Source organism: Macrotis lagotis, chromosome 1 (genome assembly GCF_037893015.1).
Source record: "Macrotis lagotis isolate mMagLag1 chromosome 1, bilby.v1.9.chrom.fasta, whole genome shotgun sequence".
NCBI lineage: Eukaryota > Metazoa > Chordata > Mammalia > Peramelemorphia > Peramelidae > Macrotis > Macrotis lagotis.
In genome coordinates, this window is record NC_133658.1 from 38,525,094 (window position 1) to 38,597,182 (window position 72,089).

Consider the following 72,089-nt stretch of genomic DNA (forward strand, 5'->3'; position numbering starts at 1 on the left):
AAATATATTCAAGAATTCTGAAATTCCTTTATCTGATCCTAATATTTTTGGTTTTCACTTCTCCCTCTGCCTTCCCTCATATAATCTTACTCTTCATTTGTACCATAACCTCCAAAACTTTGACTTCTCCAGTCTTTCTTCTTTTAAAATTTTTTTTAATTTTTATCTTTATTTATGGCAGTGGAGTTGTGACTTGCCCAAAGTCACACAACTAGGCAATTATCAAGTGTTTGAATTTAGATTTGAACTCAGATCCTCCTGACCAGGGCTAGTGCTCTATCCACTATGCCACATAGCTACCCCTCCTCCATTCTCTTTCAAGATATTTCTTCTGCATTAGTCACTCTCTCCTCTTCTCAACTTGACTCCTTGATGAGCCAATTAAATTCTACAATGTATGCTTCTCTTAAATCCTTAGACCCCTCAACAGATCTCTAATTATACCCAGGTAAGACTTAGCCTTGTATCACTCCCACCACGGGCCACCTTCATATCTACACATATACTGCTAAATGAAGGTGGAGAGAAAAACCATAACTATTCTGACCAAGTCCCCTACAAATGTATGTTATAGAACCTCAGCTGAGCCCTTCGTACTACCAGGCAATCCTATATATACCTCCCTAGGCAATTCCCTGTCTCTCTTCAGAGTGGCTCTTCTAAATCTTTTTATCCCTCTTCAAATCTCTTATAGCTTCCTTCCTCCCCCTTACCTCAACAAAATGGTACTCATTAGGAAGAGGTGTTATACATTGTACAGTCATACATTCCATTCAGGTGATTTCTATCTTTTAACCAGAATCAAATAGTTTTGATGATACCTTCTTTAAGATGGATTTTGAATTTTAGCAAAGTTGCAGGTTATAAAATAAACCCTCATAAATCCTCAACTTTTCTATATATGTCTAGCAAGATACAGCAGGAAGAACTAGAAAGAGAAATCCCATTCAAAGTAACCTCAGACATTATAAAATACTTGGGAGTCTATTTGCCAAGACAGACTCAGAATCTTTTTGAAAATAATTATAAAACACTTCTCACACAAATTAAATCAGATATAAATTACTGGGCAAATATCAACTGCTCATAGATAAGGTAGAGCTAATATAATAAAAATGACAATTCTACCAAAACTAAACTACCTGTTTAGTGCCCTACCAATCAAAATTACAAAAAATTACTTTAATGAGTTAGAAAAAAATTGTAAGTAAATTCATATGGAAAAATACAAAGTCAAGAGCCAGGAGCTTAATGAAAAAAAGTGCAAAAGAAGGTGACTTAGCCCTAACTGATCTAAAATTATATTATAAAGCATCAGTCATCAAAACTGTTTGTTATTGGCTAAGAAATAGAGTGGTGGACCAGTGGAATAGACTAGATGTAAAAGCAGGAGATGATTATAGTAATCTGCTGTTTGATAAACCCAAAGAATGCAGCCATTGGGTTAAAAGCTCCCTCTTTGATAAAAACTGCTGGGATAATTGGAAGTTAGTATGGAAGAAACTTAGATTAGACCAACACCTCACACCCTTTACCAAGATAAGATCCAAATGGTTACAGGACATAGACATAAAAAACAATACTATAAGCAAATTAGAAGATCAAGGACTAGTTTACCTGTCAGATCTATGGAAAGGGGAGCAGTTTATGACTAAGGAAGAGTTGGAGAACACCAAAAACCAATTAGATGATTTCAATTACATTAAATTAAAAAGCTTTTGCACAGATAAAGCCACTGTAACCAAGATCAAAAGAAATGTAGTAAATTGGGAAACAATTTTTACAACTAATGATTCTGACAAAGGACTCATTTCTAAAATATACAGAGAACTGAGTCATATTTTTAAAACAAAAAGCCATTCCCCAATTGACAAATGGTCAAAGGATATGCAAAGGCAATTTACAGATGAGGAGATCAAAGCAATCCATAGCTGTATGAAAAAAATGCTCTAAATCATTAATTATTAGAGAAATGCAAATTAAAGCTTCTCTGAGGTACCACCTCACACCTCTCAGATTGGCCAATATGACCAGAAAGGATAATGATCATTGTTGGAAGGGATGTGGGAAATCTGGGACACTATTACACTGTTAGTGGAGCTGTGAACTCATCCAACTCTTCTGGAGAGCTATTTGGAACTACGCCCAAAGGGCAGCAAAAATGTGCATACCCTTTGACCTAGCAATACCACTAATGGGTCTATATCCAGAAGAGATGATGAAAAAGGGTAAAAACATTATTTGTACAAAAATATTTATAGCATCCCTGTTTGTGGTGGCAAAGAATTGGAAATCAAGTAAATGTCCTTCAATTGGGAAATGGCTTAGTAAACTGTGGTATATGTATGTCATGGAACACTATTGTTCTATTAGAAACCAGGAGGGATGGGAATTCAGGGAAGCCTGGAGGAATTTGCATGAACTGATGCTGAGTGAGATGAGCAGAACCAGAAAAACACTGTACACCCTAACAGCAACATGAGGGCGGTGATCAACCTTGAAGGACTTGCTCATTCCATCAGTGCAACAATTGGGAGCAATTTTGGGCTGTCTGCAAAGGAGAGTGCCATCTGTATCCAGATAAGGAGCTGTGGAGTTTGAACAAAGTTCAAGGACTATCCCATGCAATTTAGAAAAACAGATATCTTATTGTCTCTTCTTTAAGGATATGATTTCTCTCTCATCACACCCAATTTGGATCAAGGTACAATATGGTAACAAAGTAAAGACTGACAGATTGCTTTCCATGGGGGAGTGGGGGGAGGGAAGTAAGATTGGGGAAAAATTGTAAAACTCAAATAATAATCTTTAATAAAAATTAATTTAAAAAAAGATCGATTTTGAATCTTGGAAGCATTAGCCTTCCCCTGCCCTCTTCATTCCCATTTAGTTTCCTTATTTCCTTTGAAGTTAAATAAATTTTGTTGATGAATTATTTTCTCTCATTCTATAAAGCATTTCATAGTTTGATTGTATAGCACTAAATCTGAAAATTATATTGGGTGAGACACAAAAAATGCTACAACAAATATTTAGGTACACAGTTTTTCGACCTCTTTAGATTATATATGCCGAGTAATGGCAGTTTAAATATATGGGCTAGTCCAGTGTAGAAAGAATATGATACTTGGCCCAGGTGCTTCTTGAAATGAAGGTTCAGTGAAAAACTGAATAATTAGAAGAAGCTATAGGGTTGAAGGCATTGCCAGCATGAAAAGATAATTGGGTTAGAGGGGGGAAGATGGTCTTGTAGTAGTCTTTTCTGACCTGCTGGTCCAGCCACTGCTGCTTGGTTATTTTTTTTAAGGTTTTTGCAAGGCAAATGGGGTTAAGTGGCTTGCCCAAGGCCACACACCTAGGTAATTATTAAGTGTTTGAGGTCAGATTTGAACCCAGGGACTCCTGACTCCAGGGCCGGTGCTTTATCCATTGCGCCACCTAGCTGCCCCTGCTTGGTTATTTCTCTCTCTGTCTCTGTCTCTCTCTGTCTCTCTGTCTCTGTCTGTCTCTGTGTGTGTGTGTGTGTCTGTCTCTCTGTCTCTCTCTGTCTCTGTCTGTCTCTGTGTGTGTCTCTCTCTGTCGCTCTCTCTGTCTCTCTCTCTGTCTCTCTCTGTCTCACTCTCTGTCTCTCTGTGTCTCTGTGTCTCTGTGTCTCTGTGTCTCTCTGTCTGTCTCTGTGTGTGTCTCTCTGTGTCTCTCTCTGTGTCTCTCTCTGTCTCTCTCTCTGTCTCTGTCTCACTCTCTGTGTCTCTCTCTGTGTCTCTCTCTCTGTCTCACTCTGTGTCTCTGTGTCTCTGTCTCTCTCTGTCTCTGTCTGTCACTGTGTGTGTGTCTCTCTGTCTCACTCTCTCTCTGTGTCTCTCTGTCTCTCTGTGTCTCTATCTCTGTGTGTGTGTCTCTCTGTGTGTGTCTGTCTGTCTCTGTCTCTGTGTCTCTCTCTGTGTCTCTCTGTGTCTCTCTCTCCTCTCTCTGTGTCTCCCTCTGTCTCTCCTCTCTGTCTCTGTGTGCATGTCTCTGTGTGTCTGTCTGTCTCTGTCTCTCTGTGTCTCTCTCTCTGTCTGTGTCTCTCTCTCTGTCTCTCTCTGTGTCTCTCTCTCCTCTCTGTCTCTCTCTCTGTCTCTGTCTTTCTCTGTCTCTCTGTCTGTGTCTCTTTCTCTGTCTCTCTCTGTGTCTCTCTCTCCTCTCTGTCTCTGTTTCCCTCTGTCTCTCTGTCTCTGTGTGTCTCTGTCTCTCTGTGTCTCTCTCTCTCTGTCTCTGTCTTTCTCTGTCTCTGTCTCCCTCTCACTCTCTGTCTCTCTGTGTCTCTGTCTCTCTCTCCGTCTCTGTGTGTGTCTCCCTGTCTCTGTCTCTCTGTCTCTCTCTGTGTCTCTCTCTGTCTCTGTCTCCCTCTGTCTCTCCTCTCTGTCTCTGTGTGTCTGTCTGTCTGTCTCTCTGTGTGTCTCTCTGTCTCTGTCTCTCTTTCTCTGTCTGTGTCTCTCTGTCTCTGTCTCTCTTTCTCTGTCTCTCTCTGTGTCTCTCTCTCCTCTCTCTGTCTGTCTCTGTCTCCCTCTGTCTCTCTCTCTATCTTTCTGTCTCACTCTCTCTGTGTCTCTCTGTCTCTCTCTCTGTCTCTCTCTCTGTCTCTCTCTGTCTCTGTCTCTCTGTCTCTGTCTCTCTGTCTCTGTCTTTCTCTGTCTCTCTGTCTGTGTCTCTGTCTCTCTGTCTGTGTCTCTTTCTCTGTCTCTCTCTGTGTCTCTCTCTCCTCTCTCTCTCTCTGTTTCTCTCTCTCTCTCTCTCTGTCTCTCTGTCTCTGTCTGTCTGTCTGTCTGTCTGTCTCTCTCTCCTTATCCCTTCCTATGTGTTGCAACTGCTTTTAATGCAATTTTATTTTCTTCCCACCCTTCCTTTCCCGAGTCCGCACTAGCCAGCAGCTACAGAATGACGAGCCAGCCAGGAGACTGCCCAGATTTGGGAAATTGGCTCGAGCTCCATAAGTGAGAAGCACACCCCTTTTTTAGATCCTAGACTTTTGGGAAAGTACGGAAATGATTGGACCTAGCCCTCCTGTATTTCCCTTTTCCCGGAAAATGGAAAACAGTTGAGTTTTGTGGAGAGTCAGCGAAGCTGATCCCAGGCGGCGTTTGGCGGCCGGCCTGGCGCGGACCTGCCGGCCAGAGAAGGCAGTTGGGAGGTGAGCCTGGCTTCTGCCCTCGGAGTGAGGGTCGTCACGGACGGGCGCTGGCTGGACGTCCAGTTGACATGTTTGCCTAGCTATGCATGGACGGAGAATTAAAATACGGGGAAAACTTGGTACCAATACTCCTCCCCCAGCTGTGTGCTTGCTCCTTGGAAGGAATTGGATTGGACGAAAGCCAAACACCTTAGACATCATCTTTGGGTGCAACTCTTTCTCTTTCCCTTTGAAATGCTCTCTGCCGCCCCTCCCTCTAAAGAGGGACACGGAAAATCTTCCTTTTTAGAACTTTGAAACTCAAACCTATGACTCAGTTGGAATGCATGCTTCGCTGCAGGAAGGGTAAGATCCCCCCAAAACTTGTTTTAGAAAACAGGGGACCCCCATGCCTTCCTCTTGGTTTGGGGAGGGTTTTCAAGTTTTCAATACCAAGCCCCATTCCCTAAAGATTAGCTGGGCTGAGAAAGGCTCACCCATGCGAGGGGGAAGGAGAAAGGGGCAGTGGGAAACCTCGTGGTCAATTCGTTAAAGAAAAAAGGAGGGAAGATAACATTTTCTGGGACTAGGAAATTCAGATTTCATCTTTTAATTAAGCCTGAGCTAATAACTAATATTTCTGTAATAGAATAGCTGGATTTGAACTTTATAAAGTCACTTAAGAATGCATTCGATTTTAACTATTGGATGGCTGCTTCAAAATCATAATGATGAGGTTCCTCACGAAATTCTCATTGATTCTAAAAGTTATTTTGTCCTAGTCTTAATGGATATATTTAAAAATAATATCAATATGTGTGTATTTAAACATCAATGGGATGGTTTCACATCTCTTTAATGGCCTGGAGAGGTGGGAAAATGTTTCTATATTCTGACTGGGTGCCAGTCAGGGTATCCAATCTCACCTTGGTAAATTTAAAATCTTTATATAAAAGAGTGTCTGTGTGTATGTAATTCAGACCCGAAATGGTTACAGATACCTGAGTTAAATGTTACACCTTTTAGTCTGGGTTTTGAATTTAATTGCTTGGAAGGGTCTAATTTTAAGTAATTAATGAAGTTGGGATCTGAGCCTATCCCCTAATAACATTTGAAAGTTTGTAAGTGGCAAAGTTGGTGAAATCATTTCAGCTGTGAGCTAAATTTTTGTTAACCCAGTATTGATTGAAGGCTGTATTCAACTGAGGTCAATTGAGACTTTAAGTTTTAGTAAATGTAGACTCCCTGCCCTCAAGAGGCTTTGAAAAAGAGGGCAGGAAGGCCTTTGATAGGAAAAGGTCACCACCTTGTGTTTAAAAAAAAAAACCTGAGGGTTAAATGAGAGCAATTTAGTCACCTTTTGAAAGTTTTGTAACAAGTCTTGAGAATTCATATGTGTTATTAAAGAAGGAAAATATAATTGGTATAAATTGTATATCAAATTAATTTGGAATATTTCATATATATTTTTACTGATTTCTTTTGGGAATGAGAAATATTGTACTAAATTTTGTAATCTGAAGGTCTTTTGTTGATATTCTAGGAAGAAAGTTTGTAATCTTTGTCTCTTAGCGTCTATCATCACATGTTTATGTAAAGGAATATATGTATATATATATATTTATAAAAATTCTGAAAGTAGTAATTTATAAACATTTATGTATAGAAGTTTCTAGCTATATATGTAAATTGGGAATAAACTGGTTATTTGTTTTGAGGGAAAAGCACCTTTGTAACATAAAGAAGATATAATAACAATGATGATTTGAGATTTATCTGTGGAAATCTCTAGACAATTGTTAAGTGAGAAGTATGAAGATGATGAGTAACCTCCTAGCTAGAAAGAGATGTTTAGTTATTTTAAACATAGTTAATAACTAAATGGATTCATTGCAAAAAGTTGATTTCATAAAAAATATGAATTAGGATTATTATTTTTACATCTCAAAATCTGTTTAATTGCATTTACAGCACAGAACTTAGGTACATGAGCAACAATTGAATTAAGATTTTTTTCCCCTGGATCTCTTATACCAAGTTACAGTTTGGCACTCTCTTTGTTCTCTTTAGTGCTCAAGCTATCTGAAGCTTTGGTTTTAGGTAATTGCTATATTACAATGTATTGATAATTGATCTGCCTGACATTAGGTATGATAAAATAGAAAGACAATATACCAATGAAGCCATTAGCTTTATAGGGTTTGATGTTAAATGCTGCAGATGGAGTAAGTGACCTTTGAAAGAACAACCCTAGCCTCAACTGGGGTAGGATTCTCTTTAAAGGAATCCCTCACCTGGCTCATTGAAAAGGATTGTATCCCTCTCTGCTCTGTAATAGTACTTTGCCATGATTATTCCAGGTGCATCATAATTATGAGAATAAACCACTGGAACTCTTATCTTCTAAATTTTAAAGAATTGGCAAGTATTTTTGTCTTGACCTTTTAACATAGGATGTGACCTTTTACCACAAGTGTTCCCTTAAGGAAAAGAAATATCAGTATGATCAGGAGAATGCCTTATTGATATATTTTTAACTGCTTTAAAGAAGAGATCCATTCTTCAACTAGAATTTTTGTTCATTCTAAACATGGCCAAAGATAAAATGGAAGATTTTGTTGCAAATTACCTTTTGGACACATGCAGTTTTAAAATGCTTTTTCGATATATTTGTTTATACTATTTTAAGCTTTTGTTTACAACTTATGTAGCATCTGTCAACAAATCTGTTATATTGGAACCCATGTTCTTATAAAAGGTATTTTGATACTGGCTTAGAGTATAATTCTTGTCCCTTATAGACCTATTTTTCCCCCTAATTATTGGATCTCTGTTAAATAGCCTTTTTCTGTTACAAAATCTCTGGTTTTTGCTTGCTCAATTATTTGCCTTGAGTTTTCTCTTAGCTGTATAGCTCCAAGACTAGCCTCTGCAGGATGCCAAGCAGCTGTGCCAGTCAATCATTCTCTGGGCCCTGCCTTAATGAAGTCCTTGCTGTAATACATTCATGTCCAAATGGACTCTGAAAGGCCCAGAAGAATCTGTGTCCTGAATAATATTGAGGGGGGAATGATGCAGGGGAAAGATGAAGAGAATTGTGAAAGTAACAGAAAGAAATTGGGTGGAGATGTAAATTGACAAGATATGGAGAATTATGATTGTAACAGAAACTAAATCTGCGTAAAGTCCCAACACTGGACCCAATCTTTTTGTTTCATTACCACCCTTGGATTCCTCATAGGCAGAACCGAATTCAAGTAGCCAGCAGTTACAGTCTGGCACTTACAAGTTGGCTTGATAAAGCAGATGGCTGGCTAACATATTGCTATTTTCCCAACACTAATTGGTTTTTTTCTTTTTTAGGTTTTTGCAAGGCAAATGGAGTTAAGTGGCTTGCCCAAGGCCACACAGCTAGGTAATTATTAAGTGTCTGAGACCGGATTTGAACCCAGGTAGTCCTGACTCCAAGGCCAATGCTTCATCCACTATGCCACCTAACTGCCCCTCACTAATTGGTTCTTAAAGAAACAATAGTCCTATTTCTTGGAGAGTCAAATGAAGCAGCAATGTAATCTAGGACTCAAGTTTGCATGAGACTCTCTTCATTTCTACAATCACTCCATGCTTTGTGCCTGCAGTAGGGGCAGAGTTGATGAAAACTTGATGGAGATATCTTTGTTTTTTCTACCTCCCAGTTCGAAATTGCTTTCCAGAATGGTTGGCTCATTTTATCCTCCATTAGTATGCTTGTCATCGTACAACTTATCCAATTGAGGTTATCCTTTTTGGGGGGCAGGTGGGGGAATGGGATGGGGGTAGGAGTAGTGTCACCTATACAGATTTAGATCTGAAGAATTTGAGGCAGAAAGTCAGTTGTTGTAATTGACATTTCTGTTGTTATTAGTGATTTGGAACATTTTCCCATGGCTTTTGATAGCTTGCATTTCTTATTTTGAGAGCTGCTAGTTCGTATCCTTTGACCAATATATTAGGGAATGGAACTTAAAATATATTTGAATTAGTTATATTACTTATCAGATCTATAGCAGAGAAATTTGCTTCAATGATCTTTCCAAGTTAATGGTTTCCTTGTAACTATTGATTGTGCAAAAGTTTTTCAATTTTGTAAAACTAAGATTTTCCACATTATTACCAATGATCCTGCCATAATTGTGATAACTGTCTCTTTTCCGGATTCTCTAATATGACCTTTTTAAAATCAAGGTTTTGTGTCATTTTTGTGATTATTATTGTATATGGTATGAGATGTTGCTCTAAACCTAATTTCTGTCAAACTGCTTTCTAGCTTTTCCAGCACTTATTCTCAATTGTTTTATTTCCAGAGCATTTGTAATCTTTGGGTTTATCAAACACTATATTATGTTGTATTATTTCAGTCTTATTATCTCATCCATTTCATAAAACTTTTCTAATTCATACCAAATCATTCTAAATTATTGTTTTGTCATATAACTTCAGAGTTGGTAGAGTGATGTCCACTTCCTTTCCACTTCTTTTTATAATTCCCCTTAAGATTTCCAAATTTTTGTTCCTCCAAGTGAATTTAAAAAAATTTTTGTCTAGTTTTATAAAGTAACTCTTTAGTAGTTTGACTAGTATGGCATTTCATCTGTAAATTGATTTAGATAGCCTTGTCCTTATTAAGATTGTCATGATCCAGCTATGAACAATTAATATCTGATTATTTAAGTATGTCTTTTAATTTTTCATAAAGTGTTTCATAGGTAGAGTCATAAAATATATTGAAAGGAGGGCTTTAAATGTGAAATATTTTATATTTGATTTTGAAGGTAACAGGGAGTCTTTGGAATAGATTAAGGAAGGAATATGACACATTCAGACTTTATTTGTTTCTAGTTAGGCATATATACTAATATGATATACTTAGAACACAATACAAAAGATTTTCCCCAAACCAGAAGCACGTTCTCCCAAAAATGCATGAGGACTCCCAGGGAAGTGGGCCTAAGCTTAGAAAGCACAGAGAACCAAAGGATAACTCACAGCACTCCTGTTATAGAGTCCTCTTGAAGTTCCTCATAGGTAGGGTGTAGATTTCTGTCGGGTTCTTTATAAAGTCCTGAGCTGCTTTTCTTCAGTGTATCTTGTTTGTTCTTCAGTCAATACAAGTAGTTCTGTTCATTGTTGTTTGGGGACCCTTTTAGGATGCCAATGGAAAGTGCCATATCTTCCCAACTTTAGAAGTTTGTAAAGTCTTTCTTTGGTCTATGGTGAGAAAGGGGAGAAGCCAATGGTTCTCTCTCCTCTCCTCACAACTATTCCTTCTCTGTGGAAGCAGCCTAGGAATATGTTCACATGATACAAATCAAATTTCTCAAATTCACTTGATGAACTCATGGAATAATGAGCCTTTGTTTGGAATCTTGGATTGCTTATGTCTCTCTCAAGATTATAGACATATTCATCCATGCCTTGTTGAAGAGAAAAGATGATTCCTGATTAAGTTTCAGTGTCTGTCCCAAGATAAACTAGTCTGGAGCTGTTCCGAGACATCTCCTAGGACAGTGGCCTCCTAACTTTTTTGTTCACATACTCCTATCAGCAAACATTTTTGATAATTTATTCTATATATAAATATATATATACAATACTAGCATACATCATGAACATTATAAAATATGCACAATAGAAAATGTTTAAGGATGTGAGAAAGATGAAAGGTGACTGTTTTTTATCTTTGTATCTCCAGTGCATAGTAAAGACATACATATAAGCACTTGATAAATGCTTGTGTTTGACTTGAAATGAGCAATATTTAAAGGCTTATTTATTAGTACAAAAATGTTTTGCTCTCCCTTTCAAATACTGACAAGAACAATAAAGGGTAGAAGATTTGTCCATCAATTGACAAGTATTAAATGGGCCAGACACTGTACTCATGCAGGTGATACAAAGAATAAAATATTCCCTACTCACAAGGAGCTTACAATCTAATTCATTGTTGATGACCAGTTAATTTAGGCAGATATCTTTGTACATTGATATAAGGAACATCATGAAGAAACTCTAGTAATGCTGATCTGCGCCTGTTCTATAACTTATCACGAGCATTTCTAACAGTGCTTTTAGAGTTGCAAAGTGCTTTACTCAAATGAATTCATCTTATCCATGTCATCCTAGGAGGTGGAGTTATTATCCTCATTTTAAAGATGAGAAAACTGAAGCTTAGTGAGGGTAAATAATTTGCCTGGGGCCATAAAGCCTGAAAGTGTCTGAGAAAGGATTTGAACAGAAATCTTACTGATTTATCCACTCTATCCATCAAGCCTCTTAGCTGTCATCCTTGAAGACTTGAATAGGGCAAAAGATGGGGGGGAAGTGTGACTAGGGTCACTCAGTCAGAGGTATTTTGTGAAGCAATTTCTTCCTGACTCTCAGTATGGCTGTCTGTACTATCGTACACTTCTCTGATAATAAATATAAATTTTAATATTTCTGAAAGAGGAATAGGATTTGATATACTTTTTAATTTTTGAAAATCTTAGTTTAACGCTATAAAATAACAATTCAAAAATATGGCTCTAAACAATTTATTTTGGTACTTGGTTTGAATGGTTGTTATAAATGAAAGTTACAGAATTATATGGAGCTCCTCATGGAAGAATTTGTCCACACTTAACTAAATCATGGTCCTTTTTCAGTGCCAATCACCAATAACATAAAGATTTTTGTTGAACTGGAGGTATTAAATATCCATTTTCTCTAATGTTAATCAGTTGCCCTTGCAAACTGGTTGGAAGATATAATTTGATATACTTTTAACAAATGAGCACATACGATTCTCTGAAATGCTTCATTTAGAAAGATTTTAAACAAGTTAGAATTTGTTTCCAAGTTTTTTTTTTAGGGTTTTGCAAGGCAAACAGGGTTAAGTGGCTTGCCCAAGGCCACATAGCTAAGTAATTATTAAGTGTCTGAGACCGGATTTGAACCCAGGTACTCCTGACTCCAGGGCTGGTGCTTTATCTACTATGCCACCTAGCTGCCCGTTTCCAAGTTCTTAAAGCACGTGTGTGTGTATACATATATTTGTGTGTATGTATACATACATGTGTGTATGTATGTTCTTGTAGGTGACTTACTGTTTTGGTAACAAGAATTAAATTTTTCTGTGTCTTAATAATAATCATACTTTCCTATTATCATTAGCTAATGTCTAAAGGAACAAGGCTAGGTCTGACTCAAGTAGCTTCAGTGGTTCACAGTTGACTTCTCAGTTCTCCCCATCTGAACAAAAGGAAACCTATTTAGCCCCAGAAAGGGAAGAATATTCAACAAAGGGGGAGGGAGAAGAGATACAAATAGAAACAGAGGCAGAGAGATGAAGTCAGAACACAAGAAGTAAAGAGAACCAGCACTTACCCTAGGATATTGTGAGCTTCTTGAGAGCAGGACCTGTCTTTTGTCTCTTTTTGTATCCCCAGAACTAGGCACAATGCCTGTCTAGTAAATGTTTACCAATGAAAGGCACTGGGCTGAGTACTTTGACAAATATCTCACTTGCTCTTCACAACCACCCCAGGAGGCAAGAGCTATTATTACCTCCATTTTAGAGTTGAAGAAACTGAGGAAGAAGTTAAGAGACTCACCCACAGTCCCACTACTACCAACTGAAACTAGATTTGCATTCAGGTCTTCCCAACTCCAGGTCCAGCCTTCTGTGCTATCTAGTGGCATTGATTCGGTTGGGTGATCCTATCTGCCTCTGTATTGGCTATGCCAGTCAAAAGCCCGAAGGAAAAGCTTGACTCCTTGTGTGACTTGTACAGTTAGGCTGCCATTAAGTGATGTCAGTCTTCTGAGCCTTATTCCACAGGCCAATTAAATGAAAAATTAGCCTCTTTTGAGTGGGGCAGGACCCTAGAAAAAGCAGCCTCATCTATGGGGCATAACTTTAGGAGGTAACTAAGGCCTCTATCACAAAGGGCAAGATTTATTATTAATTATAGGGGATATAAATCCATAATTCAAGTAATTGATAAATGTTTTTCCCAACATGATGCATCTTATTAGCTCATTGTTTTTATACTAGGAATAGCTGGTGTTGGTTCTGCATTTTCTTTTAGCTCATTTTTTCTTATGTTATCTTCAGTCTGGTGATTTTTTTTGCAGGAATCCTTTGAAGCTACGTGTCCATTTTGTGAATGTTAGTTTAATTGAGAAATATAATATAATCTAGAAATTCACTTGCCTAAACCATAACACAATAATATGTTGAAAACAAATGAATGGTTGATGGTACCATATGACTGCATGAGGGCACCAATGTCCACCCAAAAGTAAAATATTATTAAAGTTTACCTTATGAGTTTGAATAGAAATAGAAACTCTAATTTCTTTTACCTTAGAAGTGATTAACCTAGGGAATATTTTAATGACTGGGTTGTCCCCAAGATAAATGAGTTAGTTGGTTCTTAAGTCAAGGGAGGAAGGATTCTGTAGGGAGGAGATATCCCTTAGTGAGGTCCCAAAGCACTCAACGAACCAACATGGACTTCTTCCTTTTACCTTTCATCATTCTCCAATGAAAATTGGAATGAAATGGATGAGTTATCCCATTACAGTGCAAGTCAGAAACTCTTGATGGGAGGACAAACCATAATTTGGCATTATTAGTCTTAAAGAGAATTGTGTATAGTCAAGAAATTCCACCCAATATTAAGAGTGGTAATCATAAGTTCAGTAGTCTTATCAAATGCAAAGCATGGTCCAAATGTACTGTTCAGAAAGACTTCAGGACCCTGGTAGACAAATAGACTCAGCTGGTGAGAGAGCAAAACCATGGATTGCTTCTAGAGAATTTCAAGTTCATTTATACTTTTTCTGTTTATCATCTCCTGGAAGTCTTTTGGGTTTCTGCACTGTCTTTAAACCTTATGTGAATTTTAACAATGAGCTATGGGTCCTGTTATGCTCATATGAGGAAACCTAGACACAAGTTACATGAAAGCCATGTCCAGAGATATAACTTAGTAAATAACCAAAGGCTTCTTAGGAGAAACTTCTTAATAGAGGTCCTCCCAAAAGTGATCTAATAAACATGCTCAAATATATTTTGCTTTTTTCTACTTTCTTGTATCTTTCCCCCCTGAAATTCTGAGAATTATCTGTGAAGGCATTTATTGGGGAGAAGCTATTCCCCATATTCATTAATGTCTACTTTGTAGCAGAAGCCTCTGGGGTCAGGATGGGTAGTTCACAGATAATGTTCCTAAACCCCAGCCTCCTGCAGAGGAAGATATGGGGTCACTCAAACTCTGGATTCTTACAAAATGTTTTTGCTCTCAGGAATGAACAAAAAAGATCAGTCTTAGTCTATAGGTCATTATATGAAAGCCTTAAAGTTAGTTCACTCTGGGAAATCTCTAAAAAATGGTTTGTATCAGAGTTCCTCCGTTCATATCAAAGTACTCAAGGTAACAGCAGCAGCTTTTTTTTTCAATCAATGGATTTGCAGAAAATGCCAATACACAAAAGCCCACAAGCAAATGCAGAAAACACTCAGAACTCATTTGTGCCAAAAAGAGTTTTCACAGGATTATATGGAACAGCAAAAATTGAGGAGGAAATGGGCACAATAATTGGAAAATGATTTAAACAGGATTCTAAGAATGTAATGAGAAATATGGATTCAGAGAAACACAGAAAGACTTGTATCAAGTAACACAGTGAAGAAAGCAGAGTTAAAAGAATAACATAACAGTATAATTTCAATGATGTAAATGAAACAATACTAAAAGGTATTAAGACTTAGGTCAAGTACACTGAACAAGCATGATAGCAGGCTCAGAAAACTATCCTAAGCCTAGGGATCTGAGTGGCACAAATAACCTGGCACAAGCAAGGAATATAAAAGAATAAGTTTACTTAGAATAAGAATATAGTGATTGAATACAGAGGATACATATTGACAGTTCTGGTTTATGCTAACCCAAGTCTCATTAAGTTGAGGGTCAAGTTATCTTTTTGTCTCCCTTTCCCTTGTGGACATGATGCTCATGAAATGGGTATTTTGGATACCTCAGACAGACTGGTCTGAGGACTATGACCCCTGTGCTGGGATGTTTAATGTATCTGTGGGAGGAAAGGGGAGTCTACCAGATACAACACATGTGCAAAAATTTCAGTTGAGCAAGAAACAAAGAAAACTTTATGCTCTGGTTGCCTATGCGGCAGGGAGCTATTGCCTGCCAGAATCATCTACCTACCAGAGGCTTGTCATCCTAACTGCTCTATGGGATAGAGACTTCTCCTGATATGGCCTATCCTTACTGCAGCTCTGGTCTTATCTCCAGGAAATCCTAGCTGCTCCCTTAAATTTCCTTCCTTCCTCATAATGTATATAGACCTGGCCACAGTAAGGACAGTTCGGCATCACTACAATAAAAGAACACATCCTTCTTTTCCATGAACAGTAAACCACAAACATGAGACAACCATCAACTTTTACGGAATAGTGGGTTGGGGGCTGTCTTAGAGTACAAGTTGTGATATATACTAGCTTTTTAAGGGCAAGCTATTTGAACCCTCCTTAGACTAAACATTACTTGAGTTGTTGATCTTTATGGGTAGAAGGGAGGTTTCTACCTGCTAGACCAAGACCCTGATTTTTTTGAAGAAGATACTGAGGCCCAGAAAAGCTAAGTGATCCAGGGAATAAGAATCAGATCCAGAATTTGAACTCAAGGACATCAAATTCCAAATTCAATGCTCTTTCATTGCAATGTATCATGGTTGAGGAAGGTTCCCCATTGCATAATAGTCAAAACATGAAATCACACACTCATCCCCCCAAAATACTTAAAAATTCTGATGCCCTCATTTACATTGGTTATCATTAGATGTTCTTGTTTAACTGCTAGAGTAAGCCACAGTGGGGATGTAAGGGTTTTTAATATGTCAGAACAAAATGGGTCTTCAGTGGCTCCCATCTTTGCTTTCCAGACTTATTTCCTATTATTCCCCCTTATGTACTCTATAGTCCAACCTATTAACTGTTTCTTGAACTTTTAAAACAATGTTTCTAAATTTTTCCTCAATGTTAAGTAAGGTATATTTGGAGCACCAAACTATGCCTTGGTCTAATGGGTCATGTCAAGTGACAAAACTACACAGTGAGTACTTTCAGATTCCTATTAGACAAACAAGAAAGAGATGGTCTTCATCTGTCCACTGGGATTCCACAAATTTTATGGCACAACCCAAAGAACTTAAGGAAGGGGAGGGCTACCATTTTTCAGTAGCAATACAAAAAGGGAATGGAGTCATAAACTACTTGGAGGTTTTCTTTTTTTAAACCTGGATGATCTTATTGTGATTTGAAAAATTTAAGAAGATTCATGCTATCAGGTTAATCATTGATCTAAAGTTGTGAATATAAAAGTGCCAGTTGTATAGAATTTCTATCAAGTAAGTGGATTTTACAGAACTTCAGCCTGGAGTATGAACTCTGAAAGGAGAGAATGACACCATCTGGTGATGCATAATTTTCTAGAACAGACCCCTGTTCTACAGTTACCTCTTATGTACAACCTATAATCTGGCTAAATCACTCTGGATTAGCCCGCCATCACTGTCCACACAACCTTTGTTGAAAGTGCTTACTAAATTTGTAACGACCTTCCCATTGCTATGGCTCAGCACATGTAATCTCCAAGAGTCTTTCTCTGATTCCCTCACTAAGTAAGGAACAGTTAGGTGGTGAAGTGCCTAGAACCTCGGACTTCCGAGTTCAAATTTGACCTCAGACATTTACTTCCTGTATAACCCTGGGCAAATCACTTGTCTGCCTCTGTGACTTCATTTGTAAAATAGGGATAATAGCACTGTTGGGAGGATAAAATAAAATATCATAAAGTGCTTAGCACAGGACCTAGGACACTCTGGGCGATTAATATATGCTTGTTAAAAAACAAATCCAACAATTCAGTAATGATTCCTTTCTACTTGGGACAATATAAACTACATTTATCATGGGGTCATTTTGTATCAGTTATTTATGCTTTTTTCAGATTGCTATACCCTTAGCCCTAGATCCTCACTGCAAACTGCATGCCATCAGGGACCATGCTGTACAACAGACTCAGCTGTGCATTACCAGAAAGGGGTCATCATGCCTGTTCATTTTTCCCCCTAAGAACAACACAGTATAGCTGGTGGCAAAATCTGATACCCTAACTCTCCAGTGTTTAATTATGATTCAATTCTATGTCAGTGGTTCAATATCAACACAGAAGGAGATCCCCAATGGAATGTCTGAGGATCAGGGCTGGGATGTGTGCTATATAACATTAGTAATAATATGGATCAAGTCACAGAGGGAATAAATACCTATCAAATTGAATTTTCTGATGAGGGAGTGTTCACATGAGAGAACACTGAATCAGAATTCAAAATGTCTTTCTTTTGCTGTAAAATCACTGGGACAAAAACAAAAGATGAAATGTAAGGGGATGCATGCAAAATCTTATACTTAGATTCAAAATATTGACTGAATGAGTACAAAGCAAAGGTGACAAAGTTTTACAAACCATCCAGCTGAGGAAAAAAAAGTTCTAAGACTAGCTCAATAGGAGTCAACAATGCCAAGGAATAGCCAAAAATGCCCATTTCACCATGGGCTACATGAGGAGAGGCATAGGATGTAGTGACAGAGATGAGAATCTTGCTGCATTTATCACTTCTGGGCACTCCATTTTAGGAATAGTATAAAGAAGGGCAACCAGCATGGTGATGGGCAGCTAGTTCATGTCATTTGAAGATGAGTTGAAGGAAATGGATATGGAATCATGGAAGATGAGAAGACCTGATGGGGTCATAAAAGTACACTTCAAGCATTTTATAGACTGTTGAAGGGAAATGGGATCCAGTCTGGCTAAAATTGGTAAAACTAGGAGAAATGAGGTGGAAATTAAAGAGGCAAATATGGGATTGACATAAAGACCAATTTCCTGATGATTAGCATTATCCAAAAAAGCAGAGCTGGTTGCCTCAGAAGATAGTAGTTACAGTAGTTTTTCCTTCATTAGAGGTCCTAAAACAAAGACTTATTTGATTGTGTACACAAGATTATTTTACAGATAAAGCTTGGACTAGATGATCTCTGAGGATCCTTCCAATTCTGAAATTCTGTGACTGCAAAATTTTCTAAAACTTTTCCTAAATGATTACATCTGCACAAGTAATATCCAGTATGAAATCTCTCATGAGCTTTAAACTACATTCATGGAGATTCTCATGAGTACAAATTATCTGAAAGGTGTTCCCATCAGCTGAAACTTACGCACATTAAAGTACTGTACAGTAATAATTCCCTTAAATGTAGTAAAAGTTTGACCCAGACTACATGTTCATTACATTAAAAAGATTTCTCTCTCCAGTATTATTAAAGTCCTCCAGTTCTCTATTCTGAAAGTCTTCCCTCATTCATTACCCTGAATGTCTTTGTAATCAGGAAGAAAACTCTAATGTGCACCAAGTGTGGCTTCCTCATGAAACTTTTCTCACATTTCTTACATTCAACAAGTTTCTAGCTCCTATTGTCTATGTCTAGGCAGGAGAACTATGTTTCCATACCATTTGAAAGCTTTTGACACTCATTACACTAAAAAGGTTTTTTCCTTAATATTAATATAAGTTTTAGTCTTAATTTTCTTAAGGTGTCCTCTCTGATGAAAGGTTTTCCCACATTCATTAGATTCAAAGGGAGGGGGTAAGTTGGGAATGTCACCTATATGAATTCTCAAGTGTACTAAAGTTTCCCTTCTGGCTAAAATTTATCCCACATTCATTATTATTATTATTATAAGGTTTGTCTCCAATATGACTACTCTTATGTTTCATAAGACTTGAGCTGAATCTGAAGCCTTCCCCACATTCATTACATTCAAAGGGTCTCTCTCCAGTATGAATTCTTTGATGTCTTGTTAGGTTTTGACTATTATTGAAGGCTTTTCCACATTCATTACATTTGTAAGGTTTCTCTCCAGTATGAATTCTATGATGCTGCATAAGAGATGAACTTTGCCTGAAGCTTTTCCCACATTCATTACACTTGTAAGGTCTTTCTCCAGTATGAATTCTTTGATGTCGTGTTAGGCTTTCATTATTGCTGAAGGCTTTACCACATTCATTACATAAATATGGTTTTTCCCCAGTATGAATTCTCTTATGTGTATTGAGGTTTCCCTTCCAGCTGAAGGCTTTCCCACATTCATTACATTCATAGGGTTTCTCTCCTGTATGACTTCTCAGGTGCTTCATAAAGGCAGACCTGAATCTGAAGCCTTTCCCACATTCATTACATTCAAAGAGTCTTTCTCCAGGATGAATTACCTTATGTACATCAAGACGAGAAGTGGTACAGAAGGCTTTTCCACATTCATTACATTTATAGGGCTTCTCCCCACTATGTATTCTTTGATGCCGTGATAAGTTTCTATTATTGATGAAGACCTTTCCACATTCATTACATTTATAGGGCTTCTCTCCAGTATGGGTTCTTTGATGTTGTGATAGATTCTGACTATCAATGAAGGCTTTCCCACATTCATTGCATTTATAGGGCTTTTCTTCAGTATGTATTCTTTGATGCTGAATAAGATAGTTATTATTGCTAAAAATTTTTCCACATTGATTGCAAGTACAGGCTTTCCCTTCATTATAAATGGTTTGACGCTGAATAAGGGATGAACTTTGCATGAAAATCTTCTCACACTCATTATAATTATATTTTTCTCCAATATGGCTTCTTTGATGTGGAGATAGCTTTTGATTGTTGTTGAAGACTTTTCCATAGCCATTATATTTGTAGGGTTTTTCTTCATTGTGAATTCTCTTATGTGAAAAGAGATTTCCCTTTGGACTGAAGGATTTCTCACATTCATTATATTCGAATGATTTCAATGGAGTATGAATTCTTTGATGTACCAGTAGGCATGAATTGATGCTAAAAGCTTCACCAAATTCATCACATTTAGGATGCTTTTGTTGATTAAATATTCCATTGTAATGAATACCATTTGAGTGGTAAATGAAGGGCTTCTTGCATTTATTGTAAGTATAAAGATTTTCTCCTATAGAAATTCTATTCTGTTCAATGAGATCTGAAAAATGTTTGAAGCTCTTGCCAAGTGTATCGTAGTTATGGAGATATTTTCCTAAAGGAATTCTCTGCCATGGGATGAGAATTGTCCCCAGACTATATTTTCGTCCAAATATATTATATTCATGAAGAAAATCTGGGGAAAAAAAGATGTCAATATTCAATGCTGTTATGAAAGAAAATTGCTTTACTCTAAATTCTTGATTATGGCCTTCATCAAAGAAAATGAAGAATGATCAGGAATAGGGAGATCATTCCTAGGAAGAAACCTAAATCCAAGGTAGATGAAGAGAAAGTTAAGTAAAAAAGACAAGGAAAAAGACATCTATTCACCAAAGATTTGAAAAGTGTTGGAATTATCAGAAAAATGTATCTGGAAAACTAAACCTGAAGCAAGTCTCTGGCAAAATTCCAGCATCTATTTTTGAGTGTTTAGAGAAGAAAAATATTGATCCCTAAGACTCAGAATCATTAATAATAAGTTTTGTGAACAAATGTTTGAGGAACTTAGGTAACTGATATCTATTTAAGTAATTCACTGGAAAAAAGTCTTTCAACATCTTTATGAACATAATTAAGATATATGTACACTGGCACATTATATAGTCAAGCTGAGTTTGTAGCCTCTTAAAAATAGTACTAAAAAAGTCTTGAATAAAGGGTTTTATCAAACTGGATTATATTCTTGAGTTTTATATCTTAGTGACTGCCCAATCCTATGCAACAACTTTAATGACATCTTGGAATACATCATAGAGAGTAATCATCTATTTAATGATGACAAAAAGGATAAAAGATACTTGACAGACTGTATTAAGAATTTAGATGAGTGAGCCAAGACAAATAATTTGAAATCTAACTGGAACTGGGCAGCTAGGTGGCGCAGTGGATAGAGCACTGGCCTTAGAGTCAGGAGTACCTGAGTTCAAATCCGGCCTCAAGACACTTAATAATTACAGAGTTGTGTGGCCTTGGGCAAGCCACTTAACCCCAATACCTTGCAAAAAAAAAAAACTAACTAAAAAAACTAAAAAAAGAAATCTAACTGGAAAAAATATAAATAAATATAAATATGTTGAAAATAAATATTGAATAAATGGAGCAATGTGGATCCTTGGTTAAGCAAGTAGGCCATATTCGAAAATCTGTGAAAGTTGACCATAAATGGCCACAACAATATTAGTAAGATTGATCAGGGAATAAAGGCTCATGATCTTATTCTGATTATGATTTTTTAAAAAGCAAGTCTTTCCCCTTTCTAAGCTATTCTCCTATCAGCTACCTTCTAAAATTGAAGTTTCAGGAAAGAACTCCCCATGAAAAGGAGGACCAGGGCTAGAAGTATCTCAAGAATGAGAAAAGAATCTAATATTTAAAGGTCTCTCAAGAAGCCTTCTAGTACAGTTCCCATTTGTTTATAAATCTCCACACCTACCTCCCTTAGTAAATATTTGACCTCCTCCAAAGGTCCAACAATCCTCCTCCAAACCCATCATTTCTGGAAAGTTGATTGGTAGGAAGTTTTTTCTCCACTAATCAAAAACCTTGTACATGACCAAGTATTATTGACATGTACAAGATCATAGTATTGCTGACAAATGATCACCTAGCTTCTGCCTATTGACTTCTACTTAGGGAGAAACTTATTATCTCTTAAAGTAGTCCTTCCCCATTTTGGACCATTTTTGTTTAGATTAATCCTAAACCTGACTCTTTACAATTTCTATTCATTGCTACTAGATATAATGGTTGTCCTTCATTTATTTTTTTAGGTTTTTTGCAAGGCAATGGGGTTAAGTGGCTTGCCCAAGGCCACACAGCTAGGTAATTATTAAGTGTCTGAGGCCAAATTTGAACTCAGGTACTTCTGACTCTAGGACCAGTGCTCTATCCACTGCGCCACCTAGCCGCCCCCGTCCTTCATTTTTTTTTTTAGGTTTTTGCAAGGCAAATGGGGTTAAGTAGCTTGCCCAAGGCCACACAGCTAGGTAATTATTAAGTGTCTGAGACCGGATTTGAACCCAGGTACTCCTAACTCCAGGGCTGGTGCTTTTATCCACTGTGCCACCTAGCCGCCCCCTGTCCTTCATTTTTGAAGAGGACCATGACATCAGGGAGGGGATGCCATGACAATCATGTGAACTGGATCTGAGTGAAGGAATGCTGTGCTAAGTCACCAGCCTTACTTTCTCCTCCAGAGACATCTTGGTCCAGTGGCCAGCTATGAATCAGGATGACTACAGATGACCCTGGATAGGAAGCAATCAGGGTTAAGTGACTTGCCCAAGGTCACACAGCTACCAAGAATCAAGTGTCTTCTAGTCCTTCTGAATTCACAGTCAGTGCTCTATCGAATGCACCATATAGCTGCCCCTCTGGGAGCAAGAAGAATGAGTTGAGTCAATCTTCCAAAGGATAGCTCCCCAAATACTAAGATAAAACTATCTTACATAATTGGAAAGAGATCGTTCACTTATGGTTGGGTTGTATCAAACGAATAAAAAGGACAATCTTATCTAAATCAATGTAAAACCATCAAATTATCAATGGGTCACTTTATAAAAGCAGAACAAATAATAATCAAATTCATTTGAAAAAGAGAAATTGAAAAACCCAAAAGAAATAATTAAAAAGGTAGGAAGGAAGTAAATTTTGTTATAACAGAACTCAAATTATTCTACAAAGCAGAGATCATAAAAAGTACATGGTACTAGTTAAAAATACAAAAGCTATTCAAAGGAAAGAACATGAACACAAGGCCCAGAATCAGTGTGGCAGCATTACATTTGAAAAATTACTACTTGAGAATCAACTACTTGAGTAATGACTATTTGAGAAAAAAACTATCAGGAAAACTAGAAAGAGCATGGCAGAATTCATTTTGAACTGATATCTCATACTAAAAACCACAGTAAACTCAAAATCATATGACCAGATATAAAAAGTCCTATCATAAATTAGACAATCAAGGAAGGAGATTTCTATCACAATTTTGGAGAGAAAACAGTAAATTTAAAGGAGACAAAAGCAGGGCAATATTAATACTAAGATGATAGGAGTTGTCATGAAAATAACATTAGGAGTACTGCATGTACACGAAAATGTACATGATAGGAGTTCTAATAAAATACTATTTTCTATTCTTTATATAGGAAAATGTTTACTTGTTAAATTGGTCATAAAAACAGAAAATCTATAATATATACTAGGGCTGTCTAAATTTACTTTTAAAATTTTTTATTGAAACAATAGACAATATCTTTTGATTTGCCATTTTAGTGAGAGCTCTGAAGCAGCTTGGTTTCATTTACTAAAGCATCTAGTAAATCCTCAGGGGCCATATAAAAATCACACTGAGGGAGGTATTTTGGACAGCCCTAATATAAACAATACAATAAAAACAATAAAAACTTAGAGATAACCATCACCCCCCTTTACAGAATCTTCTCTTCTTCATGTCAAACATACCTTATTGCTATAACCGGTCTTCTCACCACTCTGGTCACCTTACTGATAATTATCCATTTTGTCTAATTCTTCCATAAACCATGAAACACAATTACATATTGCTGACCAGATGTGGTCTAACCAAGGTGGAGTACAGGAGGCTATCAGAAGATCTCAGAGTTTGAAGAGTACTTCTAGTCCAATTTGTATACAACAAAGAATTGCTTCCACAATAACTTAGCTTAGCAAAGTTATAAACAGGAGCAAAAGTGACGAAAATTTGCAAAACATATTTCAATTTAGGCAAAAGAAAGAGAATCTAGTGTGGTAGAGGAGATTAAGTGGTGGATTTAGAGACTGAGGTCTTTGAGTTGAATCTCTGATATAACTAGCCAAGTGATCACAAATAAGTGAAAAACTTCACTGAGTCTCTCCATGGTCCTTTTCAATAAAATGGGGGTAGTATACCCAAAGGGCAATAAAACTGTGCAATCCCCTGATACAGCAATACTATTACTAGGTCTAAATTCCAAAGAAAAGATAAAAAACAGGATATGGGGCAGTTAGATGACCCAGTGGATAAAGCACTGACCCTTGAGTCAGGAAGACCTGAGTTCAAATCAGGTCTCAGACACTTAATACTTACTTAGCCCCATTGCCTTGTAAAACAAAAAGGGGGGGAAAAGACCCACATGTATAAGAACATTTATAGCATCTCTTTTTGTAGTGGTAAAGAATTGAAAATTGAGGGAATGTCCATCAATTGGAAAACAACTAAATTAAAGTTATGGTATATGAATGTTATGGTGTATGATTGTTCTGTAAGAAATCAAAAGTGATTGGACTTAGAAAAGCATGGGAAGACTTGTATGAACTGATGTTGAGTGAAGTGAGCAGAACCAGGAGAACATTATGCACATTAACAGCAACACTGTGAGATGGATCCACAATGATGGACCCAGTTCCTCTCAGCAGTTCACTGACAATCCTGAGAGTCCTGTTATGGAAAATGACATCCATATCCAGAAAAAAACAAAGCATATTATATTTACTTTAAAAAATTTCTTTTATGTTTTTTCTTTCTTTCTCATGCTTCCCCCCCCTTAGACTTAACTCCTTTTTCACAATATGACTAATATGAAACTATGTTAAACACGTTTGTTACATGTACAACCTTTATCAGATTGCTTGATGCTATGGGAAAGGGAGAAGGAAGGGAGGTGGTAGAAAAGGGTGGAACTCATATGATTGCAAATGGATGAATGTTGCAAACTACCTTTGCATGTAATGGAAAAAATAACAAATAAAATAAAATAAAAATTTAAATAATAGGGATGGTATTATTTTCACTGCCTACCTTCAGGACAGAAAACCATTTTGCAAACCATAAAATGCCTTAGATATGTAAACCCCTGAAAGTGTCACAGAAATCTATGGCAACTTTAAATGCTATTTTCCAGAGATGGGAAAAGGAAGCAAAATGTGGCCAGAGGAAATAAAGACAGAGACACACTCATCTTTGTGGGATTTGGCAGAAGAATGAGAAGGGAGCTAAAATAGGCAATAGGAAGAAAGCAAAGACTGAATTCTTTCAAACTAAGGTCAGATTTACCTAGACTAAAGAAAAAGAATCTTTGAAGACAGAAGAACAAGAACACAAGAAGACAAAAAAAAATAATTGCAGGGAGGAGCAAGAAAGAATAAGATCCAGAGCATGGTAGCAGGATTTACAGATCACTGTTGCAGAGGTGGAAGATACATCTGAGATCATCAAGTGCAAACTTCTCACTTTACAGATATGGAAATTGAGGCTCAGAGAGACTGATTTGTTTAGGGTAAGAATCTAAGGCAGAATTCAGACCCAGGCCTTACTAAATACAGTTCTAGTACTCCAGGAAAAAAAAATAAGAAAAAGAAAAATTCTTTCTCTGAGAATATAGGGAAACATGAAGAAAAGGAGATCAGGAGACTTACCTCCTGAACTGAAAGACAAAGTTATAAGTAATTCAAAAGGGAAAGCCACAACCCTTCTCAATAGGATTTAAGGACCTTAAGGAAAGGACCCAGCCTAAAACATCAAAAGTAATACCCCCTCTACTGATTCACAATCACCCCCACTGGCCTGGTTTTTATTCACTCACCAAGGTAAGTGCCTCTTGGGACTTCTCCCTCTGGAATTCTGAATGTTTCCTTTCTTTCCAAGTAAGAGGTCACATCTGGTTTGGAAACTGGAAGTCCTGAACATGGGGGTAACAATTAGAAAAAGCTATAAACAGATAGACATCTCAGAATTCCATCTAAGACTCTTTAGCTTTAGGGAATAGGGCATACTATAAAAGGCCTGAGAAGGAAGCTCTTTTTTGTGTTCTTATGAAAGTGTATGGAATAACTAACAGGGTTTGATTTGGGTTCAAAGAAAACGAGTTCATTCTGACACACTCTATGTTGAGACAATAGAAATATTTTTGTTTTCAGAAATCTAATTCAAAATTTTGACCAGGATAAGCAGATGGAAGAGAAGTTGCATCTGTAGGACAGTCCAGTAAAACTGCTGATTTAGAGGGAGCAGAAACACAGTGACTGTTTACAGCAAAACCTTTAGAAATCTCTTCACATCATAAACACCAGGTCAAAACTTGGCTGAGCATTTCTGATTTCCAACAGCCTTGAGAAAGTGAGATTACAAAATCAACTCTCTGACCAGATGATTCATGAGAAAGAAGCCATCCTTACCAAGGGAGACAAAATTCTCATAGTTTTCCAGCATCACTTCCCTGAACAGGTCCTTCTGAGCTGGCTCCAAAAGCCCCCATTCCTCCTGGGTGAACTCCACAGCAACATCCTGGAATGTCAGGGATTTCTGAAATATCCAAACATTTATGCTCATTGAAGAGCATCAAGGGAGAAGCAGAATTGGCACAACACACAGGTAATAGGTCTTAGAGCTGTCAGAGTTTAGATTACATCACATTAAGAAATTTCTTGTAAATCTATCTATAGGCTTTGTACCTCATTTTATGCCAGTCTCTATGTAAAAAATAATCTTACTTTCAAACTTTCAGGTGAACCTTATGAATTGCTGCTCAGTGAATGTGCTTTATTCTTCAAAAAATTGCACTACTTTAATTAGATAATTTTCTTGGTCCTAATAAACACATTTTGGACAGTGTTTACTCAGAAGCCAGGCCACAAATGGATGAGAAAATAAAAATGTTTTCTTCTTTAAACAAGATGATCCTTGGATTCTCTCAGAACTATTAATTATTTTACTTTCATTAGCACACAGTGATTTGGAGGGATGTGGTAATGGTAGGCCAGGGGCAGGGATAATAATCATTATAAACTGGGGAAAAATTTAGAATCAGTAGGGCAGCTAGGTAGAGCAGTGGATAGAATGCCAGCCCTAGAGTCAGAAGGACCTGAGTTCAAATTCAACTTCAGACACTTAATAAATAACTAGCTATATGACCTTGGGCAAGTCACCTAACCCCTTTGCATTGCAAAAAACCCTAAATAAATTAGAATCAGGGAATCCCCCTATCATTTCCAGTCTGGTAATCAGTACCTCCCTATTAGATCAAGAATAGAATTTCCCCTTGGAGAAATTTAATATTTTAACTTATAAAGAATAAGTCAAGAAACTGACTGATACTTTTAGCAGAGAAAGAGAGCTTGAATAAGTGCAAATACCTCAACTCCACATCATCATGCCTCTATTCCACTGTTGGTGTAGTCTATAAAATATCTGAGTGGTAACACCGATCTGTTTTTGTTTACCTTTACCCAATGTTCTCTCCCATGTTACTCTTCATGTTCAGGACTTGGTTTGACTCAGGTCAGTACTGATAATTTTGGTTTGATATTGGAACAAAATCCAAGAAGCAATAATAAAAGTGGAAATGTTATTACAAATAACAAAATTCATAAAATATTTTGGGATCAATCTACAAAACCACATGAAAGACTTGTATAGATAAAAAACCACCTAAAGGAACAAAATAAGCCACACATATGTCATTGAACATTTAACAAAAACAGATATGTACAGTCATAGCAGAAGAAGGATATTCAACATGGACAGGCATTGAGGACATCTTGAGCTGCCCACTGTGATTCACCAATCAAGCAACAGAACCACCCTGAAGTTCTTCCTGCTTGTTTTTCAGGTGATTAGGAAGTAATTTCAATGGCCTAGGCTTGAGTCCCTGAACTAAGAATCAAGAATAATCTTACTACCTTTCAAGGAAAAAATGAGCATAACATGGGAGGAAGGGTTAGGATACTGTTCCTACAAACCCCTCTGGTTCCTATATTTCTTTATGTGATGATTTCTTCTTAGTGTACAGTGCTGTTACCTTACTCCACCCCTTTACCATCCTAAAATCTTTTAAATAAATTATATCTTTCCATAGTATTCAGTCATGGGTCTCATCACAGAAAAGTTTAGTGATGCTCAAATATGAAATTTACCTCTTTCTGTTGGAATTGTTGTTTTATCTTGCTTATTCCTAGATGACTTGTCATGGATTAAATACAGTTAAAATGTGCCAGAAGAAAGACTTAAAAACCAGATACTTTAAAAACATTTTCTAAATAAATTTTATTTTCAAATCCATATTCTCTCCTTGCTCCTCTTCTCTCTCTCCTACTAAGGAAGTAAAAAAGTAAAATCAAACCAAACCCCTGGTATAAACATGCTTATGCAAGCAAAAACACATTCCAGCATCAGGCCTGACCAAATGTCTCTGTCACTTCTCTATCAGGAGGTGGATAGCATGTTTCAACATTAGAATTATTGATGGTCATCGTGTTGATTATAGTTTCTAAGTCTTTCAAAGTTGTCCAATAGACAATGGATCAGTGTTGCCCCTGAGATATTTTACAGCTTTACTAACAGTGGAATTCTCCTTGAAAGAGAGACATGATAACATGGAGCTGGGGAATGTGAATGATCTATTCATTTACTGAGGAACTTTCTCTGATAAAAGTAGTAGTCAGTTTCTTGACTTAATCATAATTTTATTCTTTATAATGACTGTTATTTATAATATTGTTATAAAATTGTTCTCCTGAAAACCAAGTTCTTCTAATAACCATGTCCAGTTTGTTCTATTCCACACTGTTTCTAGAGGGGAAGAAATTTAAAGCATTGTGTATTATGGCTATAAAGTAGCTTTTTGGTGCTTATGATGATGGATGAGAAACAAAATAAGCCAAGGTACACTCTGTGTTACTCTTATATCACTCCATAAAAAGCTATCAGTGGCCCAATTTGAATCCATTTTCCTGGAATGTAGAAAGTTACCCACTGACTACTTATTTTGCCTACACTCCTACTATGTAAACCTAAGTTATTACAAATATAAGTCTAGACTGGCTGGTTTTATTTCCCATTTCCTCCTATAGCATATTCAGATTGCTGTGTTAGTGGCACCACTTCCATGGATACTAAGTTAGATGTTTGAAAACTAAGGTGCTTCCTGGGATCCCTGTGTCTTTTCATCATGATGATGTCATTTCTGGGGTTTATTTATCTTGTTCACTTTTTAAATAATTGCTGTTCCAGTTGTAGGTTATGTCTTACCTGAGTTACTATGCTCTCTTCTAGTTTTTTTTACTAATTCTGATCTTAATTGTCACGTGACAAGTTCATATTCTGATTTTACATACAAATAGTGTAAACAGGGATAACTCTCACATCAAAAACAAATCTTTTCACAGGATGCTGGATCTAGAGCCAGAGGGGTCTTCAGAGGTCACCTAACACAACCCCTTCATTTTGTAGAAAAGGAAGTGAGACCCAGAGAGAAGTCACTTGCCGTTGAGGTGGGATTTGAACCTGGGCTCTGTAGCCACTGGCTCCTCCATTTTACCAATGCTGCTTTGTATCTTATAATAATTAAAATCTTCTTTGTATTTTATAATAATTATAATAATAATAATTTATTTTGGTTTTTTTCAAAATTGTTTGTCGCTTGCTATTTCTAGTACCTATTGATCTTTTTTCCACAAGGGAAGTATTCATGATAAAAAGATGTGTGTCTGTTCTTAAATCTGTAAGGTTTTGGTCTCTCCCATTCCTTCCTGAATACGTTTTTCCACATATTTATCCCCATCCTCACCTTGGCCTACCAAAGAGCTGAGCAGATGCTGCTTGAATTCCTCTACCTCTTCCTCACTCTCTGGACATCTTCTCAAGAGCTGCTCTGCCACCCTGACTAGAAATCAAGTCTTACAAGAGTTAACCACTGTACCCTGGTACGGTCATGCTAGATTCCCCAGGGTCAGTGAGCCTCAGAAAAGCTTCCCTTCACTCCCTGGCTATCCTATCATCCAATTGAACCCCCCCCCCTTCCTAGATGTGGATGCATAATGCAATATCATTTTTCCTAGAAAGCCTGTCTTCCATCTATAATCCAAGTAACTTTGCAAATTAAAATACTCTCTCCTGCCACCATTCCCTTACTGATGTTGTATCCTTCCACTATATAGCAAATTCCTTGAGTCCAAGGATTGTCATTCCCCCCCACACACACATCCTTCTATTCTTTGTTTTTCTGATTTCATTTATAGCAAGAATGTCAATTCTACAGTGCAATGAACCTCTAATCAGTACACAGATCACACTTAAGAGTATCAATAGTCAAATGAAAGCTTATGGATGATTTAAAAAATGGTGATTCTTAGCACCTTCTGCCACTTTTTTGCTTTTATACCTCCATCATGGTACAAGAGGAAAGAAGGTGAAAAGAATAGAGGGCCATTTTGAGCTTCTATTTCAGGGCCTAAAAGCCCATCTCTCACCCCTCCAGGTAGCAGTCCTATTTCTGGGGGTGTTCTCTGGTTTATCTAGGATAAACCTCAGAAAACAGTCACAATATGTTGTTGGGGTTACATTTGAAGCCTTTCTAGAATGGCAGCAGCTGCTGTTGGCAAGGCTTTGGAGAACTCAATGCCTTGATGGGATATTGGACTATAACTTTCCAAAACTGTATACAATTCCCATTTACACTTATCTATGAACATATTGGCTCCCTTGGCAGAATATCAGCTCCTTGAGGAAAGAGACTATTTTGTTTTTTTTTTTAACGTGTATTCTCGTACCCTAGCAGAGTGTCTGCTGACATTCAATGCTTGTGGTTGATTGCATGATATAAATACAAGAAATCCTAGATCATCCAAAAGAATATCCAGAGACATCTGAAAAAAAGCAACAGATGTTTGGGACCCTGGATTCTTCCTGGAAGAGGAGAGAGCTAGTGAAAAAAAGGAAAGAAAGGTGCCCATACTTTTAGGAATGAGACAGCATTTCAGTCAAGAGAGAAAATGATGACTCACCTGAGACCAGGCTGCCAGGAACCCAGAAGTCATCTTCTCCTTTACTTCAGTTCTTCTGTCTTGGAAAAAGTCAGAATCTTGAGAAGCCAGAATGGGGGGTGGGGGGGTGGGGGGGGGAGGAAGGAAGAATATTAGTCCTCCTTTCCCTTCCAGTTTCTATAGGCACTAGGATGGAATGTCCCACCAGGCCTCATGACCCCCAGATTAAGTGTAAATTTACACAGATCTTTCCCAGAGGGAGAAGGCAACCCTACCCAGAATCCACATTTTCCTGGAATCAGAAGGAAGGGCTGTGGTTATCAGTCCTGGACATCCTAAGGTGATGGAGAAGATAGGGGTGAATTCATAGGACTCCTCCCCAAGAACTGCATAATAGTGAATATGCAGAGCAAGTTCTCTATGGCTCAATAATTTGTTTACTGAATTAGGAAAAATATTTCCAATCTCCTCCATGCCTGACAGGATATGTACAGAATCAACTGATGAAAACCTTTATAGAAAGATTGGAGGGGGGGGGAGTAGCTAACAGGGAGTTCAAAGCCCACAAAAAATATGAAAATAATGTCTAGTTACCTTTGATCAGTTCAAATCACAAGGTCCAGAGGAACCTCCCAGAATCCTGAAGAATTTGCAGTTGTGATAGCTAAGTTTCTGCCCATGATCTTTGAAAAACCGTGGAATACCACAATAAATGTCTTATTTCTAAAATATACAGAGACCTGAAACAAATACATAACATATACAGTCATTCCTCGCAAGAGAAATAAGTCAAAGGAGACCAAAATTTTCAAAAGAACTGCAAACTATTAATGGGACAAATCACTTAAAATGAAAAAAAAAGATATCAAAACAACTCTGAGATTTCAAGTCACATCATGCAAACTGATGAAATGACCAATGAAGGGGGCAGTCAATGTTGGAGGGGCTATAGGAAATGGTCTAACACTTTCAGATTTCAATTTGAAACTATGCAAACAAGTAAACTGTCCTTATCCTCTGACTCAGTAACTCTACTACCAAGTCTATATCCCAGTACAAGACCCAGGAAATTAAAGACACAAGCATCTAAAATGTGGGAAACTATTCGCAGCAACACTTCTTGTGGCCACAAAGAGCTAGAAAAGAAGAGGGTACTGGGAAATAGTGTATTGATTTTTTTTTAACAATGGTGAATGAAAGTATAAGAATATTATTTTGTACCACAGAATGACAAATATGAGGAATTCAAAGAAACATGAAGATTTATATCAACTGATGGAAGAAGAAAATAGAACCAGAGAATAGATATACTAACTTTAACACAGTGAATGAAAATCACAGTTAAATGTGATGACCAACCTTGGCCCCACTGGGATAGATAGATAAAGAAATGACTTACCCCTCTTCTATGAAAGGAGAGGAGAGAGATTTTTATATCAAAATGTTGTATATTGCTATCAAATATTTCAGCTATCATCTGTTTTTATTATATATATATATATCTATATATATATCTATATATGAGGGTTTAATTTTAGTGAGAGAATGAAAGTATCGTTTCTCTCATCCAGAAAAGGCTTCAATTTTTAAAGGTCATATTAGACTAACCTCATTTCCTTTTTGATAGGAATGGTAGGACAAAGAAAGGCAACAGATACAGCTTACCTTCTGCCATCCTTGTGGACAAAAGGAAGAGGGTTTAGCTATACAAGATTACATACGGTTAGGTCGTTTGAAATTGCATGAATTGGTTGAGCTCTAAAAGAAGGCATTATTGACTCACTGGAAGGTTGTTATTGGAGAGTTTCCAGGAATCTCTCCCTGGCCATATTCGTCTTGGACTTTAGATAAAGGCATTCATTGACAACATGTTTACCAGGTGACACCAAGCTGGGAGGAACTGTTAATATATTGGACAACAGTCAGAACTGACTGAATCTAAATGACGAAATTTAATAACAAGGTAAATGTTAAGTATTAACTGCACAAAGACAAGGATGGGAAAAACAGCCAGCCTGTAAGTTGCTTAAGAAAGGATTAGAGGCTACTCTAGTGGCTTCCCAGTTCCTCAGAAGAGTGGCAAGATGGCAGCCAATACACCTGAGCTCAACCTCAGGCTACACAGAATGAGGGAGGGAAGGGGCAGTGGTGGCTTTGGCCAGTGCATACCCGCATACTATTGTGTTCAGCTCTGGACTCCACATTTTGGGAAGAGCTTAGACAAATGGAGAGGATCCAAAGAAATATGGTCAGGTTCATCTCTGACAGAACTACATTTTAATATAGTGAAGCTTCAGTTCAAAAATGGAGATTTTTAATCTAATAAAAACAGAGTTAAGGAAGCCATGAGAGCTGCAATTCAAAGGTTGTTATGTGGAAGAGGGATCAGACATGTTCTTTTTGTCTCCAAGGGCAGAAGCAGAAATGCAGATTTAAATTTTGTACAGTAGATTGAGGGGATAAGTGTTAAAAAAACAAACACAAATCTTAGCAGATTAGAACATAAAGCCACATTTAATTAGACAATAAATGAAGAGATAAAAAAAGAGATAAATGAAAAACACTACATGTGATTTAAACTACTGCACAAGTTGTTCAGGAGAAAACAAGAGTTCATGAGAAAAAAACTTGCTGGTCCCAGTGGACTGCTAGCTAAACACTGTTAAGACCATCAAGAAAAGGTTTTGATTCTGTGTCCCTCTAAATTTCTCATCATAAGTTCCTTATGACAAAAACATTGTTTTGGACTGATTGAAGGATTATTTTCCTGCCTTGGGTAGTGACCCTTATACTGTAGTACAGTGGCAGCCAGGAGACCTGGAAAGCTCAGGTGGAAATGGGTCAGACAAATGTGTAAATGGGATAGGGATGGGGGAGGACACAGGGTCAAGTTCATCTTCTGGACCATTGCCTCCCAAACTGGGCAGGTTCCTCTCCAACCTTGCCTCTCTAGACTTTTGCACTCCTAGCCTCTTTCTTCAATTATTAGGCCCAAGGCCTCTAGAATCACCCCTGTCTTGTCTCCTCAGCCAATATAGGCAAAAACATAACACCAGCAGCTCCTACTCATTAGTGTTTACACAAATAATGATGAAAAGTCTCAGGACAGTTATGATTTTTCTCTGCAGGTTTGTCCTCCAACCCTGTCACCTTCTGGAAGAACTTGGGGCTCCAGGCTGGGCTTGGGCTATCAACAGATTCTGGGACCAAAGAGAAGATGGTGTCCGGAAGGATCACATCCTTGGTCACACTTTTCACCTAAAACCCTGCCTATTATGGCCATACTCCTTGGGCATTAAAAGGTCACAAAATAATTGATTCTTCCTTCATTTGACAAATATTTAATGCAACCACTGTGTTTAAGGTTTTGCACTCAGTACAGATGTTTACTCCTTGGCAAGATGCTACCTAAACAGTGGGCAGACTTTCCAGCTCCCCTATACCTTTTTCCTGAGATTTATACTTAATAATGAGAATCCAGTGAGAGTAATGACCTCTATCCCAGAACTACACAAAAAAGTATTAAGAAGCCTAGAGGTCACAGGAAAGGGGTCCCCTCCAGTAAAATGAGTATCAGTATGAGCAAAGAAAGAACATGTTCGGGGGTGGCTAAGTGGCGTAGTGGATAAAGTACTGGCCTTGGAGTCAGGAGTACCTGGGTTCAAATCCGGTCTCAGACACTTAATAATTACCCAGCTGTATGGCCTTGGGCAAGCCACTTAGCCCCATTTGCCTTGAAAGAACATTATGTATAGAAAGGTTCTCCAAAGAAGCCTAGAGGTGGTCAGAAGGCCCATGTGGAGGTCATCACAGGACTGAAAAGGGGGGTCACTCTAGTGACCTGAGAATAGGAGATCCCAGGCCCAGGGGAGTCATAGGCCTCTCAAACCCTGTCCAAGGAGGGTTTTGAAGGTTCACTGGCTAGATTTCCTTTCCTCATCCCTGCTCTGGCCAGGCTTTGAAGGGAGAAACCCCCACTTCCCACGGGTGTCCCCAGATCATTTCATGGCACTGTCTGCATCATAAGGGCCAAAGAGAAAATGGACTCATGAATCTACAAAGAGTTCAACAAAGAGACCACATTATGCTTAAGGGCATAGCTACTTGTTTCCCTTCCCTGTGGTTCTTTTTCAGAGAGTTCAGCAAGAACTCCACATTTGTTCTTCAAATTTAGGGAATTCCCTCCTTTTCAAATTGAATAATAATTTATAGATAGTCCCTAAGGTGTGGTCAAGTGTTCCTGCCTCTTGTATGACTTCATTCCAGCTTGAAGATTTTTTTGAAGCCTAAGGTCTTTTGATTGGTTGTTCTCACCTTGTTAAGGTATCAGAGCTAAAAGGGGATGGTTAAACTCCACATAAATATATGTATATGTACATGTATTTGCAATGTATTAGTTATACACATGTCACACAGACAAGTGGTGGAGTTAAGATTCCCCTTGGGACCTAAAGAAAAGGTATAAAGATATAAAGAATAGCTTATACCCTCCCATAACCAAAGACTCTGAGGCTAAAGAGATTAAAGAATTTACCTGGGGTCATACTACACATAAACCCTCTATCCACTACATGGGAAAGAGAGGATGGAGCTGAAAATCATCTTGTTCAATCCTTCCTTTAAATGTGAGGAAATGTGGGTCAGAAAGCAGCCAGTCTGCCTGGGCTTATAGGGTTATTCAAGCAATAAAAGCATCAGAACCAGGGCTCAAAGCCAAGTCTTTTGATTTCAAAGATGATCCTCTCTTCATGGCATCATGCTAAAGATGGGAATTTGTAAAACAGTGTTGAAGAAAAAGGGTTTGAAACAGAGGTTGGTTGTCAAAAGCACAGCTGACTTACATGTGGTATGTTAAAGTTTGCAAAGCACATATTCCATATTATGTCCTATGAATCTTACAAACCAAGTGATATTATTCCTTTCATTTTAATTATCAATTTAATAATGAGGAAAATGAAATCTAGAGAGGAGACTTGACTACAGTCACATAGGGTCAGTGCAGTCTCTCCTATCTCAAAGGACCTCAGTCTTTTCAATTCATAAGGTTGGGTGAGTTGATCCCAAGCAGCAAAATGGGAGGTGAGAGGGGAGAAGGGGTATTCAATAGTCAGATTGTGATCTGATTGATCAGATAAGCTTCAGCACTTACACCATGTAAAGTGCAAAAGCTACAGAAACTTAATAGAAAATAAATGGTTTTTCTACAAGAGTAGCTATAAGAAGAAAAGAGCTTATTTTAAAAAATGTAATAAAAATTTTGAGGGAAAGAAATGGGAGCATAAATAACTTAGAAGAGAAACTGGGAAATCTTATCCAAGTAACAGATCTCCTGAAAACCAGTAAAGAGAAATCAATGACCCTGTGAAATAGCAAGAAATAATGGAACAAAAAAAAAAAAATCAAAAGACTAAAAAAATAGAATAAGTAAGGTATCTGATTCCAAAAAACTGACCTGGAAAATAAGTCAAGGAGAGATATACTTACTACTTTAAAAATTGTTGGAGTCCCTGAAAACTATTATTTAAAAAAACTAACAAAACAATTTAGATTGTCAATGAAAATTGCTCAGATCTATCAGAATCAGAGACCAAAGTGAAGATAGAAAGAATACACCAAGTAGCTCCTGCAAGAAATCACAAAGCTAAAAGTTCCAGCAATGTCAACCAAAAAGTAGAGCTCTCACATAAAATTAAAAAAAAAATACTGAAAAATTCAATTGAAGGTCTGGAAAATTACAGTCAGGATCATATAAGACCTAACAGCTTCTACTAAAAACTTTAATAATCCAAAAAGTAAGTCTTACAGACTTATAACCAAGAGTAATTTTACTCTGCAAAACTGAGTATAATCCTAAGAAAGAAATGGATCACTAATGAATCACAAGACTTTCAATTATTTTTGGTGAAAGGAACAGACCTGAGTAGATTCTTTCAAATACAAACCCAAGATTCAGAGAAACCTAAAAAAAAGGTCAATTTATTTGAAAAATGCAGAGTACCTATATGATGGTGTAATGCTAATGTTCTAATGGGGGAGGAGAAACAATTTCAGAGCTCTGAAGTTTTCAAAAGGCATTGAGGGGATTAAAGATGAGAAGTGGAGGTCCTGGGGGGTTACCTGGTTCTATTTGGAGAGTTTTAAGTAGGAAGAGAGAGAATAACAGGAATACACTAATATAGAAAGGAAGAAGGGGATGGAATTTACTGAAGTACAGGAGAAGAATAGTATGGAAGAAATACACGGAAGATAGGTTAAAGAGAGGGAGTACCAAATCTTGATCTTATCTGAGATAAAGAAGAGCTGAAAACACAGAGTTTGGTGTAGAAATACATGGAACCCATTAGGGAAAGAGAAGGGGATGAGGGAGTAAATGGAAGAATAATAATATTGGGAGAGAATATTCAAAAGAACACAAAGTTAAATATTTACAAAGAGGAGATGGGAAGGACAGGGGAAAAAAAAGAGAGAGGACCAGAGGGGAGAAGAGGGAAGGGAAAAATAAGAAATCAAGGGTTATTTCAGTTAGGTGGTCACTGAACAAGTTGTGATTATGAAGATAATGGCACATGACTGCATCTAAAGAGAAATGAGAAATGAGACAATTTTAGAGCATTTTGTAATGAAAGATAATGTTGAAGGGTAAACAGAATCAAGAGCACAATTTATATTACGAAGGCAATCATAAAGAAACATCATTCTGAAAGACTTAGAGCTGTTAAGCAATAAACCATTGCATGTTCAGCAGTCTTAGGATGAAGCAGATTATCCGACTGTTGACAGAGAAGCAACGGCCTTGGGAGGAGGGAGAGGACGCACGATGCAGGAGGCACCTGGGGACGCAGTGACCGCGTGGACGTCTTTGGGCTGATTTTGCTCATTTGGTGCAAAGGTTTTGTTTTGCCACGCGTGGAGGGCGGCCGCAGCGATGCCTAACAAGGCGAGAGGCGGGCCGCCCAACCCGCCGGGGCCCTCCCGTGTGCGGGGCGCCGACGGTGGGCTTGGGGGGACATCCGGGCTGCGGGGGCGGGGGGCAAGCCCGGGAGGGGCCGGCGTTCTCCGGACCCCCACCCCGCCCCGCCCCGCCCCCGGCCTTTGCCCTCCCGGCGCCCGGGCCCTGTGCGCTGGGGCAGGGCAGCGCGGGGGGCAGCGCGGGGGGCAGCGCGGCCACCCTTCGGCCCCCCGGGGGAGGGGGCCCACGCTGGCACCCGGAGCCCCTCCCCCCGGGTCAGCACCTCTCGGACCCGGAGGCCCCGCTCCGCCCCTCCAGGCCCCGCCCCCGCCCGGCGCCCTCCCTCGGGGCGGGGAGGGGGGTTGCCCCGGCCTGGGCGGACAAAATAGGAAACTGAGGCCCCGAGGGGGCCCAGGCCGGGCCCCTCCTCCGCCCGGGGGCTCGGCCGGACACGTGGGCAGCGGGTCTTTGTCCTCGGGGAGGCAAGGCCTGGGGGTGGGGGAGGTCAGACCCGAGGGGGGAGGGGCGGAGGCACGCCCCCTCCGCCCCCACTCAGGCTCCCACTCACGGTCACGTTCACGCTCGCTCCCACTCACCTGCTGCCCCGGAGTCACTGCCCCAAAAAGAAAAGAAACAAGAAAAAGATGGGCTGAACGCCCCAAGCGCCCGGTACTGCGCCGGCGCAGGGGGAGCCCCGAACTACGGTTCCCAGAATCCATCGGAGAACGCGGAGCCGAAGGATTCTGGGAAACGGCGTCCGGCACGCCGGCGCCGCTCCCCTAGGACGCCCCGCCCCGCCCCGCCCTTCTCCGCAGGGCCGGCTCCCGGCGTCCCTCGCGCGGCCCTCAGCACAGCCCTTCCCCCGCCCGGCCGGCGGGACCCCCGCCCCCTTCCACCCCAGACTTCCGGGGAGGCCCATCGCTGCCCCCCGCGCGGCCGCGGGCCTGCTGCCGGACACGGGGCCGCCCTGAGGTCCGGACGGGCCGTCCCGGGACTAAAGCGCCGGCCCAGCCTGCTTGCTGCCAGTCTTGTTTTAACCCCGCGCCGCTAAGTTTTAGGGCTCCCAAGCTGCGTTCCCCCGAGTTGTCGGGGATCCTCCTCGGGCTCAGGCCTGCCCAGTTCTCTCTGTTTCCAACAAGCTCCGCTAACTGCTCCGCACCGGAATCAAATCTCATGGTACTTATTGTTCATTCTTCATTTTTCTGTTTTGTGTTTTGCAAGACAGTGTGTTTAAGCGGCTTGCCCAAGGCCACACAGCTCGGTCATTATTACATGCCTGAGGCCGGATTTGAACTCGGGTCCTCCCGCCTCCAGGGCCGGTGCTCCATCCACTGCCACCTAGCCGCCCCTCATCCTTCATTTCTCAAAGAGGAGCGATGGCATGGGATGATGGCTTGACTTTTGAGTGGATTGATTTCGGTGAGGGACAGTTGCATAAAGCTGTCAGCCGCACTTTCTAATAAGTCATTTAAGTCCAGGATGACCTTGGTGTCTTAGATGCCTGACCAAGTTCCAAGTTCTCATCAGCTCCTGCTTCAGCTGCCTGCCTGGATATTGGATTCTTTAATCTCTTTAGCCTCAGAGTCTTTGGTTATGGGAGGGTATAAGCTATTCTTTATATCTTTATACTGATTAAGTCAGGCTTGTTGGTTATCCTTGAGATGGATTACTGGGATGGTAGCTTTCTGCCCACGCTAGGCTTCTTAGAGCCACAGGTAAGAGGGAGGGTGAAGGTGGACACCAAAGGTGGATGAGCAACCCTGAAAAGGGCTCAGCAATCACTGGGTGTACCAGTACTCCTTGAATATGTTACTCATTTGGGTCCTTTAAAATAGTATTTTAACATAATCTAATCACAGTATTCTTCTGATATCCATTTTTTTGGTCACTGCTTGGACTTTAAGTTGGACTGGAGACACATAGAAATAATCATTTGTTAGGCAGAACCAAAAACTTCATATATATGAGATGTGTGTATATTATGTATATATATATATATATATTTTGTATACAAAATATGCATTATATACAAAATGTCAAACTATATACAAAATTCTCAAAACTTTAATCCTGGTAAAACATTAATTTCTTTTACAGAGTACTCAGTCTTCCACTTATCAGTAAATAAGAAATTAAGACTCCAAGGTATCTCTCCTTATGATGTTAGGAGATCTGTCCTGCCACAAGAGACATCAAAAGAACTAATAGTACTGTACAAGGATGATAGACTTTGAGCAACAGTTTGGGGCAGAGATATTGTGAAACTTTCAAGGTTAGACCACCAATGAGATGAATGATTTTCCCTTTCCATTATTTTGGTATAAAAATCAACCTTCTCAGTCCAAGTGTGGTCATTACCTGGAATAACACCCACTTTAAGGTTTAGAGGTTAAGATTTTAGAGAATAAAACTTAAAAGATGTCTAACCTATATTTTCTAACATTTTTACTGTGTTTGTGTGTGTGTGTTGTGTGTAAAATTTGTTTTTCCAACTACATGCAATGGTAGTTTTTACCAGTCATTTTTTTTTTTGGCAAGGTCTTGAATTTTACATTTTTCTCCCTCCCTCCCTCCCTTCCTTCCTTCTCCCCTCACCCTGACAGAAAGCAATTTGATATAGGCTCCACATTTCTAACCATGCTAAACAATCAATCCATACTGATCATCTTAGACTCTATCCTTTTAATGTTTTTAGTTTTTAGAACTGACAATACAAAAATGTATATGTGTATATATAAAATCAAGGATGGAAATACTCAATGATGTAAAAAGACATGAATGACCAGAAAAGTAGGTCAGTATATAGGAACAAGGAGAGATAAGAGATAGACAAGCAAGGTATTGTGGTGCCTGTGTGATATAGAGAATATACTGACAGTGCTATTTTGAAGTCTAAAACAAAAGGAATGGGATCCACAGGCTACATATTCTGAGGCCACAGATATGGTAGTGGGTAACCTCATCCTAGCTGTCTCTGCCACTAGCTACCTATGTATAATTTGATGTCATGATAGATTTTGATTGCTGATGAACATTTTCCCACATTCATTACATTCATGGGAATTCTCTCCACTGTGAATTCTGTTGTGTTCATAGAGATGCCCTTTTTGACTGAAGGCTTTCCCACATTCCTTACAATCAAAAAACTTCTCTCCAGTGTGAATTCCTTGATGTTCAATTAGGTAGTTATTTCTGCTTAAGGCCTCCCCACAGTCAGAACATTTACAGGTTTTCTCTCCAGAATGAATTTTTGATATTTTTCTAAGTAAGGTTTTTTTGCTAAAAACTTTTCACAAGGTTTTTTTTTTTCCCCCAAAATGAGTGGTCTTATTTATTTTGAGATGTCACCTATACTTGAAAATTTTGCCATATTTGTTATACACATAAGGATTCCCACCACTGTGAATCTTCTTATGTTTACAAAGAGTCCTCTTCTGGCTAAAGGCTTTGCCACATTCATTACATATATAGGTTTTTAAATCATCTGATGTTTATAGAGAGTCCCCTTTCTTTGAAGGCTTTCTTGTATTCTGTACATTCAAAGAAAGGTTTTGAATTTGGAGATAGGTTTTGAATTTTAAGATTTCTCCAAATTCATTACATTTCAGTAAATTCTCCACAGAATCATCTGAATGAAGAATAGTTATATTTTATTTATTACTAAAAGTTTTTTTCAGATATCTCACATTTAGGGTGTTTTCCACGAGTATCTGTTCCATGTTGAGAAATATGGTTTGAATGATAAATGAAGGGCTTCTTACATTTATTATATGCAAAAAAGGTTTTCACCTATTGAGATTCTATTAGTCAATTACATCCAAATATTGTTTTACATTCACTTCAAGAACTCTCTGTTGGGCATCAGGGATTGACTCCTGATTGTAGTTTTATGTACCTGTATTACATTCATAATGAAAATCTTGAGAGAAAAAATAGGTGTCAATATTCAGTGCCTTCTGTGAGTAAAGAAAATTGCTTTATGTTAAGTTTCTGGATTCTCTCTCTTCCATCAAGAATGCTCACTCTAGAACAAGTGGGACAAATGTTTATAAGAAAGACTGAAAGCTTAAAGTATAAATGGCAACCTAATGATTCAGAACTTCACAAATGAATGGATTATCATTATGGGTAAACAATTCTGGAAACCTGAAGCAATATAATAAGAACAAGAGGTTTCAGTAATCTCATTCAGGATTCTCCACTGTAAGATGGGAAGATAAACAGTATTTTCACTAATTGCCTCATTTGTTGGAAAAGCTCTTTGTAAATCATTGAGTGTTGTAGATCTATGTGTTATTGGAATAGTATAAATGTATGATGGGGGACTTTGTCAACCACAGAACACTAGAACTAGAAGACAGACTGCTGAATTTCAAGGAAGAAAAGGATCACAAATGAAGAGAAAAAGTCTAGATTATTTGTGGGGTTTAGAAGTGAATAAAAATGAACTAAAAGGTAGATAAGACAAAAGGAACAGACAAAAGTTTTGTTCTTTTAAGTAAAGATTTGACATCTATTAAGAACCTTTAAACAAAGGGGGACTGAAGATGCAAGAAGATTAAGAAATAATAATCATAGAAGAGGAGGTGGCATTACATTAGGAAAAAAACAACTACTTCTTCCCTTAAGGCTAGAGGGAAATGTGAAGTCAGGAGGTGACAGTGAACTTTTGGAGGAAAAGTGAAGAAGGAGCTCCGGAGGGACAGCAATCAGAAATGTCCTCCCATGACTTCTGGCCTTTAAGTAGATTTAGTATTCTAACATTTCAGGCTAACATCCTTCCTGAGCAGCTAAGTTGCTACTTGAATTCCTACTTGTCTGCCTAGTTTCTGTTACTCACCAAGGTAAAGGCCTGGAACTTCTTCAGCTGACAACCTTTGTACTTCTGTTTTTTCCAACTGGGAGATGCTATCTGACTTGAAAACTGGCAACCCTGCTTATGGGGAAACAATAGAAAATTACTGAGAATGGAAAAATATCTCAGAATTCAATCTTAGCTAGTCAGTCAAAAAACAATGTCAGGCACTATATTAAGTCCTGGGGGTACAAAAAAGAGGCAAAAGATAGTTCCTGCCCTCAACAAGCACATCCTTTTAAAGAATACTAGAAGGGACTTCTGAAGGGGGCTCTGCATTGAGTTTGTGTTTCCATCAAGTAGCAGGACTGAAAACAGGATCCAAATTAGGCTGAAAGAAAATCACTCCATTTAAACACATTTCCTACTAAGATAGAAACTTTTCACGTCTGTCAGTAGCTACACTGTGACTTTAGTGGAGAAATACACAGTATTCTCAGTAGAATCATAATAATGCTTAGACTATCTGTTATACAAAGTATATCTAAGAAAAACGGAGGAGAAACATTGTGCTTCTTTAAACGAAAAGATTTAGGAATCTCCATACCACATATAATCCTTAGACTATCTGCATTCACAAAGTTCAAACTAGTTCTTCAGCCATTCCATAACATATAAGAAGAGAGAATGCCAAGAAATCCCAATGGCCAGATGATTCATGAGAAAGAAGCCATCCTTACCAAGGGAAACACAATTCTCATAATTTTCCAGCATCACCCCCCCTAAAGTCCTGAGCTGATTCCAACATCCCCTAATCTTCCCAGAAGAAATCAACAACCATATCTTGGAATGTCAGTAATTTCTGCAATATCAAAAAACATTTCTTTTCACAGTCTGTCTTTTACAGGGAACAAAAATGAAAGAATATGCATTTATGAAAGCCTACTATGTGCCCAGAACCAATGGAAGTGCTAGGGGAAAAAACAAAAGTAAAGACAGTCTCTCCCCTTAGGAAGTTTACATTCTAAAAGAGGAAAACATGCAGGGTAATGTTGGTCACAAGGATTATTTTGATTTGGAGAGTTATAGGAATAGTGACTGGAACCATAAAGTAATAAACTGATATAATCTCAAGAATATTGACAGAGTACATTTGAATGTTTCAAGAACTGGAAAACAGGAGAGAACAAAGTGGTGGTAGACAGGGTAGACAAGGCTGCTAGTGAGAAGGTAGCCAGAGCAAAAGGAGGCAGGATTTGAGCTGCACTGTACTGGGAGACTGAGGCAAACACTGACCAGGACATGTGGATCCTGGGGCTTAGTGTAACTAGTGAGCAAAAGACCTGAAACCTTAAGATAAAGTTTCTGGTTTAGGTAACAGGGTTGCTCACAAGAATACAGTCAGGAAGTGAGAACATGATGTTGGTAAAACAAAGATGTAATGAATGATTCCCAAAGGTTTAGATCATTCCATGTTAAGGGTCCTTGAGGTTCCACTTACATTTTCCTTCCTTTCAATGTTGAAAATTATTTTACCACATAATCAAGGTAAATTTTCCACAGGGACCTAAATTAAACACCTTCATTCTTCAGTGTCACCTTTTTTTCCTAGAAACAGTAATATCAATCACTCCTTAATACTGATCATTCCATTTAGGTATTCATAAGCAGGTCACAAATGGAATATTAAAATACAAACCCTTTCCATGAAACAATGTTTAATTCTCTCCTAAGCTGCTGCTTTTTTTTATTTGAATACTATTTCAGGTTCTGTCTTGGGTCTGGAGATCCAGTTCTTATTAGCACCATTCTTATATTTGTTTTTGTTTTTTTTAATAGGTTAAAAATGTGTGGTCAAGAAAAACATTACTACAAATAGTCATGCTGTAAAAGTAAACATAACAAAAAAAACCCTAAAAAAAAGTAAACATAACCCTCCAAAAAAAAGAAACCTCAAGAAAAAATAAAGTAATAAAAGTATACTTCAATCTGTATTCAGACACCATTGACTCTGTCTTTGGGATGGATAGTAATAAATCCAGAGTGCTTTTGGGTCTCAGCATTGCTGAGAAAAGGTGTCATGCCCAGTTGATCATCCTAAAACAATTCTGTTACTTTGAATTTTTATAGTACCTTTCCCATTGCATCTACTGATACAAATTTGTTTTTTTTTTTTTACTGAGAGTATCCTGTTCATCATTTCTTATAACAGAATAGCATTTAATCTTAGTCAAGATACCACAATTATTCAGCCATTCCCCAACTGATGGGTATCCCCTCAATTTCCAGTTTCTTGCCACCAGAAAAGTAACTCTGTTTTTATAATACCAACTTCCTATTGGTCATTTCAAACTGGAGGTCCCATTGGCATCTCCATCTCAACATGTCCAAAACAGAATTTATCATTCCCTCCAAATTCACTCTTTACCTAAACTTCCCTGTTCCTGCCAGGGGAGCCATCATCTTTTCATCCTGAACTCTTTAACTTTCTCATCCCACACAATCAGAAAATTGTCAAATCTTGTCATTTCTCCCTCTTTAACATTTTCTCCAGTTGTCAGTATCCTTCCACTTAGCCAGCCTCAATTCTAATCCAGTCCTCCAATACCTCTACTGTTGCAATAGCCTCCTAATTGGCCTCCCTCCCTCACTCATGTCTTCCTGATCCATTTTGTCCTCCTCAAAAGTGGTGTCAAAATCAAGTAGTGTGCTTTGAGTGCTATGAGTGTGCTTTGACTTAGAAAACTTCAGATTAATATCTGCTTGCGGTAGTGGGCTGTGGGTTTGACACATCTGCTACACAACCTCTAAAGTAATTTTCCTAAAGCACATATCTGTCACTCAAACTCCAACGTACCTTATTCACTCTGGAATCAAACTTAAGTTTCTATATTTGACATTTTACATCCTTCTCAACTTGCCCAACCTCCGCTCTAGGCTTTTTTTTTACCCTTTGTCTCAGAGGAGACAATCCATACACCTACATCCCACAAGTTGACTTTGGAGGCCATTTCTGGAGGGCTTTGCAAAGTGCTCTGCATTTGATTCTTACCTCAAGCCTGAAAGGCAGGTGCCATTTTTTATTATCCTCCCTTTATGAATAAGAAAATGGAAGCTGACAGAGGTTGAGGGACTGGTTTGAGTGATACTGGCTTTAAGTATCTGAGGACTGAGTTGAGTTCAGGTCTCCCTACCTCCAGAGCCAGTGCTCTATCATGTGATCCAGCTGTGACTTAAGGAAGGGGCAGCTTGTTTACAGGGTTCCCAAGGAAATTAAAGATTCTAAACTGGGAGATGGAATTATTGCATATATCAAGATAACCCTGGAGTTTTACCTCATATCCTGAAAATTGGCAAAGAGGAGAAAAAATAGCAATATTCAACGTTGGAAGGTTTGGAGGATGATAGGAACATTAAATAGATTGTTGGCGGAGCTGTGAAATGGTACAACCATTTTGGAAAGAACTTTGTAATTATGTAGATAAAGTGATTAAGATGTCTATACTCTTTGAACCAAAGGGTATAGAACCATTACTGGGCTCATTCTCCAAAGAAACCACTTATAAGTGACTTCCAAAATATTTATAACAACACTTTGAGAAAATAGTAATGAATTGTAAACAAAGTAAACACCTATCAATTGAGGAATGACTATGAAAATTGTGACTTATGAATGTAATAGAATATTACTGTGCTATAAAGAATGATGTATATGATAAATAATGAAAAGCATGGGAGGTTTATATGAATTGATGAGTTAAATAAGCAGAGCCAAGGAAACAATATACTTGACTCTAGGAATGTAAATGGAAAAAACAACTACACACATCAAAATTTGAATGTTGAAATTAGAGATCAAAGAAGTCTTGAACAAAGAAATATAGAGATGGGAGGTCCACAGATATTACACATTGCTTGTATTTACAGTTGTGTTCGCTTTTTTCTTTAAAAACCCAATCATATATTGGTAGTTTTCCCTCCATTTGATTTTTCATGGGTGGTTCATTGGGTCATCTCTTCTGAATGATTATGTAGTTCATTGAAAAGAATATATGGTATTATTAGCCTTGATTCATTCAACCCAATATTATACACAATTGGAAGACCCTGCCATTTGTACAGAATTCCCCTTCCATTTGGACTTTGTACAACTCATCTCTTAGGAACATGGTAATGTTTTGTCCTTCATTTTTTTTTTTTTTTTAGGTTTTTGCAAGGCAAATGGGGTTAAGTGGCTTGCCCAAGGCCACACAGCTAGGTAATTATTAAGTGTCTGAGAAGACCGGATCTTAACCCAGGTACTCCTGACTCCAGGGCCAGTGCGCCACCTAGCTGCCCCTTGTTCTCATTCTTGAAGAACACCATGACATCAGAGAGGTTGTATCATGACAAGCACAAGAACTGGATTTGAGTGAGGGGGTGCTGTGCTAAGTCACCAGCCTCTTTCTCCTCTAGTGCCATCTAGGTTCAATGACCAGGTTTGGATCAGGAAAACTGGAGATGGCCCTGGATTCAAGGCAATCAGAGGTAAGTGACTTGCCTAGGGTTACATAGCCAGAGTCAAGTGTCTAAGGCTGGATTTTAACTCCTGACTCCAAGGCCAGTGCTCTATCCACTACATCACCTAGCTACCCCAGGAACATGGTGAATATCTTTGGTAAATATGAAGCTCTCTTTTCTGGCAGTTTGACTTTGATAATCAGAGGCCTAATAAAATTTTTTTTCATTATGTCTATTTTACATGATCTTAAGCATTTAAATGATCATGTTTCTAATTTTCTAGGTCCAAACTTGTTACATTGATCATAGAATTTACTCTTACACGAGTTTCAATTAACTGAAAACTATGCACAGATTTCTTTTTTTTGACTGGATACTATTGCTTCTGTAGAAATAACTTTAAATACACAATAGTTTGATTATCTTTTTGCTTTGTTAATGCCATTTTCATTTCTTCCTATAGCATAGTAGGGATTGATCATAGTGATTATACTGTCTTTATCATGGAAAAGTTTTTCTATAGAAAAACTGACCATTCTTGTGTTTGCTTTCCTCTTTACAATTTGTTCAACACTTTGGAGATGACCAGCTTTGTTGATTTTACAATATTCTGCACCTCATATCCCACCCATCATTCTTAACTGTCATTTTAAAACTTTTACCACATTTCCAATATAAAACAGGCTCTGTGTGGTGTATGTGGGGTGGGGGGGAGTGCATACTCTTTCAGGGGATCCTTGAGATCAAAACTATTTTCATAATGAGTGGAATATTCCCTCTTAAGAGTTAACATACTTATGACCAAGGAAGAGATGGAGAATATCACTAAAAACAAACTAGATGATTTTGATTACATTAAATTAAAAGGCTTTTGCACAGATAAAACCACTGTAACCAAGATCAAAAGAAATGGAGTAAACTGGGAAACAATCTTTACAACTAATGTTTCTGACAAAGGACTCATTTCTAAAATATACAGAGAACTGAGTCATATTAAAAAACAAGCCATTCCCCAATATACAAATGGTCAAAGGATATGCAAAGGCAATTTACAGATGAAGAGGTCAAAGCAATCCATAGTCATATGAAAAATTGCTTTAAATCATTACTTATTAGAGAAATGCAAATTAAAGCTTCTCTGGGGTACCACCTCATACTTCTCAGACTGGCCAATATGACCAGAAAGGATAATGATCATTGTTGGAAGGCTTGTGGGAAATCTGGGACACTATTACACTATTGGTGGAGCTGTGAACTCATCCAACCTTTCTGGAGAGAAATTTGGAACTACAACCAAAGGGCAACAAAAATGTGCATATCCTTTGATCTAGCAATACCACTACTGGGCCTATACCCTGAAGAGATGATGAAAAAGGGTAAAAACATCACTTGTACAAAAATATTCATAGCAGCAGTTTGTGGTGGCTAAGAATTGGAAATCAAGTAAATGTCCTTCAGTTAGGAAATGGCTTAGCAAACTGTGGTATATGTATGTCATGGAACACTACTGATCTATTAGAAACCAGGAGGGATGGCAGTTCAGGGAAGCCTGGAAGGATTTGCATGAATTGATGCTGAGCGAGATGAGAAGAACTAGAAAAACACTGTACACCCTAAGAGCAACCTTGATGAACTTGCTCATTTCATCAGTGCAACAATCAGGAACAATTTGGGGCTGTTTGCAACGGAGAATACCATCTGTATTCAGAGAAAGAACCATGGAGTTTGAACAAAGTTCAAGGACTATTTCCTTTAATTTAGAAAAAAAAAATCTTATTTTCTGATCTTATCTCTTATACTTTATGTTTCTTCCTTAAAGATATGATTTCTCAGGGTGGCTAGGGGCATAGTGGATAAAGCACCGGCCTTGGAGTCAGTAGTACCTGGGTTCAAATCCAGTCTCAGACACTTAATAATTACCTAGCTGTGTGGCCTTGGGCAAGCCACTTAACCCCATTTGCCTTGCAAAAACCTAAAAAAAAAAAAAAAGATTATTTCTCTCTCATCACACTCAATTTGGATCAATGTACAACATGGAAACAATGTAAAGTCTGACAAATTGCTTTCGGGGGGGTAGGGAAGTAAGATGGGTGAAAATTGTAAAACTCAAAATAAAAAAATCTTTGATTAGAAATTTAAAAAAATAAATTGCAAAGTAAAAAAAAGAGTTAACATTCTTAGTGAAGTCCTCTCAGGGTTAAAAATCATTAAAACAGAAAGACTATTAATCTTAGACTATTCTTAGAAGAGGGAGAGAGGCCTTGCATTCTCAGTCAGAGATCCCAATTCTACTAGGGAGTAAAATTGTGGACTATTTCCAGAAAGACCTTGGATTGATTCTGTTAGGGAGGGAAATAGTGGAATACTTCCAGAGAAGAGATCTTGCAGTCTTAGTTAGCTACCTATTTGATAATAGACTGTGAGAACAATAGCCTGGCTTCTCTTGTTTGATAAGTACTGAACTAAGAAGATAGTAGAGTTCCTTAGAAGACCTTGCATACTCAAGACATTAATTCATTTAACAGAAGGTCATTAGAAATCTTCTGATACCCTCACCATGTGGATGGTGAGGTAATATTTTATGAAAACCTTTTATTCTTCTCTTTGTTGCTGGGTAGATTTTTCACATGAAGATTGTAACTCTGAAAGCCTTAACCAATCAGGTTGGAAGAAAAGGGGCTGGGGGGGGGATCGTGCTAGGCCATATAATCTTGTTTGACTGTCACTACCTTTGTGAGACTTAGGGGTGCCCTTTTCTAGAGAAAAGCCAAAATAAACTTTCCTTTTTTGCTCAGAGGAGTCTCTATACTTTTTTTAGTGGATTTTTTTTTAATCCCACACAGTAATAATACCAAAATACTATTTGCCTTATAACATATTCCTTTCTTTTCCTACATTATCTGGGAAGCTTTTTTCATAACTTCAAGAGACTGAGTACAGAAGCAGATTTGAGAATTTAGCTATCTTCTATTAAATCAGACATCAGAGATTTGCAAAAATATGTAAACAAATGGTAATATATTTAATAGAACTTAAATATTTTAACGGATTCTTTTCAATTTGTATGGACAGAGGTAACCAGTGTCATGCTGGTAACAATCAGTTTAGGGAGGAGGAGAGATGAGGGAGATATATGAAGACACACTTCTAGGTGTAATCTATATTAAGATTTTCTCTAACACTTTCTTAAGCCTAGGCAATTAAAAAAGCCCAATAAATCAAGGTCTAATTTATAACCTTTGCTGATTTCTATGGTATAAATGTTTATACTGAAATTGGCTGGATCAGTACAAGACCCTGCTGGCTCCAGCACTCCTCTGGATATAACCCACATAAACAAAAAGCTCTTTTGAGTCTTCTATAATTCTTAAGAGTGTAAAGAAATCTTGAAAACAAGAAGCCTGAGAAGTAGTCTAAAAATGTTATTGCTTCTGGCAGCTTTGCCAATCTGCTTGTCAAGTAAAATGTTAGCTAAGGTGGTTCCAAGCTATTTTTACCTTTTCTTTGTATGATGATTGACTTACGCTATTTACAGAAATTACATAGGATTCATGTTGATGTCTCTTCCTTTACTCATTGTCCATTTTTTAGCATCAATATCTTATCTTCAAAGAATTCAGATTTATAATTATAAATTTATAATTATAAAAAAACTGAAAAAATATGTTAGGAAGAAACTAGATAAACTCACAAAAATCACTTGCATTCCTACATACTCAAATTCAGTCAACAAGTTTTTACTAAGCACCAGTCCTTGGGATATAAAAAATGAAAATCTCTCCACATCCTCAAACAAGAAATATCACCTATCAAAAAAAATCAAGCATATTAGAAGGTACTTGCATATCCAAATTTTTTAAATTATCCAAATTTTTAAGATCATCAAAATTTTAATCAATGTAACTGGTATTGGGTAAAACAAAAAAACAAATAAAGAGAAAAACGACATGAAATAAAATAAAGTTAAATATCTATGGAAAATTAAAAGGCTAAAATATTTTTGATTCAAAATTTAAATTCAAACTACCCAATACCATATTAAATTCAGGATGAGGTATGATAGAAAAAACTAAAAATACATGACAATAATATATTTCTCTAAATCGTACAGGAAGATAAATGTTTAGTTATTAAACAAATAGAAGAAAATAAAGGTAGATATACTAATTTGCTTAAAAATGAAAAACCTCTACACCAAAAAAAATAAAATAGAAATAAAAAATAAATTGGGGAAATGAGACAAATATATAAGTAAAATATATAAGAATCTTTTTAAAAATAAGTTTTATTTATCCTTCTTGTTTTTCATAGCAATCATTTCTGGATATGCCTCTATTTCACTTCCTTCAAACTTAAATAGAGAGTCAGAGAGTCAGCTAGGTAGGGCAGTGAGTAGAACACTGGTCCTGGAATCAAGAGGACCCGAGTTCAAATTCGACCTCAGATATTTAATAATTACCTAGCTGTGTGACCTTGGGCAAGCCACTTCATTCCATTGCCTTACCAAAAAAAAAAGACAAATATAGGAAGTTAAGAAACAAACGACAATGCAGTTACAGTGCCTAGCAGGGGTCTGCAAACTTCTAAATCCATGGTCAGCTCCCTCTCGGATGCTTCATTATCTTTTTGGAGATTAAGATTTTTTTAAAACAACCACTTAGAATTCAGCTGTTTTTTACTGTTCTGTTTACATCTGTTGGAGTTGACCTGTTCTCTTGATAATTGTTGTTGAGATCAAACTGTATGTTGTTCTCTTGGTATTCTGTAGGAGTTCATTTAGATCTATGATTCTCCAAATATATACATAATATATACATGTTTGTCATTTTTTTTCTTTTTAGGTTTTGTAAGGCAAATGGGGTGAAGTGGCTTGCCCAAGGCCACACAGCTAGGTAATTATTAAATGTTTGAGGCTGGATTTGAACTCAGGTACTCCTGACTCCTGGGTCTCTGCTTTATCTACTGTGCCACCTAGCCACCCATTTGTCATTTTTTATTGCACAAAAACATTTGTCATTACTGTGCAGTTTGTTCAGCCTGTTCACAACCAATGGGTACTGACTTTCTTTACAATTCTTAAAAAAATAAAATGTTTTGTTCTTCATTTTTGAAGAAGACCACAACCTCAGAGAAGAGATGCCATGACAAATATATGAATTAGATTTGAGTGAGGGAGCTGTGCTAAGTCACTTTCTCCTCTAGAGTCATCTGGGTCCAGTGGCCAGATATGAATTAGAATGACTGGAGATGGCCCTGGATTTGAGGCAATTAGGATTAAGTGACTCTCCCAAGGTCACACAGCTAGTAAGTATCAAGATTCTAAGGCTGGACTCAAACTCCCATCCTCTTGACTGCACCATCTAGCTAGACTAATAGTCTATAGATCTTGGATGTCAGACTATTATTAGTGATATTGATTGGCTTTTCTTTTTACTTTCATTATGTAACAGATCTTGTCTATTTTTTCCTTTTTAATTCCTCTATCCCTATCCCTTTTTTGGTTAAGAATTCTTCCTGTCTCATGATGAAATATGCTATTCACTTCCGGAGAAAGAACTGAATGCAGACTGAAGCATACTATTTTTCATTTTCCATATATTTTTTGTCTGTGTCTTCTTTTACAAAGTGATTAACATGGGAATATAACCTGAAGCAAATTGCTTACCTTCTCAGAGAGGGAGATGTAAGGGAAAGAGAAAGTTTGGAACTCAAAATTTAAAAAAAAAAAATTAAGGTTAAAAATTATCTTTACATTGAAGAATGCAATTGGAAGAATGTTTCATAGTTAATTCATTATATTTTCTTTTAATTCTTTTAATATGATCTTTCATGATTAGGTTAATAATGCATTTGGAACTTATTGTGAAATACAGTGTAAGATATTGGTCTAAATCTAATTTTATCAAATTGCCTTTCATATTTCCCAACAGTTTTTGTCTTAAGGGGAACCATATCCCCCACTAATTTGTGTTTTAAGTTTTATCAAAACTAGACTGTTTTCATTTGCTATTTATTCTTTTTTGTTTAAATCAAGTCTGTTCCACTGATTTACATTATCAGCTTCTAAGGGTACTAAATGGTTTTATTGTCTTACATAAAAGATAGTTTTAAGTCTAGTCATGTTACGATGCCTTCCTACCTTCTTTTCCCTCCCCCCTTTAAGATTTTAGATATTTTGTTTCTCCAAATGCTTTTAAAGCTAGATTATATAGTTCTATTTAGAATTACCTGAGTAGCTTTATCAATAGCCTTAAAATCTAAAAATGAACTATTGCAGTATCATTTTTATTATAATATAAATGGTACAAACATGAGCACTGAATATATCTCAAATTAAGTTTTTTCCTAGTTCAGTAAAGAGTGCTTTAGAGTAGTTTTTAAAATAAGATTTCCATGTGTCTTTGTAGGTTAAACAAATAATTTGTGCATTTTAGAGTTATTCTGAATAGAATTTTTACTCATCACTTCCCCTTGATTCTCTTGTGCAGTATAGAAATGTTGAAGATTTTTCTGGATACCTTTTATAACCTACATTCTTTTTTTGAAGGTATAAGTCATTTCTGTTTCTTCAATGATTTTTTTGGAGTTTTCTAAGTAAAGCATTATGTCACTTGTAAACATGGATCATTTTATCTCCTCTGCCAATGTAAAAACTTTTCATTTGTTTCTTGTCTAATGGCTAAATCTTGCTTTCCTAAGTTCTTATCAAATAATAGAAAGAATAAACCTCCTTGTTTTAGCCATGTTTGTACTAGTGAAGTCTCTTATATTTCTCCATTGCACATAAATACTAGCTCTTGGAAATACTTTCAAAAATTAATTTTATTAACATCTTTTGCTTTTACATCATACAAATTTTGCCCTTATTCCCATACCTTTCTGTCCCAGAAAGTCATCCATTATTACGAGAATTTTTAAAAAAGATAAAGAGGATGAGAACCCCGTCACCCCCTAGCACAGTTGATCAATAAAATCTGTCGATATACACAGTGTTTCAGAATCCCATCCAGTTCTGCAAAGTAAGAAGGATATCTTCTGAGGGGGGGTTAAAATTTAAAAGTATAAAAATATTGAAGGGCAAAACCCAATTCCTGATAGGTGATCAATGGATGTGAATGGAATTCATAAAAGAGGAAACACTGTAAATTATGAACTCACCAAAAATGCTCAAACTAACTTGTACAAAGAGAAACTTTCAGATATTTAACAACAATAAAAATGGCAAAAATAGCTTAAAATGGTAAAACTTGATGGTGGCTGGGGTATAGAAAAACTAGTATATAAACTAGGGGATGAATTATAGTAGAATCTTTTTTAAAAGATCAATCTGGTAGTTTTGCAAGATTTACAAAAATCAATCATACTCTTACTCCACTGACAGTCCCATTATTAGGAATATACCCAGCCATTACAGGGGAGGAAAAAACTGCGTATTCAACCAGTTGTTATGAGAGCAAAAATAAAAAAAAATGACACTTGAAATATCCAACAATTAGAGAATGACAGAATAAACAGTTGCAATTAATGTTTTGGAATACAGACTTAAAACTGAAAGAATTAGGCTTAGAAAGAAATTTGAAAAGATCTATCTGAAACAATAAAAGCAAAGAATGCAAAGTTAGAAAATTCTAAGATAGTTGACCACAAACTTAATTACACAAATACCAGTGTCTATATGACTATGTAAGAATGAACATAGGAAATGTCAAAGGGGATATGGAAAAGTAAATGATTTGTTATAACACTTTTACATAATTGAAACTCATATTCAAATGTAAATAACTGTAAGTTGTATTGTGTTTGTGTTAAAGTTATTATCAGGTTCACAAGGAATTCAAAATAAGATATCAACTTGAAACATTTTGTGTGGTTATGTTCACAAAAATAAGATTAATAGTATAAACTTGAACACTTTGTTATAGTTATGTTCACAAAAATAAAATTCATGTTGATGGAACATTTTTTAAGGTTTACATTTATGTTCATAAGGAAGCATTTAAAAATAAAAATATAAACTTGATGAAAATGAAACATTTTTTAAATTTTAGTTATATTTATAAGAAATTGTTTAAAAATAATGTTATAAATTTGATGAAACTGAAATGGATCACTGCTTAATGTTGCTAGGAAAAAAAGCTTCGCTATATACTTCATCTCATAAAATAAAGCAAATTCAAAACCAATTAATTTTATATGCATACATACATACACATTTCTACAACAAAAAAATGGAAACTTAGGAACCAACAACTATCTCTGTGCAACTGAGATGTCAATGACAAATTTTATATTAAATCACAAATCCTTTAAAAAAGGATAATAAAAGCTGATATTTATAGTACACTTACTAGGCTCCAGGGACTATGTATTTTATAAATTGATCGCACTTGATTCTCACAACAACCCCAGGAAGAAGGTGGAATTATTATCCCCATTTTACAGATGAAGAAACTGAGGCAAACCGATGTCAGTGACTTGCCCAGGGTCACAAAGACAGTCCTGACTCCAAGCCCAGCGCTCTCGCACTAAACCGCCTGGGAAAGTAAAAAAATGTTGGAAAATATGGTTTAGGAGATGCTAATAACAAGGGTGATGATGATAAACAAGAGTCTTCCAGGAGCTGGAGGGAAGGAACTAGCAGAGCCCCCCCCCCCCAGGGTCACAGAGAAAACCTGAAGCTGGGGGCGGGGAGGGGACAAGGCTTCCCACACGTGGGCCGCCCTGGGGGGGCAGCCCCCCCAGTCCCACCTTCTAGGAACGGCCCAGGCCTCAATCACGTGGGACCCCACCCCCAGTCTTCCGGGTCGGAGGCCCCGCCCGCGGGAAGGCCAGGGCCGAGGGGTCACTCACGTGGGCCCCACCCACCCCCAGTCTTCCGGGTCGGAGGCCCCGCCCCCGGGGAGGGGAGGGCCCAGGCCTCACTCACGTGGGGCCCCACCCCCAGTCTTCCGGGTCGGAGGCCCCGCCCGCGGGGAGGGCAGGCCGAGGGTCACTCACGTGGGAGGGCCCGGTCCGGCCCGCCGCGCTCAGGCTCGGCGGCCCCTCGTCTCTCCCCGCTGGGGCGAAGCCGGAGTCCCCACCAGCCAGACCTGGGGAAGAGACGCCGGTGAGCGGGGAGGCCGGGCCGCCGCCGCGGGGCCGCTCGGCGCCGCCGGCCCGTCCCCACCTTGTCCCCCAGACGGAGCAGGGTGCCCCTGGAGACGCTGACTCGGCACCAGCTGCAGCTCCAGCTCCAGACCCGCCCCGGGCCCGGCTCCCTCCACCGGGGGGTCACCGAGGCGGCGCGGGAAGGGGCCGCGGGGGCCGTCGGGCGCCCCTCCTCATCGTACAGGGGAGGCCACCGAGGCCCGGAGAGGGTGTCGGCTGACTCCGGGTCACACAGCATCGGGGCCGGGTCGGCCCGCCGCCTCCGCCCGTCCCCGCCGCGGGAGGCCGCTCTCCGGTCCTCGGAGACCCGGCGACTGAGGCCCCGGCCGGCTAGGGGGCTGCGGGCAACGTCGGAGGCTGGAGGCGGGCGCAGGCGCACTGAGCCCGGGCCCGCCGGGCGCCTCGCCTCCGCGGCGCGTGGGAGGGAAGAGCCCCCGAGGCATGCTGGGAAATGGAGTCCAGTCGGCGCAGCCCGCTAGTCCGAGAAAGGCCGCGGGAGAGCGCGGGCTCTGCACTGGAGGAGCCGGCGCGCTCATGGGGAGGGAGGCGGCGTTCAAATAACTGTCCTGGGGGGGAAAGCTGTGAGAAACGGAAAGCCCTTTGCACAGCCTGAAGTGTAAATGTTTACAGCCGCTGCTGCTGCTGCTGCTGCTGCTGCTGCTGCTGCTGCTGCTGCTACTGCTACTGCTACTACTGCTACTACTGCTACTACTGCTACTACCACCACTACCATAGCTGCTACTGCTACAGCTATTACTACGGCTACTATTGCTACTGCTGCTGTTACTACCATAGCTGCTACTGCTACAGCTGTTAGTACTGCTGCTGTTACTACCATAGCTGTTGCTACTAAAACTGTTGCTGCTACAGCTATTACTACGGCTACTATTGCTACTGCTGCTGTTACTACCATAGCTGTTGCTGCTACAGCTATTACTACGGCTACTATTGCTACTGCTGCTGTTATTACCAAAACTGTTACTGCTACAGCTATTACTACAGCTACTATTGCTACTGCTGCTGTTAACTACTATAGCTGCTACTGCTACAGCTGTTAGTACTGCTGCTGTTACTACCAAAACTGTTGCTGCTACAGCTATTACTACGGCTACTATTGCTACTGCTGCTGTTACTACCATAGCTGCTACTGCTACAGCTATTACTACGGCTACTATTGCTACTGCTGCTGTTACTACCAAAACTGTTGCTGCTACAGCTATTACTACGGCTACTATTGCTACTGCTGCTGTTACTACCAAAACTGTTGCTGCTACAGCTATTACTACGGCTACTATTGCTACTGCTGCTGTTACTACCATAGCTGCTACTGCTACAGCTATTAGTACAGCTACTGCTACTGCTGCTGTTACTACCATAGCTGTTGCTGCTACAGCTATTACTACGGCTACTATTGCTACTGCTGCTGTTATTACCAAAACTGTTACTGCTACAGCTATTACTACGGCTACTATTGCTACTGCTGCTGTTACTACCAAAACTGTTACTGCTACAGCTATTACTACGGCTACTATTGCTACTGCTGCTGTTACTACCATAGCTGCTACTGCTACAGCTATTAGTACAGCTACTATTGCTACTGCTGCTGTTACTACCATAGCTGTTGCTGCTACAGCTATTGCTACGGCTACTATTGCTACTGCTACTGTTACTACCAAAACTGTTGCTGCTACAGCTATTGCTACGGCTACTATTGCTACTGCTGCTGTTACTACCAAAACTGTTACTGCTACAGCTATTACTACAGCTACTATTGCTACTGCTGCTGTTAACTACTATAGCTGCTACTGCTACAGCTGTTAGTACTGCTGCTGTTACTACCAAAACTGTTGCTGCTACAGCTATTACTACGGCTACTATTGCTACTGCTGCTGTTACTACCATAGCTGCTACTGCTACAGCTATTACTACGGCTACTATTGCTACTGCTGCTGTTACTACCAAAACTGTTGCTGCTACAGCTATTACTACGGCTACTATTGCTACTGCTGCTGTTACTACCATAGCTGCTACTGCTACAGCTATTAGTACAGCTACTGCTACTGCTGCTGTTACTACCATAGCTGCTACTGCTACAGCTATTAGTACAGCTACTGCTACTGCTGCTGTTACTACCATAGCTGTTGCTGCTACAGCTATTACTACGGCTACTATTGCTACTGCTGCTGTTATTACCAAAACTGTTACTGCTACAGCTATTACTACGGCTACTATTGCTACTGCTGCTGTTACTACCAAAACTGTTACTGCTACAGCTATTACTACGGCTACTATTGCTACTGCTGCTGTTACTACCATAGCTGTTGCTGCTACAGCTATTGCTACGGCTACTATTGCTACTGCTGCTGTTACTACCATAGCTGTTGCTGCTACAGCTATTGCTACGGCTACTATTGCTACTGCTACTGTTACTACCAAAACTGTTGCTGCTACAGCTATTGCTACGGCTACTATTGCTACTGCTGCTGTTACTACCAAAACTGTTACTGCTACAGCTATTGCTACGGCTACTATTGCTACTGCTATTGTTACTACCATAGCTGTTGCTGCTACAGCTATACAGCTACTATTGCTACTGCTGCTGTTACTACCATAGCTGCTACTGCTACAGCTATTACTACAGCTACTATTGCTACTGCTGCTGTTACTACCAAAACTGTTACTGCTACAGCTATTACTACGGCTACTATTGCTACTGCTGCTGTTACTACCATAGCTGCTACTGCTACAGCTATTAGTACAGCTACTGCTACTGCTGCTGTTACTACCATAGCTGCTACTGCTACAGCTATTAGTACAGCTACTGCTACTGCTGCTGTTACTACCATAGCTGTTGCTGCTACAGCTATTGCTACGGCTACTATTGCTACTGCTGCTGTTATTACCAAAACTGTTACTGCTACAGCTATTACTACGGCTACTATTGCTACTGCTGCTGTTACTACCAAAACTGTTACTGCTACAGCTATTGCTACGGCTACTATTGCTACTGCTGCTGTTACTACCATAGCTGTTGCTGCTACAGCTATTGCTACGGCTACTATTGCTACTGCTGCTGTTACTACCATAGCTGTTGCTGCTACAGCTATTGCTACGGCTACTATTGCTACTGCTACTGTTACTACCAAAACTGTTGCTGCTACAGCTATTGCTACGGCTACTATTGCTACTGCTGCTGTTACTACCAAAACTGTTACTGCTACAGCTATTGCTACGGCTACTATTGCTACTGCTATTGTTACTACCATAGCTGTTGCTGCTACAGCTATACAGCTACTATTGCTACTGCTGCTGTTACTACCATAGCTGCTACTGCTACAGCTATTACTACAGCTACTATTGCTACTGCTGCTGTTACTACCAAAACTGTTACTGCTACAGCTATTACTACGGCTACTATTGCTACTGCTGCTGTTACTACCATAGCTGCTACTGCTACAGCTATTAGTACAGCTACTGCTACTGCTGCTGTTACTACCATAGCTGCTACTGCTACAGCTATTAGTACAGCTACTGCTACTGCTGCTGTTACTACCATAGCTGTTGCTGCTACAGCTATTGCTACGGCTACTATTGCTACTGCTGCTGTTATTACCAAAACTGTTACTGCTACAGCTATTACTACGGCTACTATTGCTACTGCTGCTGTTACTACCAAAACTGTTACTGCTACAGCTATTGCTACGGCTACTATTGCTACTGCTGCTGTTACTACCATAGCTGTTGCTGCTACAGCTATTGCTACGGCTACTATTGCTACTGCTGCTGTTACTACCATAGCTGTTGCTGCTACAGCTATTGCTACGGCTACTATTGCTACTGCTGCTGTTACTACCAAAACTGTTGCTGCTACAGCTATTGCTACGGCTACTATTGCTACTGCTATTGTTACTACCATAGCTGTTGCTGCTACAGCTATACAGCTACTATTGCTACTGCTGCTGTTACTACCATAGCTGCTACTGCTACAGCTATTACTACAGCTACTATTGCTACTGCTGCTGTTACTACCAAAACTGTTACTGCTACAGCTATTACTGCAGCTACTATTGCTACTGCTGCTGTTAACTACCATAGCTGCTACTGCTACAGCTGTTAGTACTGCTGCTGTTACTACCATAGCTGTTGCTACTGCTGCTGTTACTACCAAAACTGTTGCTGCTACAGCTATTACTACAGCTACTATTGCTACTGCTGCTGTTACTACCATAGCTGCTACTGCTACAGCTATTAGTACAGCTACTGCTACTGCTGCTGTTACTACCATAGCTGTTGCTGCTACAGCTATTACTACGGCTACTATTGCTACTACTGCTGTTACTACCAAAACTGTTGCTGCTACAGCTATTGCTACGGCTACTATTGCTACTGCTGCTGTTACTACCATAGCTGCTACTGCTACAGCTATTAGTACAGCTACTGCTACTGCTGCTGTTACTACCATAGCTGTTGCTGCTACAGCTATTACTACGGCTACTATTGCTACTGCTGCTGTTATTACCAAAACTGTTACTGCTACAGCTATTACTACGGCTACTATTGCTACTGCTGCTGTTAACTACCATAGCTGCTACTGCTACAGCTGTTAGTACTGCTGCTGTTACTACCATAGCTGTTGCTGCTACAGCTATTACTACGGCTACTATTGCTACTGCTGCTGTTATTACCAAAACTGTTACTGCTACAGCTATTACTACGGCTACTATTGCTACTGCTGCTGTTAACTACCATAGCTGCTACTGCTACAGCTGTTAGTACTGCTGCTGTTACTACCATAGCTGTTGCTGCTACAGCTATTACTACAGCTACTATTGCTACTGCTGCTGTTACTACCATAGCTGCTACTGCTACAGCTATTAGTACAGCTACTGCTACTGCTGCTGTTACTACCATAGCTGTTGCTGCTACAGCTATTACTACGGCTACTATTGCTACTACTGCTGTTACTACCAAAACTGTTGCTGCTACAGCTATTGCTACGGCTACTATTGCTACTGCTGCTGTTACTACCATAGCTGTTGCTGCTACAGCTATTACTACGGCTACTATTGCTACTACTGTTGTTACTACCAAAACTGTTGCTGCTACAGCTGTTACTACGGCTACTATTGCTACTGCTGCTGTTATTCAAAACTGTTACTGCTACAGCTATTACTACGGCTACTATTGCTACTGCTGCTGTTAACTACCATAGCTGCTGCTGTTACTACCAAAACTGTTACTGCTACAGCTATTACTACAGCTACTATTGCTACTGCTGCTGTTACTACCATAGCTGTTGCTGCTACAGCTATTGCTACAGCTACTATTGCTACTGCTGCTGTTACTACCAAAACTGTTGCTGCTACAGCTATTACTACGGCTACTATTGCTACTGCTGCTGTTACTACCATAGCTGCTACTGCTACAGCTATTACTACGGCTACTATTGCTACTGCTGCTGTTATTACCAAAACTGTTACTGCTACAGCTATTACTACGGCTACTATTGCTACTGCTGCTGTTACTACCATAGCTGTTGCTGCTACAGCTATTGCTACGGCTACTATTGCTACTGCTGCTGTTACTACCATAGCTGTTGCTGCTACAGCTATTGCTACGGCTACTATTGCTACTGCTGCTGTTACTACCAAAACTGTTGCTGCTACAGCTATTGCTACGGCTACTATTGCTACTGCTGCTGTTACTACCATAGCTGCTACTGCTACAGCTATTACTACGGCTACTATTGCTACTGCTGCTGTTATTACCAAAACTGTTACTGCTACAGCTATTACTACGGCTACTATTGCTACTGCTGCTGTTAACTACCATAGCTGCTACTGCTACAGCTGTTAGTACTGCTGCTGTTACTACCATAGCTGTTGCTACTGCTGCTGTTACTACCAAAACTGTTGCTGCTACAGCTATTACTACGGCTACTATTGCTACTGCTGCTGTTACTACCATAGCTGCTACTGCTACAGCTATTACTACGGCTACTATTGCTACTGCTGCTGTTATTACCAAAACTGTTACTGCTACAGCTATTGCTACGGCTACTATTGCTACTGCTGCTGTTACTACCATAGCTGTTGCTGCTACAGCTATTGCTACGGCTACTATTGCTACTGCTGCTGTTACTACCAAAACTGTTGCTGCTACAGCTATTACTACGGCTACTATTGCTACTGCTGCTGTTACTACCATAGCTGCTACTGCTTCTGTTACTACCAAAACTTTTACTGCTACAGCTATTACTACAACTACTATTGCTACTGCTGTTGTTACTACCATAGCTGTTGCTGCTACAGCTATACAGCTACTATTGCTACTGCTGCTGTTACTACCAAAACTGTTACTGCTACAGCTATTACTACGGCTACTATTGCTACTGCTGCTGTTACTACCATAGCTGCTACTGCTACAGCTATTACTACTGCTGCTGTTACTACCATAGCTGTTGCTGCTACAGCTACTATTGCTACTGCCACTGCTACTATTGCTACTGCCACTGCTACTACTGCTGCTGCTGTTACTGCCATAGCTGCTACTGCTACAGCTACTACTGCAACAACTACTACGGCTGCTGCTACTATTACCACTACTACTACTGTTACTACTATAAGAGACTGTTGAGGGTCACAGGAAGGTGACATGGAATGACTTATAGGACTTACCCACCTGGGTCACCTCTCCAGATTTTATCTGTTCCTTACATTTTGGCACTTTCTGGAGCTTTGTAAACACTAAACTGGAAATGGGGTGGGAGTGCTCACCTGAGGAAGTGAACTTTAACATCTGCTATCCAGGAACATAGAGGCATTTGTTTATTTTCCTAATTGGGAACACTGGTGAATTGGGAGTAAACCAGGGACTAAAGGGATATTTAAGCTCTTGGATTCTGTTGAATAAACCGAGAACTTTTCACCTTTGTCTTCCGCCTCTTCAGTGTTTATCTGAGACTAGTATTAGGTTATGAGTAACTGATAAGTTAGCAGCAGGCCTGCAACAGTTACTACTACTACTACTGATACTGATACTACTGCTACTATTACTCTTACTACTACTACTACTACTCAACCCAGTTTGTGAGGGATTCCACAGTCTGAGGTGAGTTACAGCTCTCTACTACCCCACTCCAGGTATTTGAGGCTAAAATACACAAATTCAGCTTTTGTCTATGAAAAAGATTGGAATCAAAGAGAACTATATATTTAACACACACCAGTGAGCAAATATTAATATTTATCTTTTTTTTTTTTTTTTACTTTTCATGATGTTAGGATCTCATGTTCCTAATTTTAACTTAACTATTTTATATATTCACTGACAAAGCAGGGAGGAGGCCCCTTGAAATGGGAACACTTGAGAAGTCTAGGAAGGATCTGAGTTTTGACTACCACTTTGGAATGTTAACCCCCAAAATACTTTTTAACATATTATGGCCTTTTTCTTATTCAAGATTCCTTTATATGTCACTTCAATTGTCTTGGGGAAGAGATATTTGTCGGAGGACATGCCAAGTTTGGACATATCTCTTTTTAGACTAGAAATGTTTAGATATTAGAATGATATTAAAATAAAATGGTTTCTAGCAAACTTGTGACTAAAATGATCAACCTTGATGGCCTTGCTCCTATCAGTGCAATAATCTGGGACAATTTTAGGGGATCTGTGATGGAGAATATCATCTGTAACCAGAGAAGAAATTATCTTCAATTTTTAAAAGTTGTCTTATTACATAATTTTGCTATCTCTAATGTTTTCTTTCTTCCTTTTGGATCTGATTCTTCTCATTCAACACATTCAGTTTTAATCTCTGCTTATCATGTTTGCAAATATGAAGCCTCTATTAGATTGCCTTCTGTTGGGGAGGGGGGTAGGGAAAAGGAGAAAAATTATAAAACTTAAAACCTTACAAAAAAAAGATTGGTAGAAACTACCATTGTGTGTAAAGGGAAAACAAATAAAATATATAATAATAGTAAATGGTTTCCAGGAAATTTGTAACTAAAATGCAGAGTACAATATTTTTTTCTTGAAGGCATAAAAAATTCAAATGTAACTTAGAAGGTTTACCCATAATAGTGATTGATCTAGATCTTGTGGGATGTGATTAGGAGACTAAGACATTATAATAATGTAGCCCTATAAGATTCAGAATTAGTTGAATGATCTAACTTCAAGAATGGTAACTAGTTGACATTAACTTTGAGGGGCATTTAGTGGAAAAAAGACCAGATGCTGTCTTTAGTCATCTTCTATTAAACAATTTAATCCATGTCTTAGATGTATATAGTAATGGCATATGATAATAGACCCAACCCAGCTGGGCACTCCGGTTGAAAATTAGAAACACTGACAAAGCATCTTTTTTTTTAGGCTTTTTTTTTTTTGCAAGGCAAATGGGGTTAAGTGGCTTGCCCAAGGCCACACAGCTAGGTAATGATTAAGTGTCTGAGACCTGATTTGAACCCAGGTACTTCTGACTCCAGGGCTGGTGCTTTATCCACTGCTCCATCTAGCCACCCCAAGAAAGCATCTTAATTAAGAAAAGAAACTTTGATGCAGAGAATTATGAATGTAGCAGAAACAAATTCTGTAATTTTTTCAATGCCATTAAAATCTTGTTAATTGTGGAAGGCTGTGTTTGCTCCTGATTTGAAAACTGACCCCTGTAGTTTATATCCCCATTTTCCCCTTCACCTAACCTTGACTCTAGATTCTGATGTGACAGGGAATGACATGTTGAACTTGGGGGTTGAGCATCTTGGGATAGGAAGGACCAGTTCATAGCTTGCCATTGGAAGATACCTGGCCCAAGGTGCAAGACCACTCTCCAAGAGCCACCCCCTTGTCCAACCTACCACAGAAGAGTATTTAATAGGAAGCACTTACCCATTCTTGCTTCCTCTTCTCATTCTTCTTTGTTGATTCTTAACTTCCATCCAGCAGGATGGGTTTTTCTCGCACTTTCTTAGGCCACATGGAGCACCATGGGTATTCCCCATGTCATGTGGATAGACTAAGCCTAGCCTCATGGCTGCCTGCACTTTTATCTGTGTATCTCTTTTTCGCTCTCACTCAAACTTGGCCTGCCTGTTTCTTTCTCTGTCTCTCTGTCTCTGCCTTTCTCTGTCTCTCTCTCTCTCTCTCTCTCTCTCTCTCTCTCTCTCTCTCTCTCTCTCTCCCAGTCAGCTTTCTCTGTATTTATCTTCCTCTCTCTGTCTCAGTCTCTTTCTACCAAGCAACCTTGCCAAGCCTTTTGTTATTCACCCTGTCCTAAAGTGCTTTGCAAGAAAAAACTTTTTGAATCAGTTTACTTTGCTATATTTCATAATAAAATGCAGAGCAGTTTTAACATCCCAGAGAGTGTGCAAATTCTTTTGTCTTTCAGTGGCTCCCAAATTCTTTAATTTGTGACCCCCAGAAATCCCACTGGCAACACCTTGATTCAACCTCCAGTGCTAATGTTCATCATGCTGATATATGGTCAGAAACCTAAGGAAGGTTTTTCAGCCTTTTACATACTGTGATATATTTTTGTACCCAGACAACCATGGAAAAAGATCAAGGTCCAAGATTTAGTTTCTTCAGCCAATTAAATCTCAAGGACAGTTTCAATTCCTCTGAGGAAAAAAAAAACCAACCTAATCTGCAAAGGGCTAGAGTGTACAAATATGGCTTATACCTTATCAGATTTGAAGATGAGAGGTTCAGTTACTGAGTGGTAAGTGAATATGCATTTATGAAGCATCTGCTATATGGTTAGCTCTTTACAAATATTATCCCATTTGATCCCATTACACTCTTGCCCCTTAAATACTAGCTATCCACAGTAATTAATGGTTGTCTATTTGGTATATTAACCCTATCCCCCAATTCTGGAAAGTTCATGGAGTTCTGGGGAAGCCCTATTCTTTGCATTGCCTCCTCCTGTATCTTCGAATACAGATTTTCAATAAAATCCACATCTTAACAGTTTTCTAAAAGTCATAGAGAATCCCAAGCACTTCACAATAGTTCTTGGATGAGACAAATCTTTATAAGCCCCCCTCAAAAATATATAATTTCAACCAATAATATTTTACAATGTTCAGCTCAGTATTTACAATGGCCTACTTTAACCCAAGCAACTGAAAAGAAAGTAAAAATTCACTGTGATCATAAGTTAACCCTTTGCATTAAGGATATAGTTTCTAAAGATTCAGAGAACACTCATATCTGCCTTTGGTTGACAAATAAGGGTAGTTGGATTTTCTTTGTGTTGATTATTCAGCTTTTCTAAGGTAATGAGGAAAGACTATAGTACATTATCCCTTGAAGAACCTTTCTTCTCCAGTTGACATCCTTACATATTTACTGAGCTAATCTCCACAAGATGGTGGGAGTGCTAACCCTGTTCCATTTGAGGTTTGTGGTATGTAGTCAGAAGTACAACAGTGTGGGGATAGGGGTTGCAGAGCTGCTATATCTGGGGATCAGTCCCTCCTCTTCATTGCCCTTTTCCAACATCAACTATAAGGTTATTCAATTCAGTTCTCATTATGTTAAATTTTCTGAGCCAGATCTATTCAGGCAGATCTAGTGGCTGAAGCTTAGGATCAGAATGAAATGAGATACTAATGCACTGTTTTCCTAAAGGAAGTTTAATTAACAATATCATAGGAATCACATTTAATGAAGATTCAGTATGGGTTCAATTCCCTTCCTCTCCACATGGAAATTCACCTGATCACTGTAGAGTCCTTCAAGCCTTGAGAGCCTAGCTCCTTTGTGCACAGGACTTTTTTACACCTTACATTAGTGGTGTCAAACTCAAAATTGGAGACCAGTCATCCATATGTAAATGTTGGAGGAGAAATACTTGTCTAGTCTTTCCTGTAATATTAAGAACTTAATGCTTGTCTGACATTTTCTGTGGGTCTCTGACTCCCTCCCCATTGATCAATTTAACCCTCTTCTCAAATGTGAATTCACTAAGATAACAAAATAACTTCAGCCCCTTTCCCCTACCCCTTCTCTACCTGACTGGCTCTTAGCCTTCCAGGGTATATGCCTTGACTCCAGTTCAGTCCAGGTGGGTCAGTCGACCCTTTCCTCCACACTCCTTCCTGCACAAGAGGTGGGCTAGGCCCTCTATAAAAGTTCAGCCCATCTACTTCTCTATGCTGGATTCATGTTGATCTAAGGCCTAGTCACATCTCTGTTTTTTTTCTCTTTCTCAGCTGTCCTTAGTCTCACCAGCCCAGCTTGTAGCTGTTTCTTCTTTGTTTAACTTCACTACTACTACTGAAATTCTTGTTGCTTCTCCAAAGCTAACCTGTAAACCTTTTGTAGTAACTTGTGAACATTTAATAGTAACCTGTGAATCTTTTGTAGCAGTCTGTGAACTTTTGCAGTAACCTGTGAATTAAAACCTATGTTTTTTCTTACCCTCCCAAGTCAGAGAGCCTGATTCCCAAAATGAACCCACCTCAGTTCTTAAAACCTTCTCCCCTACTATTTTTCCAGCATCATAATGCAATGTGGGAGCTGAAGTGGGGCCTTCACCTAGACACCTGGCATTAGAAGGATCCCACAGGCTGCATATTAACTTAGAAAATGATATATTAATATGATCTATATTTAAATGTGTTTTGAATCATTTTTTAAAATATTTCCCAAATACATTTTAGTGTAGCTCACTTATTAATGGCCTAGGTGAGCATGATTGACACCTCTGCTGTAGATGACCAGTAAACTGCCCTACCAGTTTCAGACTTTCTGCTCTGGACCAATTCAGTCTCAACAGTTTCTTTGCCTTTTTAGAAGAAAAGGTAGCTTAGGATGCTCCTACCATGGACTTATTATGCTCCCAAGCAAAGTTGACATATATCTTGGAATATGGTGTGTGTCTATGTTTCTCCAAGTTTGGGTACATTCATAGAAATTCTCACTAATACCTTATGTGCTTCAAAGAGAGAATTAGTGCAGAAGGTTTTCCCATATTCATTACATTTATGTGGCTTCCCTGTGGTAAGAACTTTTTGACGTCTGGACAGCTGTTTATTGCTTATGAAAGTTTTCCCACATTCATTACATTTATAAGGCTCTTGTGTAATATGGATTCTTTAGTGCTTAATTACATAGCTATTAGTGCTGAAGGCTTTCCCACATTCATTCCATTTGTAGGGTTTCTCTCCAGTATGGGTTTTTTTTTATGTTGAATTAGGTATCTATTATTGCTGAAGGCTTTCCCACATTTATTACATTCAAAGGGCTTCTCACTTGTGTGAATCATCTTATGTTTTTCAAGGTTGCTCTTCTCTCTGGAGGCTCTTCCACATTTGTTATATTTACAAGGTTTTTCTCCAATCTGAATTTTTTTATGTTTTCTTAAGAAATGTTTATTGCAGAAGGCTTTGCCACATATATTACATTCACAGGACTTTTTTCCAGAATGAATTATCTTATGTAGTTCAAGATGTTGCTCAGAGTTGAAGTCTTTCCCACATTCATTCATATGTATAGCTTCTTTCCACTATGCAATTTTTTATGTTTCTCTCTGCTGTGAATTCTCTGATGCTTGAAGAGGTTCCCTTTTTGGCTGAATGATTTTTCCACATTCATTCCATTCAAGTGGTTTCTCTCCAGTATAAATTCTCTTATGTTTGCAGAGATTTCCCTTTTGGCTGAAGGATTTTTCATATTCATTACATTCAAATAGTTTCTTTCCAGTATGATTTCTTTGATGTTGAGATTCCACATTCATTACATTTAAATGGTTTTTTTTCCCCCAGTATGATTTATTTGATTTATAGCTAGGTTTTGTCTACTGCTTAAGTTTTTTCCACATTCATTACATTTAAATGGTTTCTCATTCTTTGATGTACAAAGAAGGCATGAATTGATACTGAAAACTCTGCCAAATTTACTGTTTAGGATGTTTTCCTTGAGTATATATTCCATGGTAATAAATAAAGTTTGAATGGTCAGTAAAGGGTTTCTTGCCCTTATTATAAAGTTTCTCACCTACAGCAATTCTATTATATTCACTTAAGTCTGAACAGTGCTTGAAGTTGGATTCAGGAGCTTGATGCTGTATAACAAGGATTGTCTTCTGACTACCTTTTTGTCCAACTGCATTACATTTTTAAAAATTTTTTTAGGTTTTTTTTTTTTTTTTGCAAGGCAATGGGGTTAAGTGGCTTGCCCAAGGCCACACAAGTAGGTAATTATAAGGTATCTGAGGTTGGATTTGAACTCAGTACTCCTGACTCCAGGGCCAGTGCTCTAGTCACAGCACCACCTAGCTGCACGTGTATTACATTTCTGAGGAAACTCTGGAGAGGAAAAAAAATCAATACTCAATATTACCATTGAGATTCTATCTCCTTTAGCAAGAGCAGTGACTATCAATCTGAAACAGGAAAAAAAACCCTTTTTAAGTAGAAACTAAGGATATGTAACACCCCAGGAATTCATAAATACCTGAATTATCAGAATGAACTGACAGATAATTATGGAAAATATATACTGTTAAATCTGAAGTCAGTCAAAATTTGGTTGCTTATTATCAGATGGCTAGAGCATTAGAGGGGAAAAAGTGATTAACCCTAAGATCCAGCATTGATTTAATAAAAGCAAATCATATTAAAAACAAAGCTTTTTTTCTTTATTTAATAAGATTTATAAATAGGAATATGAGAGATGGGAAGAACAGATATCTGGTATCAGAGAATAACTTTCTCAAATTAAATTCCTGGTTAAAAAAATTTTGGGGGGGCAGCTAGGTGGCGTAGTGGATAAAGCACTGGCCTTGGGAGTCAGGAGTACCTGGGTTCAAATCCGGTCTCAGACACTTAATAATTGCCTAGCTGTGTGGCCTTGGGCAACCCACTTAACCCCATTTGCCTTTCAAAAAAAAAAAACCTAAAAAAAATTTTAAGTTGATTTCTTTTGAGAATACTCAACTTTTATGTCTCAGTCACCTTTGCCATTAAGTAAGAAATCAGAACCTGTGGGTATCTCCTCCTATGTTAATAATAATTGATTAGAAAGCTGGAAAACTTGCTTTCCCTCATGATGCTTAAAGTCTAGGAAGAGATAAAAATTCATCAGATAGTATTGTATAAGGATGATAATCTGATGAGCTTTTGGGCAAATTGATATTGTGCAACCTTCATAGACAGGACTCCAAGGAACCACCCTCATCCTTTGATTTTGGATAAATCTCTTGATTCGAGGAGTCTTCTTGGACAGTTGGCCTCTACTTGTAGATTTATGATAAATCCTAGAGAATAAAATTTCTTTTCTTACCTATATTTTCTATCATTTTATTTTAAGTTTTCTACTGGCTTCCAACAATGAATAAGACAAAACTTTTTAAAGCTGTCTTTCTGGAAAAGATGAAGAAATGTGCAATTGAATTTATGGCCAGTTTTTAAAAAAAATTTTTTTAAATCTTATGGAAAAATAAACTGGAATAAAGGGATAATATTTTCTCATTTCATGCCTTAGGGATTCCCCTAGTTCTTGTTCCATTCAACAATTTTAGCAGGACCCTAGAAGAAATCACTGAAGGCACTCCCTCATCTTATGATGATAATACAAAAGTATGATGGAATTTATGGTTTGAGCGGTGAAGAATTTATGAGACAATGACCTAGAGTTATGAGGGATAGATAAGTTTATTCTGCTTCTCCAAGTGGACTGAATTCCAGAAACTAGCAACTTGTGGGAGTATAAGATAAGCTTTTAAAGGCAAGCAAGGGGAATGAGCTGGGAGGGATTAGGGAAGGATGCATCTGCAAAAGTGTGATTTAGGGAGAATCATGTCAGAAAAAGTCAAGGATAATTGGTTCATTACTCAGGCAACATTCTGTTACCTCAATGCTCCAGTTGTACCACCAGCCTGAAGGGGATGCAGATCCAGAAACTACCCTTAGGCATGGGCACTAATCCTGATTCACTATAGTACTATAGTGTAGGAGGAGATAAGGCAGTTTTAATACCATCTCCTTACTGAAAATATGTTTAATATAGAAGTTGTTTATCCCTGTCCATAAAAAAGTAGAATGTGTGCAGTTTGAAATCAACAACTATATCCGACTGCAAGCTACTTCGGTGTGCTAATAAACTCCATTTTATTTCCTGAGTTTATCGTATCAATCAGGCCAAGTCCAAACCAAGATGAACCAACATTTCCTTTACTCCTGAGATGCAGGAAGTCTAACTTTGAGTTCCTAGTACTACCGGCCAGGGGATCATGAACAAGTCGGAATCTCATTGAGTCTCCCTCAGGTTCACCATCTATAAACTGGAGATGATATTATTTTCACTGCTTTTCTCATAGGATGGAAATATACTTTGTAAATCATAAAGTGTTACAGGTATATAAGCTATTGGAAGTAGCAACAACTACAGGACAGTAGGAAGAGGAAGCAAATTGTAGAATTTCAAGGAAGGAAAGGAATCAGAGGAAATGGAAAAGGAAGATACAGATCACATACTTATTAGGTTTAGAAGTGAATGGAAATAAAATGGAAGGCAAATAAAACAACAGGAAAAACAAAGATTTTTGTTCTTTTAAATATGAGTCAGACTAATATATTTTGGTGGCGCTGTGAACTCATCCATCCTTTCTGGGGAGCAATTT

At 38.6% G+C, this 72,089-nt stretch overlaps 2 protein-coding genes across 3 annotated transcripts; both read right to left on the bottom strand.

Moving 5' to 3' along the window:
* Positions 1 to 8,586: 8,586 nt before the first annotated feature.
* LOC141496006 (uncharacterized) lies at positions 8,587 to 38,715 on the bottom strand. Of its 2 annotated transcripts, none has more exons than XM_074198008.1 (6): positions 38,604 to 38,715; positions 31,653 to 31,798; positions 31,080 to 31,138; positions 26,475 to 26,601; positions 25,883 to 25,978; positions 8,587 to 20,430 (listed from the first exon to the last, which is right to left on the bottom strand). In XM_074198008.1, the coding sequence occupies exons 3-6, from the start codon at positions 31,110 to 31,112 to the stop codon at positions 18,917 to 18,919; spliced, it is 1,770 nt and encodes a 589-aa protein (XP_074054109.1). In that variant the 5' UTR covers positions 31,113 to 31,138; positions 31,653 to 31,798; positions 38,604 to 38,715; the 3' UTR covers positions 8,587 to 18,916. The 2 variants fall into 2 exon arrangements, with proteins under 2 accessions (XP_074054109.1, XP_074054100.1); XM_074197999.1 differs by having other exon boundaries at positions 31,080 to 31,156.
* A 12,680-nt stretch (positions 38,716 to 51,395) lies between these two features.
* On the bottom strand, positions 51,396 to 57,287 carry LOC141504920 (uncharacterized). The gene is made up of 3 exons (XM_074210357.1): positions 57,180 to 57,287; positions 56,300 to 56,924; positions 51,396 to 55,836 (listed from the first exon to the last, which is right to left on the bottom strand). Exons 1-3 carry the CDS (start codon positions 57,285 to 57,287, stop codon positions 55,739 to 55,741), a joined length of 831 nt encoding a protein of 276 aa, XP_074066458.1. The 3' UTR covers positions 51,396 to 55,738.
* Between the last annotated feature and the right edge of the window lie 14,802 nt (positions 57,288 to 72,089).

Excerpts from the sequence above, each read along its gene's own strand:
- LOC141496006 (XM_074198008.1), bottom strand. The coding sequence starts at position 31,112 with ATGACTTCTGGGTTCCTGGCAGCCTGGTCTCAG. Across the intron at positions 26,602-31,079 it reads TCCTGGCAGCCTGGTCTCAG|AAATCCCTGACATTCCAGGA; the intron begins GTGAGTCATCAT and ends TGGATATTTCAG. Across the intron at positions 20,431-25,882 it reads CCCAAGAGGCACTTACCTTG|ATTTTCTTCATGAATATAAT; the intron begins GTGAGTGAATAA and ends TTTTTTCCCCAG.
- LOC141504920 (XM_074210357.1), bottom strand. The coding sequence starts at position 57,287 with ATGGTAGTAACAGCAGCAGTACTAACAGCTGTAGCAGTAGCAGCTATG. Across the intron at positions 56,925-57,179 it reads CTGTAGCAGTAGCAGCTATG|CGGGCTGCGCCGACTGGACT; the intron begins GTAGTGGTGGTA and ends TTCTCGGACTAG. Across the intron at positions 55,837-56,299 it reads GCCGGACCGGGCCCTCCCAC|GCGGTTTAGTGCGAGAGCGC; the intron begins GTGAGTGACCCT and ends TTACTTTCCCAG.